Source organism: Taurulus bubalis (assembly GCF_910589615.1).
Source record: "Taurulus bubalis genome assembly, chromosome: 9".
NCBI classification, from domain to species: Eukaryota; Metazoa; Chordata; class Actinopteri; order Perciformes; family Cottidae; genus Taurulus; species Taurulus bubalis.
The window spans coordinates 11,804,228-11,865,175 of record NC_136597.1 but is presented as its reverse complement, the minus strand read 5'-3'; the positions used below and the strand labels follow the sequence as shown (position 1 = coordinate 11,865,175).

Genomic DNA, 60,948 nt, shown 5'->3' with positions numbered 1-60,948 from the left:
GTTATACGGGATCACTGGGCTGTGCATGTACACAAAACACACGTCCTTGTTTTCCAGAGCGAGAAGTCGTCCGACTGTTTGTGCCTCTGTGTGTGAGCGCCATCTCCTGGACGTCTGTCCAACTTACACGCACGAGTGAAAGAGGCACACCGCACGGTAGAGGGGGCCATAACACAAAGCTCCTCGTCTGACTCGCACGGTCGTGTCCTCACCGCCTGGTACGAGTGAAACACAGCCCGCTTTCAGCAGCTCTCCCCTTAGCACGGACCAAAGTTATCCCGGAATAAGGACAGCACGCATGTGCCGTCAACCCGGATGTAGATGTTTTTGTACCAGTCTGTTCCATGGACGTATGACAGATCCCCCCGTCTTGCCAAGTTCTGACCAATTCGCTCTTAATAATGAAGTACAGCGTTATATCTTAGCACCGGCTGAACAAAGCTCGGCCATTTCAAGCCAGTCTTAACCGGGTTAACCTGCCGTGACATGAGTCTACCTACCTGGGTGTCACGCCTGAGTGACCACCCCAAAACAATCTGCCCCCGAAGAGCTGCACTTTTGATTTGCGGTCAGAGAACACAAGTGGGTAAATATCGTGCACGTATTGCTTAGCTAAATAAACTCTGTACATTAGCAGTTTAAGCAACGTTGCATCGAGATGTTCCGACTCAGAGGTGGCCGCTAATGTGTCTTCATATTGTCCCGCCGTCTTGTGTTGCAGAAACCCGTCCCGTAACTTAAGAGGATGGACTTTCGCGGCAGGAGGCATGAGCGAGGCAGCAACTGGACCGACCCGGAAATAGTGGAGCTGCTCCAGCTGTGGTCCGACGAGTCGGTCCAGATTGAGTTGGAGAGCTCATTGCGCAACCAGCGTGTGTTTGACCGCATAGCTCACATTTTGCGCGATAAGGGCATCTACCGCACCGGGGACCAGTGCAGGGAGAAGATCAAAAAGATGAAGCTGGAGTACCGCCGCATTAAGGACAACCACAAAATGAGGTCTTGGAAGTTCTACGACGTGATGGAGAGGGTGCTGGCGAACCGACCGGCGATCACCTACTCCTCCATGGGCGGAGCTGTCATAGCTCAACAGGTGTTTCAGAGCCGGGCTGGGCCTGAGGCGTACCTGCAGGGAGCCCCAGTGGGCGCCTTTGGTCCCACTTCCTCAGGTGGCTTTCTGTTTGGTCAGCCTCCTAAAGCAGGAGATCCTCTGGATATTAAATGTGAAGATGTTGAGGAGAGCATGCTGAATTCAGGCGTTGGTCCCCCCGAGATGTACTATGGATCTGGAGATGACCAGGAAACTGACGGGCAGTCTCAACTGGGGCCGGAGGACTCTCTGGGTCGAGCAGAGAGCTCAACGAATGCAAGAATCTCACCTTCAGGTTGTCAATCTAAATACTATGAGTTCTAATATCACTGTCAAAGTAATTACTACAAGATTATATATTCCTTTTATTTCGGACTCATGGGTCCATATAGCAACAAACACAAATACAACAACAATATACAAAATACAATTCGAGGACACAGGTATAATCATTGCAGTTCCAAAGTCAGCCGTGGTTAAAAACATACATACACTTGTTCCAATATTTCCAGAAAGAAGAATAATACCTCATATCACTCTGTGTTGGCTCATTTAAGACTTTTATAATTAAATGTTCTGAGTCATTTAATCTACATTTAAATTTGTATATGAATTTCCTCAACACAGCATGGAAAGTGGGAACATTGCGAGTCACAAACATATGACTTGCACTTGTCCATCTGGGAAGCTTGAGCAAGATTCTGAAAGCATCATTCAATGCCACCTGAATCTTTTTCATTTTTGCTTTACTATTACTGCACCACATGTGGAGAGGAGTACAGTCGGCTCTAAAGAGAGCAGTTTTTTAGAAAGTGATATGTCATTTAAAAGTGATTTCTCTTTTTTCATACCCCTAGGTTTTAGTGACCTGAACATTGCCTGTTCGGCCACAGCTACCACCCAGGCTGTTCGTGGTCCTGTGCCACACGACGCATCTGAGCAGCCCAGTGCGAAGGCTTCTCATCCCCCGACCTCTGTGAGACAGAGGAAGCGCCGCCTGGGTGGCAAAACCTTGTGGGGCCACGGGGGTGCAAGATGCAGCGGTCAAAAGAGCCTGGATAAGGCCCTGGCCAGCTTCCTGAAGTGGCAGCAGTCGGCAGAGGAACGCCTCCTCTCCCTGGAGGAGGCCCGGCTGGAGAGAGAGCTGCAGGCCGAGGAGCGCAGGGAACAGCGGGAGGAGAGGAGGGCGGAACAGGAGCGGCAGCACGAGCTCCGCCTGTTCAGCATGCTCACGGGGGCGTTGGCTGCTGTCAGAGAGGGCGCTCCGGCCGCCGCGACTACGCCGACCGAACCGTCCTTCTCACCCCTGGCTCACCTGTCAGCATCACTGATGAACGCAGCCGCCACCTCTGTCTCGTCGTCTTCATCTCAGCCACCTTCAGAAGCTCCCGTTACACAGGCGGTTTCCACTCAGGCAACTGTAAAATCAACACCGCCTACATCTGTAAGGGCCTGCGAAAGGCCCCAGAATGTTTTGGCAACGCTGAGAGGTGCAGGACCTCTCGGCCAAAGCGTGTACCTGTCCAATCGTGGCAACAGCATCCGACAAAATCAAGGCATTCTCCAGGGGGGCTATGCCCAATATGCAACGGACAAACACCACGACACAGAGAACCCCGATGTGAGTCTGTGTCATGAGAAATTACCTGTTACAGCCGTCAGAGAGCTCTCATGTGGCCAAAAAGGATACCATAACGAAAATTTCTAATCTCTTTTTCTCACACAGGGTATAATCAACATGGGTACCAGTGAGAACAAGTTATGCTATGATCTTCTTCATAAACGGGTAAGATTAACATTGAAATCACATCCTGGTAATCTAAATTATTCTGCCTGCATTCACAAATTAATTTAATTTTCTTCTCTGCTTCAGCTGACTAAGCCTGACATGCTATATATTAGCATGTCCTTGTTGCAGTATTCAGACTGGAGGGGACACACATTGTAAGAGATTAAACTCGACCTTTATTCTCAGTAAAGCCGAGTGGCTCATAGTAAAGTTACATTTTAATTAGACCTTTCGAACTGAGGCCGTTTTATGACCTTGTTTCTCTTTCAGCCTGAGAGAGGAAGTTGCAAAGTTCCTGACTCAATACTGCTGTTCTCCAAACCCACTGAAAGCTGACAACGTGAGTGGAGGTTGTTGCTTTTGATGTTGGAATTGAACACGTGTTCCATGAACAGTCAGTTGAATATAGGATATAATATAGTATGATACCGAATGATGTATATGGAAGGTGTGACAATACCTTGTAATACTTCAAAACATAAGTCAGTTTGTGGAAAGCCAATAAATAGTGGTGGAAAATGTAAAAACCTATTGATACTCACAATATTTGCAGTTGACACAGTTCAGAGGTTTCCCTCTCCACAACATGTGAGAGGGAAATGCTGTACAACATTTATATTATGACTGTAGATAGTTGGCACTTCATAATACGACTTTACGCTCAACATACTGGACAAAAGGTAAACAATATTATTAATCTCCAAGAGTTTAAACTACTGAACATTATTATATCTACTGCAGGGCCAGCTGAACCACAATACATCGCTACAATTATCTCAATACATTAATCATTAAAAACTATTCTTCAGAATGACTAGTTGCATTTTTGACTGGAGATTGCATAAATGTTTCACATAAAAGCTCAAACAACAAAAGTTAGAAACAACATCAGACATTTAACAGAGAAGAAATGAGTAACAGACTTAAAACAAACAGTCAAAATGTATCAACCAATGAATTTAAGACTGGTTAGAATACATTCATTTCTCTTTGTTTTTGTTTTTTTTGTATAACTAATCAGGGTTACTGTGTAAGTATTGTACTGTGTAAAATAAGTATTTTATAAAAATGTTATACTGCTGCAGAATACACTCTGATTCAGCCATGTATTCTCATAAACGAAGGCAATGGGTTCAATGAATTTATCTGGTTATCTCTGTAATAATTATAAAGATGCTAAATGCTGCAACTGAACTAACATATTTTTTTTGGGGAGGTAACAAACTTAATTTGCGGATGTATTGAATGGATGTTTAGCAGGTGGATGAATTTGTTGCATATTTATCAGAGCTCCTTGAGTGCCTTAATTGGGTCTTTAATAACACTGTGTGTGTGTGTGTGTGTGTGTGTGTGTGTGTGTGTGTGTGTGTGTTCAGGTTGTGGTGATGAATGGCTGTGGTTCCCTCTTCTCGTGTATTGCTGCAGTAATTTGTGACCCTAAAGGTAGGTTCAAAATGCACTGACACACACAATACTTTGCTATACTGCATGAATTTTTAATACAAAAAATAGTTTGTCGCATAATCATTTAAACAAACAAAAAACCTTTTCATTAATTTATTTGTGCAGCTACTGTACATACATTGCTTATAATTTAGTTCCACGGAAAGCAAGGCTTCATTTAAAGCAATGTAACATATTTGTTTTGCAATACAAGCGCTTTGAAAATCATAAGCCTCAAAAGCAGCCCATGTTTGTCTATTTACTACCACCATAGATCATTTTTATGGCAAACCATTTATTTGTGCAAAAATGCTTGATGGATGTGTTTGTATATCATTGTGTGTTTCATGTTGCAGACGCCATTCTCATTCCTACTCCTTTCTACGGCATCATCACCGATGATCTACATTTGTATAGTGACGTGAAACTCTTTCATGTCCCTCTGGACTATGAGGTAGGAAATCAGAGCCTGATTTACTTTCAGTACTTACTCTATGCTTGTGTTTAAAATGTTTGTTCTTTATGTATTTGTTGTGCTGTACTGATCATATACATCCAATATATCTCACATTTAAATGCTTACTCCATCATGTGGTCTCGCTCAGTAAGGTGTTTTGTCAGTTGTACAATTTGAATCTTGTTGTCTTGTTGTTTTTCATTTCCAGGCCGATGGCAAAGGCAGTCGACCCTTCCACCTTACTGTTGGAAAACTAGAAGAAGGGTTGAAAAGGGCCAAACAAGAGGTAATTCATGAATTCATTTATTCTGCAGCACGTACCCTTAGTTAATAATTTAAAGAAGGACTCCAAAAATGCTTCGCTAAAGGTCTCAGTTTAGATGCTCTATTATTCTCAGTGATAGTTTTACAGCTTAATTTCTTAAGACTTTGAAGACCTTTATATTTATTTAGAAACTGGCCCTCTCTATTAGGGTTTGACTATCCGAGCTGTTATACTGATGAACCCCCACAACCCTCTGGCTGACATCTACACCCCGGAAGAGATGATTGCCTTCTTGGAGTTTGCCAAAAGGTATGTTTTTTCTCCCACTATTATCTCACGCTGTGGCCTAACACTGTAATCCTCAGGCACAAAGCGGCAAGTGCAACAGCCCTGCGTACAGCTCCTATGTGAACTGTTGCATTTTATGGGCCGGGAGCTCTGTCCTGTGTACGGAATATCAAGTGCTCTTGATGGAGTTTTATCACCTCTCTTAACCATCAGCATATTGTCAAGTGCAGCTATGTGCCAAGAAGTCTCCTGCATCATGTTTTCTAAATCATCTTGCCGGAGTAATTCCCTCCACCGATGCTTGCAGGCACTGAGCTGTTGTAACCATAAACCACAGTGCTTTTACCCTGACGTAGGACGCTGAGGGGACCATTGTATATTTCTGTTGCATTTTCTTTGTCGTAAACAATGATTAACAATATAAAACCAAGGTTTATTATTAATGCTGCACTGTATATATTTTTATTCTCTTTATCTCCACGATTTCCTGCTTCAGAAATGAGCTCCACTCTATCGTTGATGAAGTATACATGCTGACGGTGTTTGACGAACCTGTTGCCTTTCACAGTGTCCTCAGTATAGACAGGTACTGCATGAACCTAACCTCTGCACGATTACTCCGTGAGACCTTTAATCATAACGATCGTGGCTAAAGACGCTCTCTTAACTGCTAATGATGTGCTCTTTTTTCAGTTTGCCCGACGCACAGAGGACACATGTAATGTGGGGGATGAGCAAGGTACGTACTGTTCTGCACTGTGTGAGAGGGAGAGATTGTGAGATGTTTTATGTCCCTGCTCACAGAACAGTGAAATCTCTCGTTTTTTTCTTAGTGGGTGTTTGCTTTCACTGTCCTTTTTAATTAGAAGGTTGTCGGTTGTCATCAGCACCTCCTGTCCCATGTCAAAGTGTCTTTGAGCGAGACACTGAACCACAAGTTGCTTTTTGGGTGCTTTCTAGCAGCCGACTGCTCACAAATGCGTAGAATGGGTTGAATGCAGATGTGAAATTTCATGCATTTATGTATGTGAAAATTAAAAAAAAAGATTTCCGCTGTTTCTAGGACTTTGCAATGGCAGGAACCAGAATGGGCACTCTGTATACTGAGAACACCGACCTCGTGGAGGCGATGGCCCAGCTGGGCTCATTCCACGGTGTCTCTGGAGCCACCCAGCACCAAGTAGCACAACTTCTTCAGGACACGGGTATGGATCCAAGCTTCTCATCTGCTTTTGCCAAAATAATGTATTGAGAAAATAAGCATAACATAATCATCTTTTGGGAAAGACCGTCAGTCACACTAATACAATCAGCCGTCCTTCTACATCACAAGCTGTCTTTTGTTGATTTGGAATTATTTTTGGATGCAAAGTTTTTAACTATTCAGAAATGTGCTTTGTAGCGGCTTCCGCATTGCATAGTTCTGCTGCACAAAGACTTGTAACATTTAATTTACACATATGTATTGTCACTTCACGCTCTCATGTTCCAGAGTGGATCAGCAACGATTTTTTACCCGAGAACCGATGCAGACTGAAAGCTGCTCACAGTTACCTGACAGGAGAGCTGCAGAGTATGGGCGTCCCCTACCTGGACAGACCCGCTACACTGTATGTCTGGGCCGACCTCCGAGAGGTACCAAGCTCAAAGTCACGTCAAGATGACGCGGCTGGCACTAATTCAAATGCAAAATAACCCCACAAGGGTATTTCTGGAAAACCTGATGTGTCACTTTTATCTCTCCACCTTGGTAGTACCTCAGAGAGTCGACGTTTGAGGAGGAGTTGTCTCTATGGAGGCGTTTCCTCAGACACAAGGTGGTGTTGAGCTGTGGTCAGGCCTTCTTCTGCTCCACGCCCGGCTGGTTCCGCATTGTCTTCGCAGACCAGCAGCACCACCTTCAGCTCGGTCAGTCTGTAATATCAGTCTTAAATGATATGTTGAAAAGTTGATATGAAAAGTTGTTTTGTGTTATTCCCTGTAATTCCCCTACTCTGTCTTAAACTAGACATTGATTAGATCACATGGATTTATTCATTAAAAGGTTTGTGTTATTCCGGTTTATCTTCTGCTTTTATTGGATAATAGTTACTGACTTGTTCTGGCAATGTTTTCTGTTATTTCAGGCTTGAAGCGAATTAGGGAGGCCTTGAAAGAAATTGAGGAGGAAAGCACCAGCGCCTTTTCACGCTCTATCAAAGAAGCCAGTGAGGAGAGCAACAAATTGGTGGAAGAAGACAGTGCAGATTCGGACAATGCTGCAGTTGTCAATTCAACATCATCACCCCACAGCAAGTCATCGGACCAGCAGAAGGAGAAGGATAGCCCTGTTCCTGACACAGGCTCGCTGGCCGCTGAGGAGTTTGTGTTGCTGGACTGCCAAGCATCAAAGCCCGCAGACAGCCTGGGCTCTCTGATTGGTACTCTCAGCCACCAGATCCATGCCTCCGATTGGCTGGAGAAAAACACTCCAGAGCTGTCTGCTGGAGAGGACCCAGAGATGCTTGATGTATTCAAGGCCCTGCTCCAAAGAGCCAGAAAGTAAGCTTAGGATAAACTGGCACGAATGTAGCTGCCAGATTTTCAAGAGGCGGCCCTTCAGCATCCTTCTTAGTCCCGGCGTTCATGGTGAAAAGCTTGACAAACACCTGGCACCAAGTCAAATCTGATGGCTGATGTTTAGTGAAGAGAGCTGAGTAAAGAGGTGAGGAGAAGAAGAAGAGTAAAGGAGGCACGGCCAGGATGGAAGGACAGGACATTACTTTTCTACCTGCATCTGAAGGCCTTATTCTTAAACTGTTAAGGGAGACGGCCTTGTTTTTTTTGTTTTTTTTTAATACAGACTGACAAAATGTATGTTAAGTCAATGCCAAATGTAAATCAACCAAAATCAGTCACGCTGTATTCTTAAACACTTTAATCGTAATCTGAATTCCATCCATCCATCCATTATCCGAACCGCTTATCCTGTTTAGGGTCGTGGGGCGCTGGAGCCGATACCAGCTGTCTGAAGTGGCTGTCTCTGGGTGAAGGCAGGGCACAACCATAACCATTCATGCTCACAGTCACACCTACGGGCAATTTAGAGTCCAATTAACTTAAACCGCATGTCTTTGGACTGTGGGAGGAAGCCGGAGAACCCGGAGGGAACCCAATGTAATCTGAATTCTACATCTTTATTATTTGATCAGATGCACTTTATTTGATCAGAAAGTATTGTACTTTCTGTAAATTGAATGATCTATGAATAAAAGATTTTTTTATTTGACTATAATCTTTCATTTAGAGAACATCGGCATTGCCCACTCAGCAACATGTTCATATGTTTTCATTTAGTATGAAACATGCTCCAATGGCATTTTAGTGTGACAAGTTTGAACACTTTCTTTTGAGTGGGCTGTGGGTGCTGTTCCATGGTGGTATGACGAAGAGGAGAGATATCTGAGGGTGCAGACGCCATCAACCACATCACACTGCACCGCTGTGACAAACGGAGAGTGGGATTTCCTTCAATGTTTTGTCATGCACAATATGACCTGCTGACACCCCCACACACAGTTTCTGCATTTGACATAAACAAATGTCTGAGTGATATTTTGCTATTACAGAGTGTCTCCCAAGAATCAAGGGATTTTAAAGACTCCTTTCCTGCCTTTTGTTGTCCAGTTATTCTTTCCCTTATTGCTTAATGTTGGCTACAAAAACCTCTGCTTCTTCAAATATGGAATGGTGCTTTCACTTTCTCTACAGTGTGAGTTGGTGGGTCACACTGGGAAATGTAGCCGCTGGCTGGGGAAGTTTCCATTTCAGCAGAGGCGGAGTAACAGTGACTGGTTTGATTTGCCATTGAGGGCTTGTGGTCTTGTGCAGTACAAGGAGGGTGTTCAACGTGTTTGTACAGTCGTCTTTGTACAGCAGTAAACTTAGTGTAATACTAGTAGTGTAAACGCTGTACCTGTACAAAGACTAACCTCACAGCTTTGTTCCTGTTTTTTTCTCGACAACAACAAAGGTAAGACTAATTAAATTACAATGTTACGTTTCTCAAAGCTAATTTATATGAACTACATCAGTTTTGAGACTTTCCTTCTGTTGTTGAATTTCAGCCCACTCTAAATACACATCTCTTTCCTCTTGCCTGTGTTTTCTTTGCCTCTCAGTGGTGCTGAAATATGAAGTTGCTGGAGCTGGGGGACTCTGTCAGTCGCTTTAGGTTTTCTCAGTGCTGTGTGGGGTTGGCCGGTTGCCTGTGTGTCTGCTATGCCGTCTGGACACCGTTCTGGCTGAAGGAGAGGGGACTCTGGACGGAGTGGAATGACACTAAAAGTGACCAGACAAACCATAAAGAAGGCATCGTCTTCAATGGTGAACAACATGCCAAATGAAATCTGTCAACTGTCTGAAAATGTCACTAAGGGTTAGGTTAAATGTTTGACTGACATGCAGTATAACAGGTGGAAAATCATGTTTGAAGAAGGGCAGAATATTTAAACATGCCTGTTTCATAAGGCACTGGTTCTGCTATGGATCAGCTTCAGGGAGCCTTTTTACACCTCAGAAGCGGGAGGCGCATTTGTAAAAACACTGGGTTGCAAAGCAGCTTCTCAGTCAGCAGTAATAAACAAGTTTGAGCTCGTTCCTGTTCCAGAGAAGTGCATTCTTTTCAGAAGTGTTCACACTTGGCTGGAGGTACATATGCTGAAGTCTTGGTCAGCTGGTCTTTGTCAGCTCCATCTTGTTTGTTGAAATTGTTAACTCAAGGATGTGATGACCCACATCAGTTGATTGTGTTCCACTGATATTGTAACAATGCAAACACACTTTCAGATTTAATCTAGTGTGATTCCTCGGTCCTTACTCTGTGTGTAAGCGCGCAGCGAGCTAATCCACTTCCGAAAAAGGTTGAAAACAGCTGTGAATGTCCTTTCAAGTTTTTATTGGAAGCGATTATCAAACTATGACATGTTTTCTTTTTTTAAATGAAAGTGATTATAAAGAGTTACACAAAAGGTTTTGAAACATGAATTAGTCCACTAACTGGAATCAGAACGTATACACTTGTCTAACTGTCCTAGTAGTTACATTGTACCCCATGCCAGGAATATATAAAGTTTCACCGGTGAAAAATCAACATTAAAAGAATATGTAACCCAAAAAATGTATCAAGTACGCACCCTGTGTTACCTTAAATTCTTAAAGAAAACATTTCACTTGCATGCCTTTACTCTTGTACAAAAGTAAAGAGTACAATACAGTTAGCCCAACAGTAAATGTACTTGTATGTTGTTTTAGCCTCAGACAGCTACTATAACCATCGTGGTTATCAGTGAACAGAGAAACCAAATGAACAGTTCACAAATGAATCATCACACAACAGCTGTAACAGTACATGTACTGGTCTTACAGATGATGCTCCAGCAGGGACATTTGGGAATTAGATAAAAGATTCTTGCCAATATTTGCTTGTTCACAGACAAAATGGGTGGTGTTATTATGCAAGTTAAACTGCTACTAAAGAACACCCAACTGAATACAACTGCGTTGTTTTGTATTGTGCAATGATAGCGTGTGTCAATTATTGGATGTCTGGTGTAGCCTCTGGAAGAACTTAGTCAAACAGCTTCTCTCGTTCTCTGAATTTATTTTCCTTGATCACCAGTAAAGTAACAATTGCTGCAATCTTGATAGAAGGGAGTCTTCCAGTCAACACGCAGGTTGACCGTCCAAAAACACCCCGAACAGCCGGAAGTTCGGCTCTTTAATACACGGTTTTCCGTCATGAACATCTAACATTTCTATTGGCTCTAACAATTCTAAGAGGAGGAAAATTGTGTCCTCATCTTTTCTCACAAGGCTGGGAGGTGCAACGACCAGCCTACTTCTCTAATGTCAATATACTGATAAACAGGTGTGAGTGTTGAAGTGTGCAGGCGTGTGACTAACTTCCATTGAGAACTGGACATTTCATAGACACAACCAACTCCAGCTGCATAGCTGTGTTATAGTGACCTGAACTTTTATAGACATGAAGAGTAATGGAGAATAACAGCAGAATATAAGGATTTATATTATCAGCAAACACACTGAAAGAATGAAAGCAATGTAGTGTGAGCTCAATATACTTGAAAACTGCCTTAAAAGTACACACACTCTCGGTTTTACACTTCTGGTTTCAGTTGTAGGCAGGGGACATGTTATGAGGGAATTCACCTCTGAGTCATCAATTCATCATGCTGCCTATTTATAGTAAAACATAATGTATCTGTGGCCACTTAAAGTTAGATATCCATGAGTCTCGTTTACCCTTCCCTTTTTTTGAACTGTGCATGTATGTCTGTTGTTGTGTGTCTTCCAGTGCTGGAAGCAGAAAGAGTATTTGGAGTTCTCTCCTTCCTCATGGCTGTGAGCACTGGTGCTCTGTGTCTGGTGTTTGCCCTCTGCTGGAAGTCTGAGACGGTGCGCTCATACTCCAACACGCGCTCTCTCCTCATGGCAGGACAAGCCCTCTACCCCTCCACACTGCTGCTGCTCACCATGGCCTCCACAGGTAACACCACTGCACTGCTTAGAATATGAGAAACACTGCATACTAGCATACTATTTAACATGCCAGAATAAGATTGAGTATGTCCCAACAGTGTGTTAAATGCAGTATGCCAAAAATACCAGAAGGCCCAACTGCAATCAGGTTGCATTTTGCAGTCTGCAAGCCGGCACGCTTTTCTGGCTGTGCTGACCCACAATCCTCTGCGCAGCGTATATATGAGCAAGAGGGTGAGAGTTGAAGGTGTAATGTTATAACGAAGTAGCATCTTCCAATTGAATGCATATGCAACAATACACACTTTGTAAGGGCAGCTGCTGTGTGTACTAAAAGTTCAAATAAAATGATGCGTTTAGAAACGCAGCTTGTTTGCCTGAGCCACACACCCATGTTTTTCTCTGAATTAATAATCGGCTGCTGTTGTTTCGCGAATTTTAAAATAATATATGCATTGCAAGTAAAGTAGTAAAACACAGCCCCATATCCAATTAACCTCCAAATAGCCTTTTGGTTTGTGTAGTTCATGTCAAAGCCACACCTCCGCAAACTAACACTAACATACCCTGCAGGGAAGCAGTTTTTAAAGAGAGTTTTTACTTCTCTTGGAATTGCAGTTCATTATCATACAAACTCTTTTATATAGCTCCAGGCACGTAATAATTGACCTTAATGATTCTCCCCCCGCCTTTTCCTCTAATGATACTTGATTTGACTCGTTTGTCTCCTCTATCCACAGGATTCTTTTTCCTCCTCAGCTGGTCTCTTTTCACATATCAGCACAGGGAAGAAATCCGTCAAGACTTGTCTAACCTCGGCTCCTCCTATTGGCTAGGAGCTTTGGGTTGGGTCCTGCTGTTGGTCCTGGAGACGATCGTCTTTATTGTCGAGCAAGCTGTTGTGCCTGACATCCTACCGGACTTAGAGAAGGCTGTGGAGTCGTGGCGGACTTCCTTTCAACTTAAGGCGGCAAAACGCTCTTTCAGTGATGGTTATTACCCTGGTAACCGCTACAGAAACATGGATCCCATGAGCCTGGATTGGAATGGAGAAGTAAGGACATGACCGAAGAAAAGAATGTAAATTTGTAAGAGATACATTCAAGCACACAGACTCAATGATTCAATTCCCCGCTGCTTAATAGCTCTCTACTGTACAACCAGACTGAATACTGATGAACTGTGTATGGCAGAGGAATTAAGTCTGAATCCTGAAAGCACGTGAGACTGAAGTCCCCAGCTTCACGAAGACCTGATGGCCATTCTCCAGTTTGTTTGTTTATTAAATTAAAACGCACTAAAGACCAATACTATTGGCTTAGAAACTGGGCACCAAATGCAAGATGACAACTGTTTTCTTATAAAGTGAATGTGACTGTTTTTTGCAAAATTTTGAATTTCATAAAGCTTTGTCCAGGTTTGCCACTGGGCCAGGAACAGATCCAGTTGTGGACGATTTTCAGTTGAATTTGTGCAAACAAAACACTCACTAAACATTCAACTCATACCGTTACCTAAACATTTCAGTAGGCGCCCTAATGTAGTTGATAAATGTTAAAATAGTGCCATCTTGTGATGCCCATGTGACACTTTTGATAGACTTCAACAAAAGGTTGTTTTTATGTTTATGCACATCATAATTATTGTTAAAACCTCATTGCAAATGAAAAAAACCTCATTGCAAATAAGCATTGTGTTATTTTAATTAAAAAAAAAAATGTCTGTGGTCCATCAATCAATGATCCCTTATTTTATTAGATTTTTTAGATATGTTACAAGGCTTAGTTTGCCATGCTGTATTGGCTGTCCACATCCTTCCACAGCTAAACACAAGTTAAAAGCTTTCCTGTCCAACAGGGTGTTATCTGAGAGCGAGAGGAACGAGTGCTCAGTCTGAGCAGGATATTTAACTGCTTGGACAGTTGTCCCACATCGGCCAACCAGGTGCTGCATGTGTCGTGCATGCGTTTCCAGCATACAGTCCTCGGCTCTGCGGTTCATTTGGACCACCAAGACAGCAGACTGCCTCCAAAGCCGTTATTTACTTTCCTCTCACACATTCCCAAGAGGAGAGGAAGCACTCTGATGTTGGACTGCTTATGTTTATGTTCTCAACCTGCCAAAGTGGGGGAGAATTAAGTGGCTCTGGCTCTGTTAATTGGGCGTTAATCAGGTGTTGCACTAATTAAAAGGCAGTTCCGCCCTGTTGGGCCCTGGTAATGAGTTTGTTATTAAATCCACAGAGGATTTTTGTCTCTTTTTCAATTTATCGACAGGGTAGTGCTTAATTGCTGTGTAAATGAGGGGAATGTCCTTGAAGGTCGTCTTGCATCAGCACACGATCCATGAACAGAATTGTTCTAAAGAGCTTTCCCACCCAAACTTCAAATCCATTCAATTCACTGTGTGTTGAACTCTCGTGTCCAGCGGTGCCTCTCAGTGACAACTTTCATCATTCAAAGAAACCTCCTCAAACCTCCTTTGCTCAATTGAGAGAGCAGTTACACTCCTTACTTTTAAAAAGAACAGTACTTTTTGAATTGATTTCCTTTTCACCTGAGGTTGCTTTTATTTCCCCCAGTGGGTCCTGTCTGGGCCAATAAAAGTGTGCAGTCTTTTATAGCTGCCAGTATCTCATAAACAAACCCTTCACTTTTCAATTTCCACCACCACAAACACTGCTCTTTCACCTCTCAGACCAAAGGTTGAGAATGCCTTCATGGAAAGAGAGGCCAAATCAATGTGAAGATAGAAAGACAGAGATAGGGAGACGTTTAGGCACAAAGGATGAAACGACAGATGAATGGTCGAAGATGTTACGCACTGATAGACAGGTGGCCTGATAGACACAGAGAGATTGTGGGTACTGATTGTTGAAGGGCATTTGCTACATAGACATCAATCAGAAGATGGCACCAAGATTGAACAGGCCACCAGTTTCCTGCCAGTGGCCCGCAGCATGTGTTGAACACAACCCGGGATAAACCACTGATCTTCATATCAATTAGAGACCAATTATACAGCCATGTCCTACTAATTATGCTGCACTGCTTCCATCCCATCCCCCAAGTGTGTGTTTCTCTTTGCATTTGTGGTTCATTGAGATAAATAAATAAATGTTTGCTGCCAAGGCGAAGCATCCTCAGTCAGTGCTGGAAGTTTGTATTTTGGAAGGGAATGAAAGCAAGGTGTAGTTTTCAGCTTGGCCTTTTGGTGGCACTAGTGCAACATCTATTGCTTTGCTTCTTGCAAAGAAACCTGGCAAAATGTGGGAGACACTGCTCTCATTTGATGAGTAATGAAATCACAAAAAAAGCTATGCATGTATGTATATGTGGATGCGTTTGTGTGTGTTTTGATTTTTATTTGCGAGGTAGACAAAGTGTGATTAATATTCTCAGGCATATTTCAGAGGATTTTGAGCCAGAATCTGCCAACAACCTAATAAGTCCGGTTTTATTTTCCTCGATCTGGGAGCAAGATGAATTATGAAATAAAGTGAGAACTCGCTTTTTGCAGTTTTATGTCTCTGTGGTTTACATAATTCACTCAGAACATTTGTAACTTTCCTGACAGGTTAATGCTGTTGGGTTCAAAGTCAAGACGCTGAGGAAATACGCAGAAAGACTCGACAGCAGGGGAGAAATAGACATAAAGATGCGAGGAGGAGAGAACGGAGAACAAGGGGGGAGAGAAAATTGGCATCCCTGCTAGAATGCTCAAACTCTGTGCCATGGAGCGCTCTCACATCCTCCTCTGCATCTTCTGGGAATCTCTCAGGACGGCATCAATTCCCAACCTCTGGAAAACAATCCACCATCAAACCAGTTCCCAATAAAACCTTGCCCGTCAGAACCCAACCGCTACAAACTGGGCGCACATATTTGAATAGCCATAAAATGCCTGAAATTTCCTGAACACAACTTTGCCAGCCGCCAGACAACCGCTGGACCCCTATACCAATTTACCTACATGGTCAAAGGACGAACGCTCCTTCAACATCTGGAATCACCAACTTCGACACATGCTCTTTGTTAACGTCAGCTCTGCTTTCAACACAATACAAAGCCACCAGATGATCAAAACACATTCCTCCACTCCTCATCAAATGGTTTCACAATTTCCTCAGCAAAGGCTGAAGGGACTGAGGACACAGCGTGTCCCGCAGGGCTGTGTCCTCAGTCCCTTCTTTTACGCCCTCTACGTGAATGACTGTACCAACCCTTCACCCAACATTACATACTTAAAATACTCTGACGCTGCCATACTTGCACTACTCAATGACAACAACTCTGTTACAGCCTATCAAAATGTTTCAAACTGAACGTAGACAAGACAAAAGAACTGGTCATTAGCAGATCAAATAGATTCCACACTTGACTGTACACGACCTCCATCCACGGCAAGACAGTGTAAATACAAACTAACCGGCATCACACTCACTGCCTTTCCACACTCTGAGCAATCACACACCTGTCGCAATAATAAATGACACTGATCACGCGTAAACCAACAAAACACATTACTTCCATCTTGTTGGAGATACAGAACACTGCAATGTAGAAGACCTCGCTTCAGCAGCAGTTTTGTTCTTTCTACAAAAGCAGCCCTGAACAATCGGCCTCGCTGACATAGTTGTGGTTCTGGGATAATTCAAGGAATGTTTACATGTTTCTGTTCATGTGAATCAAATATGCCTCTGGGACCAAACATCTGAATCTCTAAGGATTTGAGCCGTCACGAACCAGTTTTACACTGACCCTGAATTCTGTACTAAATTCTGCAGGGTGTCAGATTTTGCTGAACTTTGTCCCTTTTGTTCACCACCAGCTCTCCATAGCCCTGAATGTTCTGATGTATGATCAAAATCTGAGACCACTGCACCATTGTGCACTCCACTGAATTGTCATCAGTATAAGTGGACACTCTTGGAAAATGGAAAAAGTCAGGACATTTTATATCTGCAGTTCTGCAATCTAAGAAAAAGGAGACAGAGGGAGGAAGACAGACAGAGGTTGTCAGCAGAGTGCACCTTGTGTCCTTCAGTCGTCTTTTTTTTGCAGTGACTCGGTTCATCTCGCCCGTAGAATCTGCAATGAGCCACTGAGCTTTGTGACTGACATCCCAACCAGACCACCCTGCTGATTACACTTGTTCAGCAGAACTGAGTGCAGATGGAGGCAGACAGAAAGGGGAAAAATATTTTCTTGATTATCCTGCACTTACATTCATCCATTCCATTTGAGAGCCAGGTGTTCTTGCATATAGTGGAACTCTCTCTGCTGTCTTTTTGTGTCTTTGAGTTGAGACTTGTGAATCCCTGCGTATGTACCATATCTGCCCTTGTTCGTAAGTGGTGTCGCCTCGGACATCTCAGTCCAGACAATGAAGCTGTAGTCCCATTCTCATCACTCTATTCATCCCTGGCCAACTGTAGCCGCTCCCTGCTCTTATCTCTGTGTGACCAAGGAAATTAAATTACAAATATAATCACTTGGCGCCAGTTTCTTTAACAGTGTGCTTCTGCTTTGCATATAGAGTGTGCTTGCTTTGGAGAAACGTTGTGTGAAGTTACTTATTGGCCTATTTACGATAATGGGCTCTGCTCTACTATTGGAGTCACACACACCTTTTCACAATGACAGTGAATGGCACGAGGAAGTGAAGCGAGAGGAGGCTGAGGAAGGAAAAAAATAGTATAAAAGACAGAAATTGAGACATGGTTGTAGCCAACTTGGAAACATAATTTGGCATGGGTGAATAATCTCAAAAGCAATGGCGAGATCTGTAAAAAAAATAATAGAAATATACTCAATTTAGGCTCTCTCCAAAATCACTCCTTCCTTGCTACCTATCACTATATTTACTTTTATTTGAATTCTAAGGACACAATGTTTGCATTGTATAGTGCTTTGCTAACTCGCCTTCCACTCTGTTCACTGGAAGATAGCACGAACGCAGACGTCCCCTGATGCTGATTGGCTGAAACAGTGTTTTTACAAAGCCACTTACTGCAACACAGTAACACTTATTTGTTCAGCTCACACAGAACGGACAGCTAGCGGACCATGAGGAGATACTCGCTGAATTTGACAAAAGTGTGTTTGATTAAAATCGCTGACTGCACCTGAAGTACAGCCTGACTGGCTGAAGAGTCTTAGTCGTGTTGCTAAATATGTCGCAATGCATTGTTTCGCCTTAATAGATGTCTCATTGCCATTATGCGGCACTACACCTGTCAGTGATGATGAATCTTTAAAAATTTCAATTTACTGCTCACCATAGAGCAAAGTCAATGGGGGCGTGATTCCAGATGCGACACCATTCACTCACCGATGCAAACTGCCATTGTGTAGACGGCTTCCTCTTTAGCTCAAATCTATTCCACACACGTTAGACCATCTGACTGAATAAACAGTCTCTGTCTCTCTCCCTCTCCCTGTCTCTGTCTTTGTCTCTCCTGCAGGTCTTTCACAAAAGGTGAAGGGATGAAAACCTGCGTATATTAGAATGATGTGTCTCCCCTGGGTGCCAGAAGAGGAAGTTGGTAAAGGAAGAGTGAGAGGAGAATGAATAGAAGAATAGCATTTTTATCATTGTTATTATGAAAAGGCCATCACAGGCCTCCCTTGCCAATTTCCTATTCAGAAAGGAATTATTTTGCTTATGCAGAGACTGTTATACGTGCTCGTACATGCAGACCAGCAAATGCAAAACCGTATCAATGCCTACGGATCTCCCGGGTCCCAAAGCACTCACTGAACAGGTGGATGCTGTATTTGTGATCTTTATGTATTCAGTGCCAGTTATTCTCACCTCCAACAGGGACCACATGTTTGTCAGTCCCTTCCCAAGGCATCTCTGTGTTCTGCTGCAGTGAACAAACGCTATGCCCCTGAGTTAGGCTCAACTGCTCAATTCCTTCTCAGTCTAGTCCAATCCTCAGACTACATGTGACTGTGAATTCTGAAAAGAGAACTGTTGTGCTCAAACAATTACTATATATGTCTGCCTATGTGCTCATAAAGCCAATAGCTATCATCATCCTTGCCACCAGCAGGATGCCATATGAGAGAGCAGGGTGGTAAAATAATGGCTCCCCGCTGGATCGCGTGAAGCATTGCTATGACTGGCTGATAAATGGTCCGCCACACAGGCTCTGGCTCCAATGGTAATTTCTCTTTCCAACTGGACTGGCTGCCAAATGACAACAACCTCCCTCCCAAAGCCCCCACCTATCCACAGCATCCTTCACAGCCCCTCCCTTCACCTCCTATAATTACTGTACTCTATAAGTCTGGTTTAAGACCAGTCACTCTAAATCAGCCTTGGATTGCTGCGTGTTACCGTGCCCATTGTACCCTTGTCTGAGCTCTGGCAGAGCTAGTGCAGAAAAGGGCACGGCTGTCCTGGCATTTCCTACAATGGACTTTGTAGTTAAAAGACAGGGGGAAAAAATAAGCAGATACGTATGGGAAAAGAGCTCATTGTGTTTGGTGGAAAGGTGAGACTACAGGCAGCTGGGGGTTAGAGTTGACAGACAACAGCGATACTCTTTTTCACACTCCTTGACATATAATGGGACCGATTTCTCTCTCTACATCTCTCCCTAGTGGCCATGATTTGCTCATTACATTGATGGAGGGGGACGGAGGGAGGGAGTGGGGAAGTGAACGAGGGAGAATGACCAGTCAAGAGACAAATAGTGTGAAATCTAGTGCTGAGAATTCACTATTTCTCTCATTTCATCTGAAAACTGTACGGATGTAACCCACTTATCAAGGTGTTGAACAATTTTACCAGAAATCCTCCCTTTACGGATGCTGAATGTTGGAAATCTTAAGGAGTTGTTTGCAAGCTACTATCCCTCAGCTGACATACCTTCTGTGTAAACCAGCACCAGACAGTTTGGGAAACGAGGACTAATACATGGTTAAACACAAGACAAATCCAGTCAGTGGATGTTTATGTGACTGGAGGTCCCCTGGCATCAAAGGGACTGCTCCTCAATAAGGGAAATCTACATTTAATTAACACAGAATTAAAGACACTGGTCTTGATTCCCTGCTCAACTCTAGTGCTCCTGAATCTGGCTCAGGGTTTAATTCCGTTTTATTTATACTGAGAGTGGATCAACATCCATCTGGATTGCTGAGATGCAAATCTCGCCATTCAGGGCTATGCTGTAACCTCCAGCACAATCCCACAATGTATTCACTGCCATCTCTGGATGTTATTGACCTCTGTGTGGCCTATTTTGCTATGGTAACAGGATTTTCTTTTTTGTAAAGGTTGACACTCAAAGTTGCTGTAGCTTAAGTTGTTCTCCATATTGTCTAACTCACCAGAACAGAGAAGATGAATGGAACCGGTCCAAAACCAAAATAACTCTGCAGCGCCTCAGGGACAGTTATCATGCAAGACTTAGAACAAATTAATGCAGCCTCAAGACTAGACTATCAAATAAAATGAATATTTTTCTAGCTGGACATGGAAGATATTGTTGGTGTCAGGCTGACAGTAGCTTGTGGGGGACATTATTTGTAGACACTGTGATGTTTTGGTGCGTCTCTGCTCTCTGTTAAAGCCTCATCAGTCAGGATGAGCCGACAACAAACGCAGCCAAGTCATACAGGGTCACGCCAGGTCCTGAGACAGAATCACTCAACTCAGCTGTCCCCTGGCTGTCCCTGTGTGATTACAGGCACACTAACCTGTGCTACAGAGGGAGGGAGGACCAGCAATTAATCACCTCATTCGAATAATCACATAATTGATTATTAACAAAACCTGGGGTGAGGTTGAGAGGAAAGGGGCGAGACAAGGGAAACAAGACTTTAAGAGGGAAAGACAGGAGAGATGAATGAGGGGGGATTTGAGTAGTTGGGTAAGGCGTTTGTTCTGGCAGGTAGCTTTGACGAATAGCTCTGCATTGAAGTCTACCTCTGTGAGTATTAATCTGCCAAATCAGGTCTCCAGACGAGGGATGGACGAGGTGGACAGTGGGAGGCTGCTCACTCAGAATCGGCTGGGCGAGGCTGAAGAAGTTGGACGTGCTATGAAAATGCAATTAAAAATTTGCATACCCAATGCTCAGTATATTGCATAACACTCAGTCGAAATATGAGATCGAAATGCCCTCTTTACCCTGAATACAATCACAAAGATGCCCACATTCTTCATGACATTTAGAAATACCATGCTGTAATTTCGGTCGCCCTATTCAAATGTGGACGATGTTGACATTTTATTCCCTGTGAAGAAGATACCACTGCTGCTGTGGAATACATTCATTGTCCATCTCTGCTATTGACACTCTTCCTTAAGCTGCCATGTGACTTGAGCTGTCGGGGGTCTTTCTTGGACCTTTGGCTTGCATAGTTCTACTTGGAAGGCTTGATCTCTCCCACACTTCCTTTGTCACAGCCTGCAATCAGCCTTAAGCCCTTTTGTGTTCTCTACTCTGAGCTAAGCCTGTTATCCTGTGCAACTCCTTTACACAAGATCACTACTATATCCCCCTTCTGTCTTTCACCTGTTACACCTTCCCCTCTTTCCTTTTCTCTGCCTGTCTGTCACCTTGTTTTACACACACAGGCCCAACAGTAATGATTCTAAAGTTTCTCAAGGATGGATTAGTTATTAGTTTTGACTTGTTCCCGGGTGTGTGCGACACACCAGCACGGACTCACAAACACAGACACATAGCGCCGCCCAACACCCTGTTTTTATCTCAACCATATTCCCATTCATCCCTCCCACTGCACACACCTGCAACATGTTCATGTTCATGCATGCTCACTGGTGTTGTTTGGATTCAGTATATTAGAAAAACCAGCCCCTCCTGGTGCAAGGCGTCAGTTCACTGGTGCATTGCAAACTCCTGTATGTCCTCCTAAACTGCAGCCTCCAGTCCCCCAGGGTTTGCACATCACATTCATAACACTCCGCTCCACGCCAGGTGGCTGTCTCCACAACTCCTCTTTCCCATAAATCAGACTGTCTTTGAGTTGATCAATAACAAGTCAATTAGCAGGCTCAGAGAGATGAGGGTCTCATGGGGTCACCGCTTGTTTGTCAGGCCGACATCTGCAGCTCCGTCCCCGTCTGCCACGTAGCTAGGTGTGTGGTTTACCTTGGAAACATGAAGCTATTGGCTATCATAAATCTAAATATCAACTATAAATAGGTTTGGAACATCTTGCTACAATCCATCATTTGCTTCTTCTTGGACACTGTATCAAGCATTGTATCAAGCTGTTTCTGATGGGTTTGGAAAGGTCTGAAAAACAGTGCTTTTCCACCCTTAACTTTTTTGTGTATTTGCCCTTCTTGCAAATAAGTATGATGGTCACAAATAAACCAGAAACCATTGCTGTCTAAGGTCACACTTGACCATATGCACCAAATATAAGCTGCAAACCCCACCAGTATTCATCAAGCTCCCCTGTTAAGCTGACTAGAGTGGGAGGGACTCAACTGTTGTTTGGTGCCCACTGACTGTGTATCTAATGACTTGGCTGGCAAATCCAACGCAACAGCAATAGGCTCCTGTGGCGAATACACCAGATTAATCCCCTGGATAATTACAAACAAGAATGATCTTGGGCAAATACTCCCCATACCTACTGAGACATTTCATCAAGCGATGCTGTCTAATTAAATCTCGTTCTGAATGGAGACAGCATTTGGAGAAATGAATGAAATGTGCTGACATTAAATAGGGAGAATTGCAAATAAAAACCACAAGGGGTGGACAAAATGAGAGTAACACGGAACACATGGCACAGTGCTGTGGCCTTGGAATAAAAAATAACATATATTTGTTCTGCTTTGTTTGACCCTTTGGGCCATTATGGCCCATTATGGCCTCTAAATGTTGCTTTGAAAACTTGCCAGATGAACACTATTCTAACAACATTGCTAATTGGTATTTAACCCAATATGACTAATTTGTTTCACAGCAGTCACCACCTGAATTTCTGGTGCATTAGTCACAAACACCGAAAAAAGTGGGATGAAGGAAAAGTCTCAATAATGCAGTAATTAGACTTACAATGATGACAATGACACTCATTATTAATGCAACAATTGCTATTATTTCTTATTTTTGTCCATCAATTCTGCTCAGTTTAAATCATTGCTCAGAGTACATCTAACTTTCTCATCACACCCCTACGCATAGTAACACATGTCTCTTTTTTATACACACACACACACACACACACACACACACACACACACACACACACACACACACACACACACACACACACAGACACACACACACACACATTATTAGTTCCTGTCAACTACAACCTCTCTCTCTTTGAAGTGACAACACACTTCACAGTGCAGGTACACTAAGTAACACATAACCGCACATTAACAAAATACATCGTGATCTTAAAAGGGAATTTTTAGGCTATTCATTCAGTTTATGTTATTGACAGGAATGACTGAAACAAGAAATGAAAACGTATTAACAACGACTTCACACAGAAGCGCTGGCACAGGGGCCCCCTGAGCACCAGGGTTTTTAAAAGTATGGTCAAATTCTACATTTGCAATGCCACTATTATACACATATTTGTCATACAATGTTTGTCAGACTTTTTATTTGTCCATGGGATCGGAAAATGCTATCATCTATTTTGTTTCTGCACTATAGCTTTTCATACATTTAACAGTATCTATCAGTCTGTCAGAGAGAGAGGCCACCTGGATGAGGTGAGCCTGCAGATGGATATGAGAACGGGGAGATAAAGGTGACATAGGAGTGTTTCCAACTGAGGATCAGTGTGGTGTGCTAAAAAGTGGCTTATTTGGGGTTTGCTGTTGGATTCTGTGTTTACACATGTTTGCAACTGTGCTTTGGGGTTGACCTTGTTTTTTTGTTCAAATCAGCTGCCTGCATCAGGTGTCAGGAGTTGACTGTTGGGATCCCATCGAAGGAAGGGTATAAATACAAGACACAAGGAGGCATCCCAGTGTATGGAACCACAACTCCTGGTAACAGAAGCTCCAAGCTGAGACTCTATCATAGACAGTATATGTGGTGCGTCGGGCCGGGCTCCAGGGCTTCCCTTGTGCTCCCATGCGGAAAGGACCCCCAGGGGAGTTGAAGCCAGCTGAGACCAAAAAAACAAGGTAAGAGCCCAGCTGACACGCATGCATACAGGCTCAGCTGTTTGTCTCAAAGGAGAGTTCAGCCTGCCAAGTACACAGAGAGCCAGGAAATGAAGGAGTACTGCCAGATTCAAGCCTCCTAGGGAGAAAACGCAACTGAAAGATGGATACACGAAAGACGCTAGATTGTGTGCACTATAGTTGTACAATGGTAAGACCACTTTATTGTCTGGACTTTTAATGGAACATAGTATAGGATGAGATGAAAGAAGACCTGTCAGTACAGCAGTATCATTGATCTAACCTGCCATTTCATGAAGGCATTTGGTTGTTTAAATACGACTTATAGATTTAACAATGTTCTGTTTGGAATAATTCTTTATGATCTTTATTCAATTTGAGGGTTTCTTGTTTTCTTCTGCCTCCTATTTGGTCAATATATATGTATTATGAAATAAGTTTCCAGTATCTCTGATTTTATTATTCACATTCAAAATGCCAGTCGGAGGCTCTCGGGGCTCCAATTCACTCTCCAGCCAAGAAAACGACTAATATAAATGATTGACAGCCTTGCAGGGATAAGGTTCCCCATTTAGCAAACTCACTGTGTCAAAGGAACAAAAAAACACAATGGCTCCCTGAGCGATGAGATTGGAGATGAGAGAAATGAAGATTTTTGTGCTGTATCGATCCCCAAATGCTTGTCTCATGCATTTTACACAGATCTAAATGCCACTTATGGTATAACACATCACTCTAAGTTGGAGCTCGCTACTTTCTGTTCAGTGGGATTTTAGGATACTTGGTGTATGAATTCAACAGGAATCAAGAAAAGCTGTTCGATTGTGTCATGGGCTCAATGCTGAGAAGGCACTGGGGATATTTTAGCATTTTAATGTTTTTTTTTAAAGCATCCACAACCGTGTATCTCATGGACAACTGAAATTATTTTCATACTTTAGTGATACATCAAACTAAGCTCTCCTCTCCTCCTCTCTTCTCTCCAGGGTCTGAGGGCTAAGTCACATCATGGCGGAGGAGAGCCTGGAGACAGACGGCCCCAGATCCTCCATGCCGGCTGAGCTCCACCATCCCCACTCTAAGTACTCTCAGTGGAAGTTTAAACTGTTCAGACTGAGCTCCATGGAGAAGGCTCCTCTGCCCAGTGAGACACGGCCTGAGAAAGGAGCCTTGTTAGGGACCCCTCCCCCTGCAGATCTAAACAAAGAGCTAGAAAATGGCATGGGTCCAGGGAGTGTTATGAAATTGTGCCTGGGGGGAAAAAGCAAGGAAAATGTGGAGGGCCCAGGCCGGAGAGTTGATATGAAGCTACAGGAAATGGACAGCCACATGAACCAACTGAGGTGATTACATTTCACTATAGTACGTAAATGTTATTGTGCATTTCTTTCGACAAATTTGTCAGCATTGTATTTTCTCTTTGAAGGTGTTTGTGTCGTCTCTGTGGAATGACCCTGAGAAAAGTCCAAGGACCGGTGCACGATGTGAATGGAGACCTGGATGGGGTCAGCAAAGGTGCGCTGCGTAAAATGGGCTGCAAGTTTGCGAGCTGGCCGGAGGTTGTCCTCAAAGTCTTTAAAGTGGACGTAACAGAGGACACAGAATCTGTCCACCCTCTGTCCTTCTGCCATCGCTGCTGGGTGGTAGCCATAAGAGGAGGGGGCTTCTGCAGCTTCTCCAGAACAAGAGTTCCTGAGTGGAAACCCCACTTTTCCAACTGCCACCTTTGCTCCCCCAGGAAACCTTCATTCCAGCGAACTGGGAGGAAGAGACGAAAAGCCATTCCCAGAGCGCAGAGTCTGGCAAAAAGGGCCAGGAGGGACCACAGCGACAACATTGCCATTGGCGAGAACAGGCCTCTGAGACCATTCGGAGACTATCGTCATGGTCCTGCGCTAAAGGCATGGAATAAGCTCAGCTTCCAGAGAGAGCAGTGGGTTAAGAACATCACCCACTGCCAGAAAGAACACCTGAATATCAAGCTGATCTCTGAGAAGCTCCCTGTAGACTTCATTTTTTCTTTCACCTGCCTGGTGTGCGACCACCTGCTCTCTGATCCAGTCCAGTCGCCCTGTGGACACCTCTTCTGCCGCAGCTGTATTATAAAATATAACCACGTTCTGGGGCCTCAATGCCCGGCCTGCAACTTGTCCTGCGCCGTTGATGAGCTCGCCCCGCCTGCCAAAGCCTTCTTATCAGCCTTGCATTCCCTTTCTTTGCTCTGTCCCAGGAGCAGCTGTGGCAAGCAGGTCAGGATAGACTCATTTAAAGCTCATTGTCTGGGCCATGAGCTGGATGAACAGGAAGATAAGCAGCAGTCATCAGAACTTGACAACTACCTGCAAACCAATAAAGGGGGAAGGCCACGTCAGCACCTGCTATCGCTGACCCGTCGTGCCCAGAAGCATCGGCTGAGGGATATGAAGAACCAGCTGAAGGCGTTTGCAGACAAAGAGGAAGGTGGTGATCTGAAGTCTGTGTGTCAGACTCTGTTTCTGCTCGCACTGAGGTCTGGGAATGAACACCGTCAGGCAGATGAGCTAGAGGCCATGATGCAAGGTAAGATGCCATTAAGGCTTTGATTTAATCAAAGAACAGGGACAAAAACAAATTCATATTATAATAGTGTTTGTTCATTAATATTTCCGCCTATCTCTGAGGAATAAGTCAACTCATGAATCAACCCTGTCTCCTAAAAATTACATTTCCCCCAGAACTAATACGCATTCCCAATTACGTTTGATCTGAAACGTATCTCCTCCCTGATTATGTTTGTGTTTGGCGTATTACGCATACGTTGATTATACACGTATAGGTTGATTAAACACGTATCTTGATTATACACATATTTTTGTTTTATTGTTTTTATGTTTGACGTATTACAAATAAGTTTATAATTGTGTGTTTGTGTTATTGTTTTCTTGCTTTATTTAAGCATATTTTCATTTTTAAACTCTAACTTTAAAAAGAAAAGAGGGGCGGGGTGAGGCCAGTGACAGCCGGCCAGTGACAGTCGGCCAGTGACAGCCGGCCGGCCCGGGCCGGGCGCCGGCCGCACCGGGAGCCCGAGAGTCGGCCGCACCGGGAGGCGAAGACCGTTTGCCCGCCGTTGTTAGGCCAGTCTTCAGACTGCTTGCACCGGGGCTCGGTGTTCAGACGCTTGGCGTCGCCGTCAGGCCGTCGGTAACAGCCTCCTTGGCGCCGGCTCCGGTCTTCTCTGAGTCGGGTTGTTTGTGAATGCAGCCCAAAGTGTGTGATAAACTCCATCTAGTGCAGTAAACCACTGCGATCATCAGCAGACACTCGGATCTCTGTGGTCACATCAAGTGCAGAATCTTCCGTGAAAAATATTCAAACGGGCGGAAGGAGTCACAAAATACTAACTGATATGAATGTGTTCAGAACATTTCTGACCAAATCCAAACATCTTAACTGTAACAGTACGTTGTGTTTGACATATTACAATATTTCTGTAAGACCAGTACAGTTAAGATGTGTGGATGTGGTCAGAAATGTTCTGAACACATTCATATCAGTTAGTATTTTGAAAACCGGATGTTGGGTCGTGCGACTTCTTCCGCCCGTTTGAATATTTTTCACTTTTTTCTCCGCAGAGTTTAAAAATTAAAATATGCTTGAATAAAGCAAGAAAACAATAACACAAACAAACAATTATAAATGTATTTGTAATACGTCAAACACAAACATAAAAAGAATAAAACAAAAATACGTGTATAATCAACATACGTGTATAATCAACCTATACGTGTATAATCAACGTATGTGTAATACGTCAAACACAAACATAATCAGGGAGGAGATATGTTTCTGATCAAACATAATTGGGAATGCGTATTAGTTCTGGGTGAACGTAATTTTTAGGAGACAGGGTTGCATGAATAACAAGGAAAAGTTCACTATTAAAGAGTGAAGAAGATTTTGATTGAAAAACATCATTCATTATTGTCCATCTCTGTTTATTGAACCACCGTTGTTGCCCGCTCAACTCCTACCTGATACTCTCCCACATTCACTCTCTGCCTGCTTGTCCGTCAGTCTCTCAGTCTCACACTCCCTTTAATGCACAATAACAACTCTTGTGAAGGGGCTGTTAGAATCAAAACAACATCAGCAGCTCTTGCATCTGCAAATTACACAGACAGCACCATCTTCCTCTCTGGGGAATAGAAGCCAGCTGGTGTCTGTTTTCATCTGCAGCCAATACATCACTTTTGCCAGCTCTGTTGATTCACCCTCTGTCCCCTTATAACATTTGGAAATTAGGAAATATTGGATTTTGTAATGATGGGCTTGTGGGCGTTTGACAATGATACATTCACATTTGGGTGTTAAATTTGTGATTTTCTCTGTCTCATAGTATAAATTACTCTAAATGTGGGATAATAAATGAGGAGATGTTAGACACTGCAGTTATTTTCAAAGCACTAGGAATGGGCAGTTTGATGTTAAATAATTCCCTAAATAAATCCTTTCCTCTCTTTTCCTTTTCTCTCTCTCTGCAGGCAGAGGCTTTGGTTTGCATCCTGCTGTGTGCTTAGCCATTCGGGTCAACACTTTCCTGAGCTGCAGCCAGTATCACAAGATGTACCGGACTGTCAAAGCCACCAGCGGCCGCCAGATCTTTCAGCCCCTGCACACCTTGCGGGCTGCAGAAAAGGAGCTTCTCCCTGGCTTTCACCAGTTTGAATGGCAGCCAGCTCTCAAAAATGTGTCTACATCTTGCAGTGTTGGCATTATTAATGGGCTCTCTGGATGGGCTTCCTCGGTGGATGATTTTCCAGCTGACACCATCACTAGACGGTTTCGCTACGATGTGGCCCTGGTGTCAGCATTAAAGGATCTGGAGGAGGACATCGTGGAGGGGCTGAGAGAGAGTGGGATGGAAGACAGTGCTTGCACATCAGGCTTCAGTGTCATGATCAAGGAATCCTGTGATGGCATGGGCGATGTCAGTGAGAAGCACGGTGGAGGACCAGCTGTTCCCGAGAAGGCTGTGCGTTATTCTTTCACTGTTATGTCTGTCTCTGTCCTGGCAGATGAGCAGGAGGAAGAGGTTACCATCTTTACTGAGCCAAAGCCAAACTCAGAACTGTCCTGTAAGCCCCTATGCCTGATGTTTGTGGATGAGTCAGACCATGAGACACTCACAGCTGTCCTGGGGCCTGTAGTTGCAGAGCGTAATGCAATGAAAGAGAGCAGGCTCATTCTGTCTGTGGGCGGACTACCTCGTTCCTTCCGTTTTCACTTCAGAGGCACGGGATATGATGAGAAGATGGTGCGCGAGGTCGAGGGCATGGAGGCCTCAGGGTCCACCTACGTCTGCACTATGTGTGACTCCACTCGGAAAGAGGCCTCTCAAAACATGGTGCTACACTCCATCACTCGCAATCATGAAGAGAACCTAGATCGTTACGAAATATGGAGAACCAACCCCTTTTCTGAGTCCGTAGATGAGCTGCGGGACAGGGTCAAAGGGATCTCTGCCAAGCCCTTCATGGAGACCCAGCCAACGATGGACGCATTACATTGTGACATTGGCAATGCCACTGAGTTCTACAAAATCTTCCAGGACGAGATCGGAGAGGTGTACCAAAAGGTCAAACCCAGCCGGGAGGAACGGCGCAGCTGGAGGGCAGCCCTGGATAAACAGCTAAGGATGAAAATGAAGCTTAAACCGGTGATGAGGATGAATGGGAACTATGCCCGCAAGCTAATGACCCAAGAGGCTGCGGATGTGATCTGTGAGCTGGTGCCCTCTGAGGAGAGGAGGGAGGCCCTGAGGGAGCTGATGAGGATCTACATTCAGATGAAGCCTGTGTGGCGCGCCACCTGCCCTGCCAAGGAGTGCCCCGACCAGCTGTGCCGCTACAGCTTTAACTCCCAGCGCTTTGCCGACCTTCTCTCCACCACCTTCAAATACAGGTACAATGGAAAGATAACCAATTACCTGCACAAGACCCTGGCCCATGTGCCGGAAATCATAGAGAGAGATGGATCCATAGGAGCCTGGGCCAGCGAAGGGAACGAGTCCGCAAACAAGCTCTTCAGGCGTTTTCGGAAGATGAACGCACGTCAGTCAAAGGCCTTTGAGCTTGAGGACGTGTTGAAACATCACTGGCTCTACACCTCCAAGTACTTGCAGAAATTTATGGAAGCTCACAAGGACTCTGCCAAAGCTCTGCAAGCCACCATTGACCCAGTAGAGAGCCAGGAGTATAAGGACATCTTCTCTTCTCTGGAAGTTAATGTCTTCTGATTTTGTTTTTATGTGAACTTTAAGTTTTCACATTTCATTGATTTAAGGAAAATGTATATCATCTTTTACGTTGGCTTTTACAAAACACAAATGTCATGTTATTCTCACTTCATCTTTTTTTTAATGTGTGTTTTACTTGTTTTGAATATTTAATTGTATTTCTACTGTCTCTACATTTGCCGGGGTGTGTTAGCTGTTAGTTACACTGTAAAGATTGGACAGCAGAGGAAAATAGAAGTAACGCGAGTTTCTGTTCTCTTGCTCTTAGCAGAAAAGTTATTTTTTGTCTTCACCGTCTGTGAAATATGGCACAGTTTATTGTATTGCAGGGATGTGACACATTTATGAATTTATATAGAGAGGATATTTATGGTAACAGATGAAAGTGCTGTAAGTCATGGCAGGAAATTGTGTTAAAAAGACCACATTTGTGGCCACTGTATTAATATATCATTTGAGCTGGAACAAAATGCAATCACAGAGACCCAAATGTTCTTTGTTTCGTGAGTGCCCTCTGAAAAAGATTACTTTAGTGCTTTATCGTGGGATCCCTGAGGGCTAGAATAGATGCCAGGTCACTTTGAACCAATTTTTATCTCTTTTAGTTTTTGCACAGTGGAGGATAGATGATACTTATTCATATTCTTCACATGGAATAAAGCATATACTGACCTTTTTGTTGATATCATAAAAATACAGTATGGTCCATTACAAAGCCTAATGCCCCGTAGACTCTCCAGCTGGCAGGGATTTTTCTTAAATTCTTTATATAACCTGGCACTTTTTCTCTGCTGATATTTCTTCATTGCCACGGTTGACAGAGGAGAGGGACGAGCGAGAGCTAGAAAGACTCGATGTAAACTGATTTGTTGGCAACTATATTTGTTTGATTGATTGATTATATGTTTTTTTTCCGCTCTCACCATTTTGAATTGTGACAGGCAATTTTGTTTTCCTATTTGATTGAATGTTTGATTTTATTTTACTGTCATAAGTTAAACCATGACAGCTGTGAAATATTCACGTTTCATCCTGTAGTTGTCGCTTTCCTAGAATACCATCATTTTAGAGTGTAACCTGTCTCATATTTGTTTTTTTGCTATAATGAATTGCATTTCCAAAGTTATGGATGATGGATGATTCACGGAATTACACTTGCCCACTTTTCACCATCTATTTCCTCATTTTTTGTTTCCATATTATACTTAATATTAGGTGAACTATTTACTTGGGTTGCTGAAGACTTTCTGTGGTGATTTATTTTACATACTAGTATTGTATTACACTGAGGTTCCACTACTTTATTTGTATAGTATTCAGATATTTCTGCTGTATTTTTAGTAAGCAGACAACTTTCCATAATTTTAACACCTTTATGGAGGGAGTTTATACGTTTTGTTTTTGTTTCCTATGAAAGAATAAATAAAGACAATATCTGACTTGAGCTTTCTGGTTTGTTTTTATTCATTAAACCATTTATATTAGATTTTCTCTTTTGATATTAAAGAATTTCAAATTCAGGTAAATTTACACCCGAAACTGACTATTTTCACTACAAATGCAAAGAATACAAAACAATGATGAGCTGTTGTACAGCTAACAAAAACACAAACTAGAAACACTGCAGAGAGATATACAACATTAAGATATGTCACATATACAGATTGTGAAATCCATTATTAAAGATAGCTAAGAACTAAAAAGAAATTTAGGTTCAGGTTGTTCATTTGGTTTGCCTTTATATATTTTTTACAGATGTGCCTGACTATTATTTTTATATTAGGCATTATTTATCAATTTTAATTAACTTAATTAGAAAACAATTAAAGTGCATGTCGTGCTGGAAGTAAATGTTATGAAGTGTTAATTTAAGCCTTTATTTTCACTATGGTCCTTGATTGAAAACAAAATAACTGCATAATAATGCACAACTGATAAAACATGCAAACTAGAAACACTGATATATCAAGATGTCTGTCACATAAAAAGTTTGAGAAATCAAATTTGAAATAAACGGGTATGAAGATAGAATCTAAAGGTTGTTTATTGTTTTTCTCATTGAATATAGTTCAGTATATTGGATATTTTTCATTCAGTAATTATCATTTTAATCATAGAAAGAATTGTAAAACAAATTTGGCTCCATCTGGCCATGGAAGTAAGTGTTCGGAAATAAAACCTGTGGTACTTAACGGAATACAAAGTTATAATTAACTATTGTACAGCTGGTAAAAACATAAGCTAGACACATTGTAGTTAGACTTACTAAATAATCGTTTTGTTTGTGTTTTGTCAAACAATGTAACATTGTAATGGTATATATATACATCTGTTAGACAAGAGACATCAGGTTGCTATTTCATTATTTATTATCTTCACAAAATGTTTCACATTGACAATGAATCAGCATATCTATCGTTTATTCACTGAATATCAAAAAGAAACATCCTAAATAGACCCAGCGTTCCAGTGTCCATCAACATACATCTTAAACTGCAGTCAGTCAAAAAGCCTCCTCAAAAAGCTTTTTTTGGCAGGGGTCATCTTCATTGTTGGAGGAGTTGTTCTGTCCTTAACTTTCATGGGGGTACGCTTCAGAGGCACGATCTGTCGAGGTGGGGTCATCTCCTGGTAGGGCAGGCCTCCGTGGTCCTGGCAGAAGTACCTTTTGTTGCCCTGAGAGAGCCGGAGCAGCATGGTCTCAGACAGCTCCATGCACTGGGCATGGACCCAATGTCCCCCCTCCCCTCTGGAGCAAAAGATCATGGCTGGCCGGTGGAGCTCAGTGGAGTAGTAGGGCTCCCAAGTGTTGGGGTCCACCTGACAGCCCAGGCAGCATTTAATCCAGTAGCCTGTTTGTGATTCGTCCTCATTATCCTCCTCATTGTATTTATCATCTTCATCATCACTGTCCTCCAGCTCATGCGGCTCACGACCAAAGTAGAGCTCCTCGGAGTCTTCGAGAGGAGTGGAGTTGTCGTAATCGGTTGACTCCTGGCTGCAGCCCTGGGTTCCTTCTTCCTCTCTGGCTTCTCCCTCTGTCTGGAAGCTCACCTGATAGAAGTAATGCATATCCGCTTGGGATGGCCTTCCCTCTGTGGGCACAGCGAGCAGGACTCTTCCATCCTCAACACTGCTGCCAAACCATGTGCGACTCTGGGTGATGTCAGGGGTCCACTTAGGTGATTGTAAGGGCTCAAAGTGGATCCCTTTCTCATTGACAATCACAGTGTTGCACTCCGTCCTCTTCTGAGAGTCGGACTGATACCCACCTAATATGATATATCTGTGAGCGGGACCTGTACGGGTGATTATGGCACTAGAGATGGATATGCCAGTTTCTAGAGTCTCACAGGAAAGCAACGGGCTGCCCTGCAGGAGCTCTACACGCAGACGGAAGAGTCGAGGGGGGCGGGAGTCAGAGGCGAGGGAGTGACCCCCGAGGAAGTAGACACAGTCTTCTCTGGCAAAGGCCAAATGGAAAGCCTGTCCGTCGCTGAGCTCAGGGAGAGTGTGAGCAGAGGAGCAACCAAACTCCAAGTCAAACAGGAACACCTGAGGAGGACAGTCAACGACACTGTTCCAGCTCTCTGTGGTCCGTTCTCTTGAAGGCATGTAGGATCTACCACCGAACAATACACAAGCCGTCTTACCACGGCTTTGAACGATGCTCATTGTGTGGCCGTATCTGGCCCCTGGCACTTCTCCCACCAGTTCTCTCTCTTTGCAGCACAGGGTCAGTTTACGATTGCAGCCACGGCTGTCTGTGGTCAGCACGTACAGACTCGAGGAGATCTCGTTATTTGGGGTTCGACCACCATGGATGAGATAACTCTCTGGAAACCCATCATAGGGGTCGAGGCGGCAAACAGCTGGGCAACGTAATGGAGGAAGGTAGCATGAGTCATTGGAGAAAGAGATGGCCCTCAACTTCATCTCGCTACCTTTAAACCGAACGCCAAACACTCCAGTAGGACATGAGCGCTTGGGCCAACCTTTCTGGCCAAACAGGAGAACTTCCCCATCCAGCTGCAGCAGAGAGAAGCCGGGCTGCAGAAGGTCTGCACAGTTGACTGGCGTTAATGGTTGCAGGGTCATTTTCCGGCAGCTGTCTGAGTGAAAAACAGCACACAAACACAGAAGCACAACAATATGTCAGTCAGCTGTTGATTGTTTTCCTTCAAGGGTGTTGGATTTCACTTCCTGTTTATTAGAGTAACACCTGGAGAATCATCACAGAGGCAGAAAGACATTCAGCTTCTCAACAACAGCCACTAATTATTATTACGATTCTAAAAAAGTGTTATAAAGAAAAGAAAATGTGCAAAGTAAAATGGACTCTCAATGTCACAAATCTTTCCAACAATGTCGTAGGTTACTGTGTGCTGTTTGCAAGCCGCTGCTGTGTTTTTTGCAACACAAAGCAGCATTGAAGTCAAACATCAGCGACAATATGTAATTTCATACTCAAGGAAAGATGACTTCTTCATGGGGTCCCTTTATTATATAACACAACAAACAAAGCTTCATGTTTAAATGTTCTGTTTTCGAATCAGAATCTTACAGGGTGTACTTAAATAAAGGCACAAACACTTCTAAGAGCTGCTTCATAAACTCAGCATGATTTTCCAGGAAGATGAGAGGAACATTAGGAAATTATTATACAATGGCACAGTGTGGACATTGTGCAATGATAATGTGCATTCTACCTTTGAAAGAAAGCAAAACACAATTACTGAAATCCTTTGCCAATTAAATGAATGATAGATATTTCTTTTAGAATCATCCTTAGATTTTAGAGTTTATTCTGAGTCAGACCGTTGTGTAATCATTACTTCAAATGACTTTATAACAATACAGGGTAATTTCAGTAGTTTTAACAACATTATCAATACTGCTATGCTCCATATGAGTCACTTCAACACAGATAGTGTTTGACAATATGTTACAGCCAGCAGGATGGTTACACAGGTCTGCAAGAGTAACACTAGTGCCAAATTGACTATAAAATTCACATAACTATTAGTTCTTCCTTCATTTTTTTTAGTTTGCTTACCTTACAGCCAAGGCCTGGTTTTCGTGGTTAAGCTCACTTTAGTGTGGATCTTACAATCACAAAGATGAACCTAAGGCTCTGAGCTTAACTTTGACAAAGGCAGACAGGGAGAGAGCTTGTGAAGCTTCGTTGACTCACAGACACTTACAGATCTTGAGGTTAACAGTCTGTGACTGCTGCTCACTGGCAGGTGGGCTGCCTGAATGCATTCAGTGTATTACTTCAAAGATATCACTGGATATCACCTATACCAAAGAGGGTACAACAGGTTCTTGTCAGTTGAACATTCACAACCTGTAATACTTTAAGAAATATGCAGTGTATGTTTTTTTCTCTCCAGAAGTTGAACAAGTTAAAAAGTCAGATCCCAAAAGAAAAAGGGACACACTCTGCTTCAGCATTTTAAGAAATTGCATTTTAACATTCAATGAATAAATTTGATTACACACATCCAAAACTGGCTTTAATTAAGTGATACGGTAGATAAATACATAATTGCAACACTCCAGATAACAACCATGCTGGGAAACATGACACACATTGTGAAGGAAATGCATGGTGACCAAATGTTTTGAATTAGTCCAACATTGTAGCCTTAACAAGACACACCTCTTGTGAATCTTTTGTTGAGAGATTAGAGGCAGACAAGACAAATACATTGGAAGCCAGTGTGTGCGTGCTCTTCATGCTACAACCAATTTATGAGACAAAATTAATTGTTATTGTTTGTTGGTTATTTCTGAAAAAAAAATACATCCAAATGCAATATGTTCCCTTTGCTCCTATTCCCAAATTGTATCCAAATTATTATATGAAACCGACGAAGATGCACACCACCATTTTATTGCATTTAGTTCAACTTAAGGTTAATCAATACTTCCAACATTAATTAGGAAATTCCTTATTTCATTCTAATTTATTATCTAACGTCTGACCTGAGGCCAACCCATTTTCTAACAGCTGAAATTCTCCGATAATTAATGAATCTTATTTTTTTGTTTAGGCTAGGGCTTCTAGTTTTTGGTTAATTTTGAGGCAGTATATGCTTAACCCCCATTGGAATTCCGAAAAGTAAGTTTTCATGTAAAAAAGGAAGTATTTATTCAAGAGCAACAATGTGTCCTTTCAAACCTAGTGCTTGTTTTGTATACACAGCATTTACTGTTCTGCAGCATAGATTCACATTTTCAGCTTTGCTACTGTAGCGGTAATTCAAGCTTGGTTTTTCCCTCAAAAAACAACGTCGCATTTTTCTTGTGCTTTGATTTCAGATTAATAATTTTCTTCCTTCTTTTTCCTCATGGTCTTATTTATTTTTGGCATCAAAAATGATCTGATCCTCAGACACTGTCACACTACTCTTGCTGAAAAAAGCCTCACATTTGAACAAATATGGCTATTATCTGCAGCTTGCCTTATACATAAAGACCTTCAGCGCTGAATGACATGCTGTACAGGGAGTGGGAGTCATTAACTCACACAGTGCACTGAACCTAATGCATTATCATACTATGATTGGTGTGTAAAAGAAACATCTCTTCTCAAAAAAGATGAATACAGAGTAGCTGGTTAAGTCTGAAATTCCTTTGTGTTTTTCTCCATTTTACAGATTTGATCTACTGTAGGTAAATGCAGATCCCCTATATGAGTGACACACACAGGCTTAAATGCATAGGGGAAAAACTGAGCTGGAAGCAGATGTCTACATTAGCATAATGCTTTTGTGCACTGAGCGGCTGAGAGAAAACTTGAGGGGTGTGCAAAACAAAGGCAGAAACCACAAGTGCCTGGAAGACCGTTACAGCTTGAAAACACACAACAGCAGAGCACCTGTGCGTCTAAACTGATGCTTGAGTGCAAGAGAAAATAATTTACTAGAGAGGTTTTAACGCATGAATTCAGATGATAGTGGGATATGCAGAATGCAGAGTTTTTTTCTTCTCTTTATTGTTTAGAACTGTTCAATCTGTATGAATCTAGCCTTGGAAAAACAAACTTCTCTAGTCACCTCAAGGCATCCACACAAAGCCCTGTTGAAAAAATCTGCCTGCTATGTAGCCACAGTTGGGATGGTGCAGAGAATGAGTAGGAGGCACAGCGGTGTGTGACAAACCCCAGGCCATGCAAGCATTTGTACATAATTGATAGAACAAAGTAATTAGAATCTATTGTAGCACCTGTTTCTGTCCCTTGTAATGTATCACTACCTGACTGTTGCTACCCTGAAGCGTAGTTTTGACGGATGGTGCGGTGACAGCTCCGATGTTCTGATGATCATTGTGCAGTGGTGTTTATCACTATTTAATGTTATGGTAATTGCTCCCCTTGTGGCGATTGGTGCTGATTGCCGCTGGGGCACTTCCACCTCACTCTGGTTAACATTGTTGCGGCACGATGATTATCATCTGGTGAGTGGTGACGTGCAATACCCAACGTGTTCTTACCAACCCGTCAATACAGAAGCTTGATCAGTGGCCCTACACTTCAAACTGAGACACTCTAGGTACCCCACAAGCGTAGGTTTTGCACCTCAATTTTACACATGTCAATTTCACCTTGTTATGCATACAGTCTTTTCAAAATAGACTTCCACAGGAAACAATTCTTTATAAAAAAGATTGTGGTCCATCTTGAAATACATTTGTTATGTAGTTAAGTCCCTACATGACGTAAGTCCCCCCATAACTACACTTAGTGTGTCACCATTTGCTGGTTAGGACCAATCTGAGGCATTTGACGTGTTGGGAGTGAGAACACGCTGTAATACCACAGTTCAGTATCTTCATTCAGTTTCATTGTTTTCATTATGCAACATTCCTCTTAATTCTAAACTCTGTCTCCTAAATATTATGTTCACAATCTGTGCTACTGTTTTAACAACGGAAAACTCTTCAGCTTTCCGGATCTCTGTGGACCGTGGCCTGCACATTTAAAGTTTTGGTTCACACTCATCCAGTCACAGCAGGCAGCTGTTCCCAGTGAAAATGTTCTGAAATGCTAAATGTGTGAACCTGCCCAGCACCAAACAACAGCTAGACACAGTAGGCGACCAACTGGGGACCATAATGGAGCATGTAGCAGTTAAACAAATGTGTGTTTTTTTAATAAAAAGAGAAGGAATAAAAAGTCAGGGCTGACTTAAAGCACAAGACGAGACTTATTGACTTGTTCAATAAGTCTAACTGTACAGTAAGAGTTTAAGTAGCCTAAAGCTAATTTATGGGACACAGAAGAGAAATCCTGATCTCATCCTGTGCGTAAACCCACAGACAGCCCTCATCCATTACTCCTGCTTTGAATTTCTGGATGGATCGAAAATCATGCAATCTATGTAGAATATTTTTCCTCAAAAACACATTTGGCAACACAAATCACTAGCATATGAAGGCATTTTGTGATAAAATAGGGTTGTTAAATACCCAGTGCCCCTTTCATTCTCAATGTTCCTTTGCTTAACATCACTCATCTTTCATCTCACTCCTATTGTTCTTGGATCCCCTGCTCCCCTAAATGTGTTTTGTCCTCTGTTGTCCTCTCTCTGTGTGTAGGTGAGCAGCAAGGTTTGGTTGCCTGGCTGTGGCAGGATGCCGGGGGTGCGGTCTGCCTCACCCTGGCACGGGGCCAGATGCTGGTGGAAACCCAGGAGTCTCTCTGCGGCTCCTCTGTGTTCTTCTTGGTCCGCTTCATTTAATGTAGCTGTCTTCAGGAACGTGTCAAAGTTCATGGGTTGTGACTGTTATACGTTGAACGGACAACCTGAAGCCATGTTTTAAGCTGCCCTCACCCTGTCTTTCCCCAACGAGGACATGTGGTGAGTAGACACATGATGGCGGCCCTGCAACTTGACATGCTCTCGAAGGAGATGGAGGGATCAGGAGACAGAGGAGCAGAGCGGTCACAGCACAGAGGGAGCAAGATGTGACAACAGCGGGACAGCTCGGCGACTGGATCTCGCCTGTGGATCAGGTTAAGGTCAGTAGCTTGTTGATCTCCCGCTGCTCCCCGGAAGCTTGACGGATTGTAGCATTGAGTATAAAAACCTACAGAACAGCTTTCAATCAAGCTGAATCCCCTCGTTGAATAACCCCTCCTCTCCTTCACCTGTCTCAGTGCTTTCCTCCTTTATCTCTGTCTGTCTCCTCCAGTTTATCTCCTCAGTCCTCCCTATTGCAGCCAGTCTCGATTTTCTTTAAGCAAATGGCCGGACTGTTTCGGCGCATGGGGAGTTTACTTGAGATGTGTACACTGAAGCATGAACAGGACCACAGGCAATGCCAGCTATTGATTTCCCCATGATTCTGATTAGAGGGCTCCCTGTTGCAATCAATACAACACATCAGTGAACTTCACAGTGAAACTGATGGTCCCAGATAGGATCCCACATTTGGTTGTCAATGAATCACACTTTTTTATTTTTTAAGATTATACGATAGTTGAGTGTCCCTGAGCATAAAACAGTGTTCAGCACGAGAGGCTCTCGACTGTCCAAACACATCGGACACTGTACGTTACAACCATAGTCAATAACACCACTTGATCATCATGATTAAATTTTATGGGCTGCTAGACACTGCACACAGTACGATAAGAGTACGATGAAAGATGCTCCTCTCATACAGCTCTCTCTTACTGAGTGTCTTATTATCTTATTGTAATGAATGATGGCACTGCTGGTTTGACAGGTAGCAGCTGTGGGAATAAATGCTACAGCGCTGGAGGTGAGGCTGGAGGTCCTGATTCTGCACCGGGAATTATTTACCCGGTTTAATAAAGCTGCCATTTATTATGCAAATCATTTCAACATAATTCATTAGATGCATTTGCAGGATGTCATAACAAGCAGGTTTTACATCAGGACAGGAATATGTCTTTCTTTCTTGAGAAGTGTCCCTCACTGCGTACCAACTGCATAATATGTGTATTTTGTCTGAGCTAGCAATGGTCGGATGTATACTAGGAAGAATCTCTGAGCTCGAGATGTGAGGGTATTGGATGCATAATTATTTTTTTCAGGATCACAGCAATGATCCACCCTTCTCTGCCTCTGATTGACTGACTCTGATATTCTCCCCCTAACTCGAAACAATCTCACTCCTCATACCTAAACCTAACTAATCCCACCAACAAAAGCAACGAGTGAGTAAAAGCTAATCAGAGGCAGAGTAGAAATAAAAAAAGGGCTTACTGGACATACTCGACCGCCCCCAAATGCATTGCTGCGCTTCAGACGTTCCAATTTTGGATCTGGTTGGATAAAAAAATTCCGAATGATGGAGAGTGACATTTAGGAACAGTAAATAAGGGAATTTACATAGATGAACTCTATAAAACATATTTGACACGAAAATATCTAATCATTTTAATTTGCCAAAACACTGGAAAATAATAATTGAAGTAGAAAAGGTATTGCTGCGGTAATGTTGTGATGAACAATTTTCACTCAACGGTAGCTTGAATCGGTAATGCCCTGTTAGAGATAGCCAAGCTTGAGTTTACTTCAGTGTAGTTTGTTAGTACTGATATACTTTATAGGTTCTTTAGTCAGCAGTATACAGTACATACTTAGTATGTTGTACACAGCATGTTTGACTGCGATTTTGTCAAAGACAGAGTTGTACTTCAAACAGTCATTAAAGGGAGTTTTTTTAACTCACCTATGAGTATTTTGCACTTTCCACTTAATAATATTTCCTATGTCTGGTCAAAATTTAGATTGGCATATTAAGGGAAGTATTCTTTGAGAAAAGCATAATGACATTCTTGTTGTTTGAAAATAAGGTGGTTTAATTGTAAAGTATTTATCTTCATTAATATCCATTTATACTAATTTTTTTGGGATTACGCTGGAATTGGAGCGGTAGATTTTTTTCATGCTGTATTGATATGAGGCTTTGAGACAACCACAATGCTATTTCACGGAGAATGGTTCTTTTAATCGAGGCTTTGACAATAAATTACATTCATTGACTTTTAACAGTTTGTACAATAAAAAAACTCAAAAAGTCAAATATTTCTTAATGCATGAAAGTATACACAACAGCAGTGCACTATTGACAGATATTTGTATCAACCTTTTACTTTAGTAGGATATAGATAATATTAAATGCATATTATGTGTGTGATTAAAGAAATCATTTCCTTTTGAATAGTCTGTATTACCATTTTCATGCATAATCAACATGCAAATTGTGTAGGTGTCCTGCTGTTAGTGTTAAAGCTCTACCTACTTTTATATTCAGTACACCTTCCATAACAAAGCTCTAACCTTGATAAACGACTTAAAAGCCTGGCGATATTCATTGATGGGGTATTTAACTCATACGTGTAGTGCCTAACGTAGCCCTGCTCAATCAACGCTGTTGACTATTTGACACAGCGGAGTGGCAGGTAAGGACTGTGGAGTGGTGGGGGTCGTCTCAGTAATCTCTGCCAAATGGTAGAGAAGTGATTTGGCTGTTGATTCTCGGTGCCACTCAGAGATGCTGACAAAATGGAATGGCTTACTGTGAACTCCCACCTTGATTAGCATGTGTAATTATAAATGTGCTGCCGTAAGCGTAAAATCACAGCGAAAGGAGGTGTTCTGGAAAGTGTCTGTGTCTCTTTGACACTGAGTGGCCTGTAATTGCCTCTTCCACACGATCAATGACAGCTCAGCATTTGGCATCTGGATGAATCAGCCTGTCGGGATTATTTGGGGAGATTTGCGCCAAGATTTATATTTAATGTTGGATTTCAATAACCTAGAGCAAACCTCAGCATGCAGTCTATAGATATTTTAAAAGCCATAATATTAACAATGTTTTGATATTGAAACTACAACAATTTGTATGCATTCAAATTAAGATTCTGTGTGGATGAACATGGGTGACGTGTAGAGAATTAAATTGAGTTTCCAGAACAATGAGGATATATTTAGTGTGACATGGTGGACGACAACCAGCGCTGGGCGAGATACGCCCCATGATACCCCGGCACATAAATGTAGACTAGCATGTCAGAGTTAGACACTTTTCCCTCCTCCCTGACACTGTTAATTCCCTCTAATTCCTCCTTTCGTGTCAATTTCCCTCCTTCCCATCTGCAGTTGTGGATGAGGAGGTGTGTAACTGTAGACTAGAACATATCAAGCTGATAGTCTGGCTCATGGAAATCTTAAATAATTAAAATTACACTAAAGTCTTGAAAGGGCTTACATAGCGTGCATAGAAAAAAAGATTTGGGAAGGAGTGTGAGTCGTTTGGGAAGATGAATGATGATTGGCTTTTTTACCTTTATTTATTCATGGGGAGTACACTGAATGCCCTGATTACACAGTTAGTCATTTGCATTACTGTCTGTGTCACGAAGCAGCTCCACCCAGGGCAGTTGGGGTCAAGGTCCTCGCCCAGTGAGGGTCAGTTTCCCAAGCTATTTTATCCTGCGGGTCCAGAGGATTGAATCGATTACCATCTGGTTACAATCTCGCATCTCTAACCTTTAAGATACCACCCCACTCATTTACTGATGAGAGATGAGTGGGGAGCTCCAGGTGCCGTTAACAAGAAGGTAAGCCGAACATTGTTCATGTTCACACACCACCCACATTGCAATTGCAACGATAAAAAGCCGGTTAAAAACCAGCCAAGCTACCCTTAAAGTTCAGATGAGACATACAAATGCTAAAAAATGTTTTAAGTACAACACAACGTATTGATACACATGCGCATTAGTTATCATCTTGTCTGTGACTTTGCTCGTATCTGCTTCCATCTGTGGTGGCTCATGGAAGCCATTTTTTTAAAAAGACAGGTCATCAAGAGGAGTGACAAGGGAGACTAACAATACACATCATACTTCAAGGTGAAAAGGCACATATACTCTGAGCTTATCGTGACACAATACACCCATGAATCCATTGATCCATCAATCCAAGCACAGCAGCCCAAATGTCCCTTTCCCATCAAATGTCTTCCAGCGCTTTCTGGGGATCTCCAGGTCTCCTAGCAGGGAGATGTACTGCTGTGTTTTCTGGATGCCTCTTGAAATCAACCCTATTTCAGCTGCTTGTATCTTGAGCACAGCTGGGGCAGTGTTGATGAGAGAACTGCTTTGTGGTTCTTATCTCTCTGCGAACCTTTGTTGGACCTAACTGCAGCTGCTTCATCCCTTAGAACAACACAGCAACATCAATTGTTTTGGAAAGAAAATAGTTTTCTCAGTATCTTCTTCAAGAGCAAATTAACACTACAAATAGGAACATATTTAAAATATGAAAGTTGAACACATGTTTGTTGCTGATTACAATTACTGTCAAACGTAGATGCATCACACTGATGTTTGCACTCTGCTGGATTTTCTACAGTGCACTTGCTAATCAGCTTATTTATTGACTTCATTAGTCAAACTGGTTATGTTTAATATGTCATACTGATTATGGCGAGACGTCATGCAGCTCAAGTGCCTCTTAAAATGGGCTACCACAACCACCGACTGTTCATAAAAAGGAATTGTTCTGGCCCAAAATGACAATCATTTTTAAACGATATCATGTTTTCTTTCAGCTTTTCAATGGATGTTTGCTACTCCGGTCATGTAATGTTTTAGTGTTTAGCTCGTAAGCTATGGTGACATCTTTCAGCAGCAGCTTTTAACTTGGGGGTGGGATAATCTACTCCTAATTATTGGCATTAACTAGTCAAAAAAGAAAGAGGGTCTGGCTGTTAAATTATCAACATCATGTCTGTGATTTCCAAACCAAGGAGGTGGAAGGTTTAGAAGGTAAGCAAGAGGCGGAGGATATCAATTATACTAGTGTTTGCTTCTTCAAATTGATTGAAATTAGTAGATAATCATATATATTTTGCCAGTCTTTGCCAGTGCTGCTCCCCTTTCAGCCTGCTCTTTCTTTTTTTTTGTTTATTGTGCTGCTTTTACTCTCTTTGCTCTCTTGTGTCTGTTATCAGCCTTTGGATTCCATTGAGCACAGTGACATAGAGGTGATTACAGCCAGCACAGGGTTTTTTTATATACAGATTAGACTTCCTCTGTGATTCCTCTCATATGCTCACCGTCCCACCATCCGTCAAGTTATTGTCTGGGGCCCTTTTCCTCGAGCTGTTGATATGGCCTGCTGTATGCTCCTGTAATGCTATCTGGATTATGTGCACTTTGCCATGGTGAATATCAGTATTTGACACAACTAATAAGGCCTTTCATTTTGATGGAATTCTCCTTGCGAGCAGCCGTACTGGCTGAATCCTGTGTTTTCTCTGAGTGAGACGAAGCTGTTTGCTCGGGCTGTGGGTGGAGTGGACAGACAGATTGCGTCAAACAGGAGTGTTGTGTTTGGCAGGCTCTGCTCGCACTCTCTGCCACTTTCCATTTCTGAAGGTTGTACTGCTTGCAATGTCCACTGGTTGAGAATTTGAAAGGGTAAAATAATTACATTGCAAAATTATCATTTACATGCATGATTTCCTGGTGATACAATTCAATTAGACTGACAAGAAACCCTTTCAGGAGCAACTGGGGCCTGAGTTAAATTGAAGAGTCAGTTCTCATTTCCACTAATTTGATTGTCACACTCCTAAATTGCGTTTGATAATCTCACAAAACAAAGGCAATGAGACAATCATTTGCAGTGTAATGCTGTACTTATTTTAATCTTAATAAATACAACAGATGTGCAATGCAGGTAAGAGAAGCTGTCATTCCAAATCAAGCTGAGCCAGTGAAGCATCCAACACAAGGATGGGAAAAGCTGGAAAAGGACTTAGCCTAATGGTTTTGTCATTCCACATCACACCATGTGCCTGTCTGAATGCAATTAAGTGTGCTCTGGCAGCGGCATTCATTACTTTGTCAATGTACCAGGAGTGACTTGAGGTGAAAGCATTTACATTTCTGTGCACACATAATGCACCCACAATGTGTCCTGTCAGGTAACAAAGGAAGAACACAGGATGCCTTGTCCTTTGTTTGTCATTCTATTATTTTTTAGTTGGTGGTGTCCAACCAGGAAGATGAGGATGACGATGCACCGCTTCACCTGCTTCTGCCACCTGACGCAGTTGTAAGTGACCCTCACTGCCTGAGGCCCGACGACCGAAACAAAAGGTTAAAGCACACCTGCTCGCAATTACATAAAAGCTCATGATGAAATGATGAGATAATCATAGTGATGATAAAGTAGTTGCCTGTTTTTATTGCTTTTTGATGTGTATAGGATGTTGGTAAAGTGTTCTGGCAAAATTCTGGCATTTTGCTATGGATATACCCTCAAATCCTGTCAACTCAAAATGAAAAACTGTGTCAACTTTTGCGAATAACAATTTGAAAAGATGTCACGACCTGTCACGCCAGCATTTCTAACGGCTAAATGATAACGATTAGCAAACCGGTGCAACAGTGCACACTTTTGAGGTAATGGGGAGCTATTATAGCTTCTCAGCCATGTTGCACCATTTATTTTTCTTTTGTTCACCCCTGTTGCTCTACAAAAGAGGATGGGGTTTGCAGACAATTACAATACAGGAGTTGATTGGGTACAAATACGTCTTTTGAATAAACAGTGGGCCAGCTTTTTCCATCTTCCATAAAACCTTTATTGAATGAAATGATGTACAATCTTAACATACAAATGCAGAGAGGCAGTTAATGGATGGTATAGATTTTTTTTTATTGAGAACTGAGTTAGGTTCAGTATTGTCATAACACCGCAGTCTTTTACAAGGCAGCTGCTGTATCTGCTGGAAGTAAAAATAAAAAGTATGTTATTTGAAACACATTCTCTGTGCCATAGATCGAAACCTGTGCCTTCCCACAGTTTTGGTTCACATTCATTTGCCCATTCGTAGTCGATTCGTGTCTATATATGTATATGTATGTATATATATATATATGTATGTATATATATATATACATATATACATATATATGTATATATATATATATATATATATATATACATATATATATACACATATATATACACATTCGTAGTATTCGTAGTATGTATATATATGTATGTATATATATACATATATATATATATATATATATATATATATGTATATATATATATATATATATATATATATATATATATATATATATATATATATATATATATATATATATATATATATATGTGTGTGTATATATATATATACATATACACACATGCTTCAGAATCAAATGCTTTATGGTCACATTTCTTCTTGTTGTTGGTTGGCTTTGTTCCATGCTTATAACTCCTATTATATTAAGATTTTCTAATAGGTTAATGGAGTAAATAATTGGGAAATACACTACCATAAGAACCAGAGCCATTCAGAAAGTGGGCGCTCACTGTTGAAATTTTGGTCCAGCCCATATGAATGAAGTAATTCTTTTCCTTACCTTTTTAACCCTTTTATTCGCTTTGTGCATATCTGAAGCTTCTGTGTGCTGACACCACGGTTTCTCTCCAGACGGTCACCAGATGCTCATTGTGTGCGGTCATTGGTGCGTTTTATTGCATTTGGTGTAAAAGATGTTTTCCACTGGTGCGCTGACACCAAGATTTCTCTGTGTTTTTTCTCCATCCTGGTGTGCCGTAACCAGATGCTCTTTGTGTTTTTGTTTTTTTTGTTGGTGCACTTTGGAGTGTTTTGTAGAAGTGATTAAGCTGTTTTCCACTGGTGCACTGACACCTATCTCTCTCTCTCTCTCTCTCTCTCTCTCTCTCTCTCTCTCTCTCTCTCTCTCTCTCTCTCTCTCTCTCCTCCCTTTGGATGTGTGGTGTGTTGTATGTCTGCCAAACTAATGTGGACAATATGTTATCTACGCATGGGTAATGTAGATATCCCACATTGATAGGTCACTGCCTACCCGAGCAGAGATTTCACTGCCCTTTACTGGTGCAGTCACTGCGTCACCAAGCTTCTCAAACAACATATTGACAACAGTCTTCACAAAACACATTTTGTGAAGACTGGATACATTTAGCTGTGGAAAACAAGTATGACAAGAAAAAATAGCGGGTCAGAATCTCCAAATCAACGATGTTGATGCAATAGGAATTTAGGAAACAAGAAAAAAAAGAAAGTTCAGATTTTCCCTCAACAAGGAGGCTGGTTTAAGTTGCGATGTTCTGTGCAACGGTCTGGCGCTATCCACAAGGCACTGACTGGGAACATGCAGCCTAGTCCTCCTTGCGACACAAGGACACTTTCCGATTTGCAAAAATATTGTTTTTTTGTTTGTTTTGCCATCCAGACTTCCTAAAATCACTCTGGAAGTGAAATAGGCCTTTGGAAATAACCATTTCTTGCTAGATTTTATGGATCTATGTTAATATAATGGATTTTAGGTCAGTGAATCGAGGTGTGGATTGAATGTATTAGAAATCTGGACAAAACTCCCTTTTAATGAGACATAACTAAAGTGTGTGTGCACAAGCAAAAGGGAGGGAGCATTCGTGTGTGTTGTGTGTGTGCAGCACTCTAATCAATTTCATGTTGGTACAGTCTGCGTCTCTGTGCTTTTCTGTAGAAACAAATGGCTTACAAAGGCTGTAAACATGTGAGGTCATGTCAAATTGTATGTGTCAGCTAATTTAATTTAGATTAGATTTGTGTGTTTGCGACTAATGATATGACTGAGTGGCTATTATTTTATTTTTTTAGCATTTAGTTTTGCTCCCTTCACTAGCTATAGGTTGCAAATGCCCACTGTTGTGTGTCATCACATTTTATGTGTAACTAAGTCTGATGCTGTTTTTGTGTGGTTGAGCGGAGAAGAAGGGAAAATAGATGGAATGTTTGTGCTAGAAAGAGAAACTTAAGCCTGCGTGACTGGATTTGGCAAGAGTTCAAATGGCAGAAAATGGGAACATCTTTTCCTGCATGCCTGTTGCTTTACTTTACTTTAAAACATAAAGAAGAATGTGTTCACGCTTGCAATTGGTGGATGGCAGGGTAAAGCAATACCTTTTCAGGGTTATGTTAAACCCAGTGGCGGGCCGTGCATTTCCTATCTAGGCCTGCTGTCTGATATCGTATACATAAATACGCGCATGACGGGATGTTGTTCGCCGTGTTTGCAGGCACCCTGCACACACAGTCTCTGTGTTGCTGTCTCTGTGAGGAATCACAGTACAGAACCAGCTCGCTGGTCTTCACCATGTGTTTAACCGGCGGAGAGAGAGAAGAGAGAGATACATAGAGAAAGACAGAGCTGAGATCTGATTGGATAAAGAGCATTAAGGAGCGCGCTTGGGCAGCGTCAAGCTGGACAAGCGAGCTGGTCAGAGCAAACAGCAAGGCATGAGAAACAGACAGGAGAGCTGGTCAATGAGAAAGTAAGCTAATAGGGAAAACATATTATAATACATGTAGTGTATTTGTGAAAAAAAATTACATTATAAAATAGATATAACTTTTAATGATAAAAAATATATATATATATAAAATTTAATTATAAAATAGCTATAACTTTTTGATTCTGTTTAGGCCAGCAGAGACGGCCCGCCACTGGTTAAACCTTCAGAGCTGTGGTAAATCTCACTGCATTGACGCACATTTCTTTGGCAACAGTTTGTATGATTGAGTGTAGTATCCATGTATGACTCACATCTAAATTGTACAAAGGCACTTGCTGAAGGTCATTGTGTCTGACATGAATTCATACTGGCGATAATCTCTGTCTTTTATTTGATTAAACGCAGCACATTACATTGAGAAATATGCCACAAATTTTCTATTTAAGGTACTTAAGCTTAGTGTTATGCTGACATGCATTAGCGTGCTCCTGCTGTTGTGTGTAAGGATGCACACAGGCATACACACAACAACAGGACTTGGGCGTCCTGCAGCCCTAAAGCACACCGGCTCATTCTCCCTACAGGTGGTGCCACTGCCTGTGGTGGCAGAGAAGTAAGGGCCATGACCACAGCCTTTCAGTTGGTGTTACCACAACAGGAGAGATGAGGATTGAGATAAAAGGGCACCCCCGGCCCCTGTCTGCCCTCGCTGCTGTTTGCAGGTGCCCTGTTAGTGGGCCACCAACAGTAACACCCAGGTGATAAGGCTGAGAGAGCGAATCAAACAGACATAGAGCCTCCATCTGGCACAGCTGTTCATAGTTAAGCACACTCTGTTATTTTACTGTTCAGAACTACATTTGTTCAATATTGTAATGACGGCTTATTTGTCCCTGGATCACCTTCATATACAATTGACCCACAATTATACAAACAATAAGATTTTGAACAAATAACATGTGACAAAATAAAAAACAAACAGGTGCAGCACAATGTTTACTGTTTGTTAATCCTCTGCAATATTACAGGGTTTGGTTATAAGCATCAGGTCCTTGATGGTCTGAAATGGCTGCAATGTTTTTCTATAAAAGCAACATTTTCTACCACTGAGAAACACTGAGCCTTGGCTTGTCGCAATACTATATTTACCACCCTGATCCAGCAAGCAACACGGTCATTTAGCCAGTTAAGCTCGATGTACTGGCAAGCAGACAGCAGCTGGAGAGATTGTACAGGCAACATTTGGCATTCACACAACATTGACAACAACATATCTTTTAGCTAAGCCAGATGGGTAATTGATGAGTATCATGTTAATAGGAAAGAAAGGCACACTTTTGATGACATACAGAAAGTAAATATGTAACATCAAGGACAGAAGAAGCATCTGTAAATTACCTGGCTGGTTTTATTTCAGGTCTGGACTCAGGACAGAGTAATTTGTCCATTTCATGGGCAGATGGAAACCAGAGTGACAGATGATTCGCTTTACTTAATCTTGTCTTTGCTGTTATATGTTCCTAATCCTATCCCAGACCTGTGTTGTTGTTGATGTATATAACATACAAGCAAGTGCTGTACAGTGCCTCGATGCAACTGTTTTGACGACAGAGAGTATTTAGCTTATTTGCTTAAGAAATAGCAATACCACAATCAAAAATGGTACATTACAGGTAAAAGTTTTGCACTCAGAATCTCGCTTGTGCAAAAGAACACAGGTATTGCTATAGTGCCTCAAATATCAGAACTCAATTTGCAGCAGACTGCAGACTTAGGCTCGATTCACACCAAAACAGATGTTTTGGTGTGAACAGGCGAAAACTCCAATTAATTTGAATGTGAGTGGTGCATTTAGGCTTCAGCTGTGTGGAGCGCAGGGGAACAAAATAAAAAACAGCATACTGTATAATACAATACTTGTATAATACAATTTATAATACAACAAAGAACCTAATGTACACTGTTGAGTATTTTGTACTAACCACCGCTACAGATAGACATCATTATTCAGATGGGTTCATAACTGATCTGCTGCCTTCTATAGAGAAGTTAATCAGGTTTAATGTGTACATTAAAATGATCAATATCTACTGAGTGTAGAGTACATAGAAAACACAAGGGTTTTTCTTCTTCTTTGGACCATGTTTACAGCCTACATTAGCTAACACACTTTTAATATACTGCAGTCCCACTTAATCCCTCTTATCTCCCCCCCAGTAAACCAGCAATATTTAATAATGATAATTTTAATAGTTCCATAAGATTATGTGTCTGATGTAAAACAATGACAGAGATCACAAGAATGTTCCTGTGGGAATTGCCTCTGCAAGAGAGAGAAATGAAAGAAGAGATTTGGTTTGTGCAGAGAGAGACGGACGATTGTAAGATACAAACAGTACTGTGGAGCGCGCAGTCAAAGCACGCCATTTGTTATACTCTCGCTGAGAAAGTTTTCTCCTGGCCTATTTAAGATAGGGATAAAAAATTGGTGCCATTAATATTTTATTATTTTACCCTTGCCCAATATGTCTCCATGAACTGCTTGCACCCAGGGTATAATCAGTGGAGGTGGTGGGGATTTGTTTCCCTCTGGCAGGAAGGTATATTTCTTCTCCTGTGGGTGTCACTATTCCCACATCTGAGGAACTGAGCCTCATCCAATCGTCCCACTGCACTAATGAATTATGGTGGCGGCTGCACACAGACCACCACATTTCTGCAACGCTGAACACATGCACACACATTCAGACCCATGGCCTGGACACACACAGGCTGCCTATACATGTGTGAGCATGCACACTCCCAGAAGTGAGGTCTGAGGCAGAAATCAGGAAGCTCTGCTCTGGTAAGAATGTGTTAAGGTGGAACTTCGGCCTTGCTTGCACTTCTTAGACAAACAGAGGAAGACAACCAAGTGATTGGTCTAAAATAGCTCCAATAGTAAGTACATTTCATTGCTGTTAATATAGAGGAGAAGTTGTGCTGATTTAAGTGATTTAAGCTTTGCATTATTGTCATAAAGGACTTTTCTGGCCTGTCATACTCAAAGCATAGACACATTAACTGTGGTGGCTGTGATTCATGGATATGTCCTACGCTTGTTGATATGTATGTGAACATAGAAGCTTTGTGTAATGTGATTTACTCTCCCCCAGCTCTCCCCTCAAAACACATTTACATCTTTTGGAGCATGCTGCACGGATTTATGTTGGAAATTAATGACGCGGTTATAAAACTGTAAGATACTAAGGCATCATGTCATATAATATACAAGGACTGAGTATCGCCCCTGATTACCAGAAATGATTCAGTTTCAATTCACAAGGTCCCAATTCAATTAGATTTTCACTTCAATATCGATTCAGTCCCAATACCAATATTGTTTGGATATAAAAGAGATTCTTAGAGAAAAAATGCTGTAAATTGTATTAGAAACTAGGCCTTCTTTGAGGCATCGCGATTATCTCTTGAAAGATTATGACTCGATGTTGAAAACTCCATAATCTTACATATTCCACCTAAAGCGGGAAGGACAAAGCAAATCACAAAGTAGATGACAACTTTTTTTTCTTTTTTTTTCTTGTTGTTTCTCTTTTATTTGCAGTGCTTGGAAATGTAAAACGCGCAGTCCTACTGTGTGAAAATATCCAAGGCCAAGTTTGAGTGCAACAGCAGCGTAATGTGTGGCAGCAGCGAATGTTTGAGCTACAGGCAGACTGGATGATGAGCCCGTAGCAGATCAGCTGTTGTAAGCTTTTTTTCGAAGCAGAGAAGAAATTAGCCGTGAAGTCGCCCTGTGTTATTTAATGTACATTGTCCGTTTGCTCCTCCCCCCTTCTGACCCGGCAACACTGCTTGGTGATGCCTTCAGTGGAGCAACTCATGGCATGCATTGAGTCAACTGATGTTTTCTGATATTCACACATCCAGGGGAAAAGGCATGCGTAAAAAGATTAATCTCTGGATTTCATGAATCATTATTGGATTATTCAAAGGAAGATTGATTTGAATGTGGAATTTTTTTTGCAAACCCGGCCCTAATGAATACACAGAGAGAGAAACCGCCCCTGTCCCTTTGTGGCCTTGCCAATACTCAGGACGGCACCACCTGTCAGGGCTTGCCTTGGGACCCAGACAGAGTCCTCTGTGATCGAGGCTGGGTTTTGTGGTGGATCACTGGGATTTACGGGGACAAACAGACTGCTGCTGTATACTTCCATGTATGCTGCTGAAAACTCAATTTGGTTGTTCTGCTCCTCGTCTCTACTTTACCTGCTTGAATCCTAACAAGGACAGGGACAGTAGGGAGACAGTATAGCCACAGTATTTCAAGTTCAAGTCTGTAGTGATTTTATTCAACACTTTTCGGGTGGTAAAAAATAAATTACAGCTTCTTCCTCTTGCTAGACGATTTATATGGAAGGATTGTAAGGAAATATGTACTTTTTGATTTTCTTTTCTTTTTTATTACAGCCTGTATTATTTCTAATGAACTCGACCTTTGCATATGAAGCATATGGTTTGGTCATTAAAATGGATCAAAAGAAATTAGACGGCACAACCTTTTCTTGACCTTGTGCAGCCATGCTTGACTGTTTTTCAGAATCGGCACTCTTGATATTGGGGGTGTGAGGAACTGCTACCCGGGTCCGTCTTTTCTATTCCCCCCCTCAACAAACAAATGGATTATCGACTATACTGTGGTTAAAACAAGGCTTAGCAGTCTAAAGCCCTGCTATTGATTATTGTACTTATTGTACTGTTAGAACTAAATGCCAATGTTTTGCAGGGACAAGGATTAACATGTTCACCATCATAGTTTAGCATGTAAGCTTGCTCACATTTGCTATACGAAACACAAAGGACCGCTGATGTGAATGTCAGTTTTTGTAGGTATGTGCTTATAAACTGAAGTACTGGACAAATGGTGGCATGAGAAGAAAATTCAGGGGATCAGTATTGGGACAAGATTTCATGGCAGGCCATCCAGTATTTTTGAGATGTACAGTATGTGTCTGGACCAAAGTGGTGAAGCAACCGACAAACAGCATTGCCATCACCAGAGCAACTTCTCTAGCATGGCCCAAAATTACACAAATAATTGGTCTTCGTGGACTAAGATTTCTTTAGTAATTTTGTAATAATCATTCATACTGAATAACCTATTTCCAATAAAGTGGTGCTTTTGTGTAATTCTTTGTGGAGAAACTCATATTTTCAGGTCTGTCGATTAAGTCAAGTGGTTAGTCGGCTAAACATGTATTTCGTCGAGGACTGACCTACTTTAAACTTTATGCTGATTGGTTGGACTGTTTCCATTTTGAAGAGCTTAGCGACGGCAGAAAATACTTTTTAGAGGTGCTTATTATTATTCTGTGTGTCAGTGAGCAACTGTGTGCACACGAAGCCCTCGTAATACAGGTCTGACCAAAGGCTTCGACTCAGACACGCACACCAACATACACACACTATTGCTATTGTACCACCGTGAGGTAACACCCAAACATATTCCCATTGATCAAATGTTAGAGGAAAAGGGTGAAAGCAGGTAATATACTGAGTCGGGGTGTAACCTTGTTGACCTTAGCTGATCCGTACAGATCACTTCCCCAAAGCTTTACTGCAGATATTTAGTAGAAATATGTGATCGTGAATTTGACAGTAATGCTTTCTTGTCGCCGATCCCTGATAATGCGACATAGTGGACAACAAATCCGTGTTGAAATCGGCAAGGAGAGGTAGTGACGTTGGCAACAACAGAGTTAACGGCTAACATACAGAGCCTTAATTGAGTTAGGTGTAGGTTTATGCGCTCCTCTGCATTTTCTTAGAGATGTGTTTTATATACCCCCATTCCTCCAATTAGGGGTAAATTAAACAACTGACTGCAAGTGTGGCATGTCACCTCATGGCTCTACACATCTAGTAACCTGCTGCAGTACAACTGTATAGCTGCCTTAAAATTCAGCAACTTCGCATTGTTTCCTCCCACACCCGGGATTCGGTCGAACGTGACACAGTTGTATGTTTGTGACATATTTTCTCTCGCAAGTGGGGGCTGACTTGTCTGCCTTAATCTCTGGCCTTTCTCTCTGGTGGCTCTCTGCAGGTTCAGGACATCAATGCTTGTTTCTGTTGGAGTAAAACGAGGCGCCAGGGATCTTTGACATGATGCTGAGGCTCCTCTACAGGTTCGCTCATCCCTCTTCTCTCTGGGAGGCCCCATATAGTGTAAGGCACAACAGAAGGAAGTGTATGGTGTGTTTGGAGGTCAACCATTCCCTTCATTTTTAATAACCGTCTGGGTATCTGGAATTTACAATATTTTTTAAGCCTGTATCCGTTGCAGACAGGATATAACATGCAATAAATGCTACCATATTTCCTCTGGACTAATTATGCCTGGAGTCATGACTATCAGTGTGACCCTGGTGAATGAGACGTCTAGGCCTTGCCAGCATGCTATGGACAAAAGGAAATTGTGAAATGCATTGCTCCTTGCATAATAGCCCATCACAAGCCCCTTTCAGCACAGGCATTCACAGTGGCCTACAGAGAAAGTGAAAAAAAGCAATTTTGTGTTTGGTTTACGGTTGGAGTCTAAGGGCTGAGCGATACGTATCACCAGAGGAACATTTTGTGTTTTGAAACCTCATAGCGGCTGTAGCAGACAGGAAATGAGACAGGGTTTTTCATTTCCCTGTTGCTATCTTCACTCACAAACTAAATAAGGACCCTTTTGCAACCGGCCCCCGATTACATTTACCTACTATTCACATTGCAAAAGGAAGACGGCAGTTCTGTAATCAGGAATGTAATCTACATCATGAATTTCATATTCATGCTAAAAAGCAACAGGGTCAAGAGCTCGGGGATAGAAAAGGGCTGGTAAGATAATTGATTTCACTTTTGGACAGTCTAGGAACTGGTTGGATGTGAGAAGGATGGAGTGATTGACACATTGCTAAGCTGTGAAGATGCATGCTGAATGATGGATGTCATCGCTAAAGTAACAAGCAAGGCTGTCTGATTTTATCACCTTATTATGTCGTTGTGGCTGGTGGATCTCTCAAGTACTCTCCAGCGTTCTGTGCTTGCACCTTCTATGTTTGCATTTTCCTTTTTTTCCAAATCAATTCACGAATGTATTCTCTCTATCCACCACTTAATTTTTCTTTTGCATACAAGCAATGCAAGCAGCTTTTTATGTGAGAGGCTGTCCTTTACATTAAAACCTGCGACTGTCATGTGCTGTGCAATTATTTCATATTTACTCCTCCTCTTTGTTCCTTTTTTTTTTTTAACCGGCTTTTACTTCTACCTGCTCTTTATAACTGCAGGATTTTTCTCCCAAGACGCCTCCCACATGCCCTCTCCCATTTGTCTTTCTGATTAATATTAAACCTGCTCCCACTTGCCCCACTATTTCACTGGAAAACCCAAACAATTGGTGGCTTTATGATTGGCCTTGGCCTTCACAGATGCTGGGGGAATTGAGGAGAAAAAGCAAAAGCATTTGATCTATTCATCCATCCGCCTGGAAATCAATAGGCTCTGTCTTTCGGACACACCTCCACCGTTCAACTTACTTTTTTGTCCCAGGAATACTGCCAATCGTCTGTGTCAGCTCTACAACCGTAAAGAGGACACAGTCCCACTGTGACAGTAAACTATATCATATGCATCATTTCAAATGATATGGTCGCACATTTAAAGATGAAATCCTGTGAAACAAAATGAGAACAACTTGTTTATGAAGAGGAGGGAGTGAGACATAGACTGTCAGTTATGAAGTTGACGAAGCTTAGAAAAGCAGGTGTGTCGTTACAACACACCGTATGCTTTTCCTTCTCTCCAACGGAGACGAGTGGCTTTGCCCCACGCTTTATTGGCTGCTTGTTAACCTTTTAGATGGCAATGAAAAGGTTACTCTGCTCATTGTTTTTGTCCCCTCTGATTTATAAGTTTACTCTCCTGTATGTTAATTTTCAGAGGCAAAGCAGGTGCACTCACTGTACTTCCGACCTGCTTGTGCTAGGAGCTATCAGAACTGCCATCTTGTCATTTCAGAACATGCTGTTTTGCTCAGCAGTATATTTGATGGCTCATATTGTGAAAGATATATTATGCAACAGCATAACAAAGTAATATCATAGGGGCAGTTTAGTTGCATTCACACTCGGTGTTCATTGTTTTGCAATTTTTTGGTTCACTTTCTCTGATCTTATTAGCATCATATCCGGAGACAGCTGTTTTCAGCAAACATGCTCTGATAAACCCAGCGTACACTACCAGCACCAAACGGCTACCAGTTAGCAACTAGCTGGTGAACGTAGTGAAGCATCAAACTGCTAGAGAGTCAGATATTTCCCTCCATGAAGAAAAAAAAGAAACCAAACAGTGATCCCATTAACAACTACATATTTGTGATGCATTCATTATCTGGCAGATCTTTATTTGTTCCTCACTTGTTACTGTTTAGCTAATCAAAATGTGAAGACCCTCCTGCTAGTGCACTGCTGAAGGGGAGTTTGAACTTCCCACTGCAGTATTTCCAAAATTGCACACACCCCATGTAAAAATAGTTTAAATTTGACCTGATTAGTTGTACAGAGGTGACATTAACAAGTCCATATTTCTCATTTCTAACCTAATTTATGTTGGCGCTTCAGGGCAACTGACGCGACAGTCACCTTTTGGCCCTGACGTGCAGCATAAAGGACATAACAGAAGCAGAACGTTGGCATCAGGAGACATCCGGCAGGAAGAGAGGGACACAAAGTGAAATGCTGATTGAAAAGAGGAGAAAATCAATCAAGCGAGCCTGTCTGATTGACAGCTTGCCAAGGTGTTTTCTGTGGAGGTGTCAAGAACAGCACAATTGCTCTCCCCCTCTCATCCTCTCTTTCTGCTCCCCTCTCTCTCTCTCTCTCTCTCTTTCTCTCACTCACTGTCTCATCCATCACTTGCCTCTTCACCCATCATCACACTGTCGTCTCCTAAATGTCTCACCAAACTCCCCCAATATCTCTCTCACGTTTCACTCCATTGTTCCTCCTCTTCAACTATCCCTCGCACACCCTCCTATTTTCTCTCCCAGCCGCTACCCTTATTTTCTTCACAGAGATGCATTCATTGCCAAACATTTAAGGCTGCAGACTGACACTCCTTTAATCTTGTGTTCTGTAACCTTCAGAGGGGAAGAAAGAGCTGCTCCACTTGTGTTACCTTTAAATAACTACACCAATCCATCCTTTATTCTCACACTTTCTCATTACTCAGCTCCAGTGAAGTCGCTGGTTTGTGTTATTTGTTTTCATTACGCTCTCAGATACATTACAGTGGCAGGATGGACAACAACAGAGAGGATGAAAAAGGCAATAGGCTTCCGGCGTATCGCAGCATGTGGAGTTCCAGCACAGCAACCAAGAGGGCATAGAGTGCATGCCGGATACACAAAATACGCAGGGCGTGGCCACATTAATGGCAATACATTTCCAAAAATATAGTGGCATTGAAAAAGCATGAGCTGCTTTTACAATTTTGACTCATTGGTCTCTGAAAGGGCAACGTGTTCAGTTTCCATCACTTCTAACATTTGACTTCTAACTTTTTGAGTGATCATCTGAACTCTCATCACTGAGGTGGAGCCATGTATATATATATATATATATATATATATATATATATATATATATATATATATATATATATATATATATATATATATATATATATATATAAGTGATAACTGTTTCTCACTGATTCCAATCAGAAAACATAATACCACTTAAAATTGATTGAAAAATTGAAGGACGCAGAATACATATTCTTTCTTTTGTCAAGCGTCAGTTAAAGCTTTCTCTGGGAAGTAATTAGATTTGGTCAACATTATTTTATTTATTTTGTGCTACACATTCTTTGCATTTTAATGAATGCGATTTAAAAACAGTTTAGATTGAATTGTAACCCTACATGTCAGAGCTCCACCAAGATTTGTATTTTTTCACTGGTGGAATAATAAGTGCAAAATGTGTCATTCATAATATTCCACATCCTCAACCACTTACAGCTAGTTTGAACCATTTTAGCGGTCTGTAACTACTGTCAAATTTATTTTAATACTACTAATGCATACAGTGTTTTTATTCCTTTTCAGTTTTGTAAGTTTCTCTCAGTCCTTGAAAATGTGTTGAAGGTAAGCAGCTGCTTTGTCAGTTCCCTCCATAAGAGACTGCACTGTGAGAAGGGATGGGAATCTGGGAACCAAGCCCTGTTGAAATGACTTGTCAGTCACTCTGCACTTCTGTATTAAAAAGTGCAGAGAAGACATATTGACTCAACCATCCCTGAGTGCCCTTGCTGGCTGGCTTCTAGACAGAGGGAGCCTTGATGCTAATTATAATGGGAAGACAAAGTCTCCCCACCGGGCAAGTTAAGAGAAATATAGTAGGATCACCAAAATGATGAATCATGTCTTTTAACCCCAGCTATAAGGAGTTTATTATTTCATCACCAACATGTTGTCATTTTATGCTAAAATTATGAATTATGAATTGTGTTTGTTCATCAATACCAACTCAAGCACTTGGCATTGTTTTCTTTAGGGCCGAGGTCAAAGTGTTCTGTTGGGTGATGACATTGCACCTTGTGGATCGATGGAACAGTCCCAGTCGAATGTACTGAACTACTTTTCCTTCCAGGAAAAGGCTCTCCCACCCATGACCTCGGGGGTATTCTTCGTACGTGGTTCAACAAAGTCGATCAAATGTCCTATTATCCAGCTTAAATTAGCGAGATGATTGACATCAGGCAAACTCGGTTTCTCCATGGAAGATCCGCGCTGAAACGGTCTCGTTAATTCTAACCAGACACCAGTCATCTGGATAAATGCGCGCGCCCGTTCCTCTTCAGAAGGGATAATAATTGAGCACTGACACCACGATCTTCTAACAGTACAATGGCAAATAAACTCAGAGGAACCTCTTTTTATTTCTCCGCTGAGAAGCAGGAGATGATCATGAACGCATATGAGAAATTCAATACCTTAATCATGGCAAAATCTAATACTGCATTTACAGCAAACGATTCGCAACGTTTTTGCAACGTTTTTGCAACGTTTTTGGTGTGAATGCAGCTTAACACCGCCCCTGCTGCGAGACATAAGGGTCGCAAATATATCAGACAAGTTAAATGCGTCAGTGTTGGGAAAATGTATCAGCTAACTTTAAGTGCTTCATCACCCAAATCAATCAGATTATATTTATTTAAATGTGCCTGCTGGCAGTAGTATACGAATAGATATATACTTTGGGGCGGCTGTAGCTCAGGGGGATGAGTGGTCGTCCCGCAACCACAAGGTAGCTGGCTCGATCCCCAGTCCCCCCATAGCTCACATGTCAAAGTGTCCCTGAGCAAGACACTGAACCCCCAACTGCTCACCGGATGCCCCACAGGGCTGCCCACTGCCCCCTTTCCAGGGATGGGTCAAATGCAGAGAAGAATTTCCCCAAGGGGATTAATAAAGGATAATTTATTCTTCTTTCTTTCTTATGAGGATATATGTACTGTATGTGCATATGTATCATGTACTATATATGTGTATATCCATGTAGGTGTAGATTACCATATAGGTAGGAGTTCGAATATGTGTATGGACGGATCAGTATGTATTTATTATTCATAATCAGAAATTCAATCAATTGAAGCAGTGAAAAGAAATTGTGTGTGATTCTCTGTATTCTTCTTATCACGAGTCCACCTTAATCATTTTCTACAATAATGATATGCATGAATGTTTAATGTAGTGTGCTCTGCATGTTTCTGTGTGAAAATATTTGGAAAAAATAAAATATTCCAAAAAAATAAGGATATGTATGGTGTACTAATAACACTGTCATATAATTATGCTTTCAACACATCCATAAGTTTCTTAAGCGCTAAAGAAACTTAAGAACAGCACGGCATGCAGCGGGTGATAGTCTATACAATCTGTGAGACGGGCAATGGGATGTACCTGTGGTGTTCAATACGGCTCGAGAAGGTCTCGTAAATAAATCATTCCTTGTCGGCAGAATCTATAGCGCCTGACCTACGTCATCTTATCCTGAAAATTAGCCAGCTAACTCAGTAAGCCAGCTACGAAGAATAGGGCCCTGACTATGACCTTCAACAACTCAGTGTTGGCCCCGACCCCGACTGCCAAGAACCTCAGTGTGATACTTGACAGTCAACTCTCCCTGACTGCCAACATTCACTGCGACCTTCACTGGTTACCGGTGGCCGCCCGCATCCGCTTCAAAACATTG

At 42.1% G+C, this 60,948-nt stretch overlaps 3 protein-coding genes across 3 annotated transcripts; 2 read left to right on the top strand and 1 right to left on the bottom strand.

Moving 5' to 3' along the window:
• The first annotated feature begins 481 nt into the window (after positions 1–481).
• On the top strand, positions 482–8,523 carry accs (1-aminocyclopropane-1-carboxylate synthase homolog (Arabidopsis)(non-functional)). The gene is made up of 16 exons (XM_079223514.1): positions 482–582; positions 722–1,385; positions 1,948–2,711; positions 2,817–2,876; positions 2,964–3,034; positions 3,150–3,219; positions 4,256–4,322; positions 4,679–4,776; positions 4,988–5,065; positions 5,253–5,353; positions 5,829–5,918; positions 6,026–6,071; positions 6,396–6,537; positions 6,825–6,967; positions 7,087–7,240; positions 7,459–8,523. The coding sequence occupies exons 2-16, from the start codon at positions 746–748 to the stop codon at positions 7,875–7,877; spliced, it is 2,943 nt and encodes a 980-aa protein (XP_079079640.1). The 5' UTR covers positions 482–582; positions 722–745; the 3' UTR covers positions 7,878–8,523.
• A 16,507-nt stretch (positions 8,524–25,030) lies between these two features.
• rag1 (recombination activating 1) lies at positions 25,031–30,299 on the top strand (the record flags this gene model as incomplete). The annotated part of the gene is made up of 3 exons (XM_079224143.1): positions 25,031–25,365; positions 25,449–26,581; positions 28,546–30,299. 3 exons carry the CDS (start codon positions 25,031–25,033, stop codon positions 30,297–30,299), a joined length of 3,222 nt encoding a protein of 1,073 aa, XP_079080269.1.
• Positions 30,300–32,798: 2,499 nt separating this feature from the next.
• On the bottom strand, positions 32,799–34,397 carry rag2 (recombination activating gene 2; the record flags this gene model as incomplete). Its single annotated transcript, XM_079223536.1, has 1 exon — positions 32,799–34,397. One exon carries the CDS (start codon positions 34,395–34,397, stop codon positions 32,799–32,801), a length of 1,599 nt encoding a protein of 532 aa, XP_079079662.1.
• Between the last annotated feature and the right edge of the window lie 26,551 nt (positions 34,398–60,948).

What these genes read in the sequence shown, in the direction of transcription:
- accs (XM_079223514.1), top strand. Translation starts at nt 746, where the DNA reads ATGGACTTTCGCGGCAGGAGGCATGAGCGAGGCAGCAACTGGACCGAC. An exon ending in TGCAAGAATCTCACCTTCAG is followed by an intron (nt 1,386 to 1,947) that starts GTTGTCAATCTA and finishes TCATACCCCTAG; the next exon opens with GTTTTAGTGACCTGAACATT. An exon ending in ATGTCCCTCTGGACTATGAG is followed by an intron (nt 4,777 to 4,987) that starts GTAGGAAATCAG and finishes TTTCATTTCCAG; the next exon opens with GCCGATGGCAAAGGCAGTCG.